General features: G+C 38.3%; 3 protein-coding genes and 1 long non-coding RNA gene across 7 annotated transcripts in view; 2 read left to right on the forward strand and 2 right to left on the reverse strand.

Moving 5' to 3' along the window:
• Window positions 1-6913, forward strand: part of cpne5a (copine Va) — a 158893-nt gene extending 151980 nt beyond the window's left edge. For all 3 annotated transcript variants that reach the window (XM_066644150.1, XM_066644151.1, XM_066644152.1), the window contains one exon: window positions 1263-6913. In XM_066644150.1, the coding sequence (XP_066500247.1) occupies window positions 1263-1454 (192 nt within the window). In that variant the 3' untranslated portion in view covers window positions 1455-6913. The remainder of the gene's footprint in view (window positions 1-1262) is intronic.
• Window positions 6914-29784: 22871 nt separating this feature from the next.
• On the reverse strand, window positions 29785-41090 carry dclre1b (DNA cross-link repair 1B). 2 transcript variants are annotated; one of them, XR_010795346.1, is made up of 7 exons: window positions 40133-41090; window positions 39512-39677; window positions 38622-38804; window positions 37793-38348; window positions 35863-36350; window positions 33074-33138; window positions 29785-29890 (listed from the first exon to the last, which is right to left on the reverse strand). XR_010795346.1 is itself a non-coding variant. In XM_066644300.1 (5 exons), the coding sequence occupies exons 1-5, from the start codon at window positions 40322-40324 to the stop codon at window positions 35675-35677; spliced, it is 1773 nt and encodes a 590-aa protein (XP_066500397.1). In that variant the 5' UTR covers window positions 40325-41085; the 3' UTR covers window positions 34770-35674. The 2 variants fall into 2 exon arrangements, 1 of the variants encoding a protein (XP_066500397.1); XM_066644300.1 differs by lacking the exons at window positions 29785-29890; window positions 33074-33138 and having other exon boundaries at window positions 34770-36350; window positions 40133-41085.
• A 4655-nt stretch (window positions 41091-45745) lies between these two features.
• On the reverse strand, window positions 45746-58204 carry adora1b (adenosine A1 receptor b). Its single transcript, XM_066644301.1, has 2 exons — window positions 57522-58204; window positions 45746-47223 (listed from the first exon to the last, which is right to left on the reverse strand). Exons 1-2 carry the CDS (start codon window positions 57860-57862, stop codon window positions 46545-46547), a joined length of 1020 nt encoding a protein of 339 aa, XP_066500398.1. The 5' UTR covers window positions 57863-58204; the 3' UTR covers window positions 45746-46544.
• On the forward strand, window positions 53187-60342 carry LOC136666221 (uncharacterized). The gene is made up of 4 exons (XR_010795347.1): window positions 53187-53312; window positions 53431-53535; window positions 57545-57898; window positions 59850-60342. It is a non-coding gene; the product is annotated as an uncharacterized lncRNA (long non-coding RNA).
• The last annotated feature ends 606 nt before the right edge of the window (window positions 60343-60948 follow it).

Genomic DNA, 60948 nt, shown 5'->3' on the forward strand with positions numbered 1-60948 from the left:
GGCTTTTGTGGCAAAGTAGGCTAATTAGGCTAACTGCTCTAGCTGATGTTAGCTATCTCCAGAGACAATTAAAAGTTACTTCTCTAGTGAATTAATACATGAACTAGCACATTGTAGCACATAATGAAGCTGTCTATCTTATTAACACAGCTGTTAGTTGCCCATGATTTCCCTGGAATTGTATATTAACTATGACATTAGCGCTGCTTTTAACTGCTCTTTTTTCCCTGGAATTGTCTATTAAATACAACATTAACACTGCTTATAACTGCTCATGTTTTCCCTGGACTTGCCCATATACTTAAACATTAGCACTGTTTTTAGCTGCTGCGATTTTCCCTTGAATTGTCTATTAATTACAACATTAGAACAGCTGTTAGCTGTTAGCTAACAATTCCTCTGTTCCCTGGAATTGTTAATTAAATATGAGGTTAGCTCTGCTGTTAGCTGCTCTTGTTTTCCTTGGAACTGTCTATAAACTAAGACAATAGCAAGGCTGTTATCTACCAATGTTTTCCCTGGAATTGTCTATAAACCTAAACATAAGCAATGCTGTTAGCTGCTCCTGTTTTCCCACTTGTTTATTCCATGTCTTGTCCCACACCCCCTTGCTGTGCATTTTTGTCTGTATTCTGGTGTTCTGTTTTCTGTAATATAGATTATAAGCATATTTAATTCATTGAAATTTGTTATCAATAATAATAATAATAATCATAATATTAGGTATTATTATTATTATTATTATTGTACTCTGTCCATGGAGTTCTTTCTTTTGCCTCATAATAATATAATAATAATGCAAAAACACACCCTGGACAGAACACATTATTATTATTATTATTATTATTATTATTAGTAGTAGTAGTAGTAGTAATAGTAGTAGTAGTAGTAGTAGTATTAATATTGTTGCTGTTGTGCATTATGGATAAAATATTTATTGTAAAATAATTAATCAAAACCCAGCACCTTATCAGTTATCTGTAATGTAATTTCTTAGCTCATCTGTTATCCATCTGACAGAGCCATTCTTATATCCTCTGCTCTTTTAAAATATGTATTTTCAAATCTACTCATCTATGGATGTGTAGTTAATTATTATTTTAGAATCCTAATTCCAGCATTATCACCTAAAGTAAACAGGCCTACAATCCTATGCAATATATATGTATATATATATTCCCTATTTTAATCTTTGTCATGTAGTCCACATACTAATTAACCACAATGCTAATTATTTGTTTTTTGTTTTTTGTTTTGGATAGTTTGTTCCATTCCGAGACTACATGGACCGGACAGGGAACCACGTTCTCAGCATGGCCCGACTGGCCAAGGATGTCCTGGCTGAGATCCCTGACCAGTTAATCTCTTACATGAAGTCCCGAGGCATCAAACCCAACCAGACGCCGCAAGACTGCAGTCCAGAGGCTGGCCTTAGCCCAACCTCTACCATATGAGTTTACACAGGCCCAGTCCAGAGTGGACAGCATAGGCCATGAATACAGTGCTTTCTCTCCATGTCTGGATCTCCTTTAGAATCAAATCTTCAGACTCTGTATGAGTTTACTGGCTCTAGAGCCCAGGAGACAGGCAGTCGCGCTAGTTCACTCTTTGGGGCGACTTTAAAAACCAGTACCCCAGAGTCCAGTTTTGTTTACCAGGTCTGACCCACTGGAGTGGACATGGACAATGAATTCAGGCACCGTTCTGGACCTCATACACGATCAGTGTATTATGTCAGTCTGTCCGCTGGATAAGACATGGCTGTTCTAATGGGCATGGTTCTAATTCTCACTTCTGTTCCTCTATGTGTCGCAGACGTTAAGGCTTATTAGGGGAGTATTTGTATAAGTCAGTGTGCCCTGAATAGGAGAAGCTCTCCAGAGGCAACAGTATCTTTCCTACTTTTTTTTTCTTTCTTTTTTGGGGGTTTTTTGATCTTACATTTCAGTAGCATCCAGGGTGAGTTTGAAAGTAGTAATAATCTAGCAAGTCTCAGGCAGATTCATCCCTATATAACATATTCTGAAGAGATAATATGGAAAATTGCTACTTACCACAGTATGATGTCACATTATTATTTCTGTTATGGTAATCTCTCAAAACTACAGGTGCCAAAAAGTGGTTTGTAGATTTATACCACAAAAGAACCACATTTGCTTCCCTAAAGAATCCTTCAAGAGAAGGTAATTTAAAGAACAATTGTTGTAAATCAAATATGCAAACATGAAATATATTTTCAAAGCTTTTAAAAGCTTAACACTGGCTTGTTACCTCAGCAGAGGTCTTTAAACCCAGATTTTGCATTCAGTTTCCAGTACTGGATTTCCTCTTCACTCAGTTTACAGACCTGCTAATGTAAAATTTGGCCACAAGTCATATCTACAAGTGACTCCAAAATCCTCAAATACATAGTGTAAGATCTGGATTAAGGATTAAACCCACTGTCCTAAAGCACCCTAAGGATCAATGAGCAATGCCATTGAAGACCTACATATTTGGTTCTTTAAAGAACTATGCTTGACACATTTTTTGACTGTGAAGATCTTTTAAAACAGCTTTTTTGTTCATTTAAAACATGTATTCTATAGTTTTAAATCATGCCAATTTTGCTCATAAGCCAGGACACCCCTGATCACATTAAGTTACCAAGCCCGGAGAGTGAAGGCTAATGTTGTGTTCCATCAATCTCATAAGTCAGATACTTAATAAAAGTATTTATAATTATATACTTAAAAGTGCTAATAAACCGTATGATACTACAGCTTTACACACTGTTGATGTGTGGGCGGCCATCTTGGATTCTGAACTTTGGGGGTTGTTGAAACTCCTCTTATTTTTCAAATAAGAAATCCAACCTGTGGGAGACATTCCAGTTTTCAGCTTGGAATTTCCAACATCTGAGTTTAAATGGAATGCAGCATAACACATGCTTCCTTCAAGACATGTGAAGCAAACCACCAATTCTTTTCAAACTGCATCATCCATTTAAAGGTTCTTTAGGGAACCAAAGCACTTCTTCTATGGCATAGCCACAGAAAACCCTTTGTGGCAACTTTATTTTGAGGAGTGAACTCTGCTTTGAATCATCATTACAGTAGAATGTTGAGTTTGTGTTAAATGTAGATATATTTTGAGAACTTTTTTTTATTTATTGCAGGGCCTTTGGGGAATGTGAAGGGACTTTATGGTGAATTACAAGTCATATTTTCCTTGGTGGTATTCCATATTTAGTTTTTTAGCTTTGTGACATGATGAGCTTTTCTATTTTAAAGCATGACAGATTATCCAGTTGTACAGTGTATCTACTGTATTGTATATGCAGAGTGTAGACATTTGGTTAAGTTATATGGAGAAAAAAAAAGATGTTGATACAAATGCTGATTCCCACATGAAACAATGATGTCTTTAGTCATATAATGATCACTTTGGAACACATGGACCCAAGAACGAGATAAGCACAAGTATTTTCTAAATGCTTGAAAATTCTTAAACCAGCACAAAACCAAGAAACCAGTCATAGATATCATTAAATAGCGTAGTGACGGATTAGCATTGAATGTACTTGATTTAAATGTGTACATCACAGCAATTCATTTGAAAGCAATAACTGCTTTCACTGGTTCAGTCATAAATGAACAATCCTAATATCTAAAACACAAACTGAAAATTTACAGACAGCTAAAACAGATCGGAAAGGTACACTTCTGAATCATGTCAATTCAAAGTTCTCATTTTCAGTGTGCAGCACAAACTGAGAAAGTGCTTCAGCAAACTGTTCTTACAGAAGTTTTAGAATCTTTGCTCTTTTTCTTTTAATGAATTTTAGAGCAGGTGTAATTTGAAACTATGCGAGCGGAAGAGTGGGATTCACTGCTATTGAACATCAGCATATTTCACACTTAGTGACAGATCAAAGTCGGAAGGAGAATGTGTGGTGTTTAAGCAGTGGGCTCATAGTCAGAGAGTCAGAGTTCAGTTCAGCACAAGTCTGCTGCTGTCATTTTGGCTCCATTTCTCAGAGTTTGAAAGTTTGAGTGCCTGCTTTTCTATTATTTAAGAGCCTTTTACATTTATAGCGTTTGACAGATGCTCGTTTGCAGAGTGAATTTCAACTCTAATCTTGTTACAGTATTAGAGGTCTTAAGCAAGAACTCTACTGACAGCGCATGGTGAGATTACCTGGGCTAGGAACTGAATCCGTCTTCTGCATGGAAGTCATTGCTGTTATCATAGGATTAGCAGTGATTATAAGAAGCTGATAGAGAGAAAAACTGGACTGGGACTTGCCTGGAACTGGAAGATTTCTTTCTGATTTGGATACCCAACCCAATATTTCTATAGGACATGTGAATATTAATTACTGAATTATTATCATTTTATTACCTGCATTGAATTTTTCAATTCTATAGTATAGTGGTTGCATAGCTGAATAAAACCTTTGACTCGATAAGTTGTTATTAATCAATTAGTTCAGTGAAAGGTCTGGTTGGTGGACCTGTGGATTATATAAAATGGTCTTAAATGGCTGAATTATAATCCTTTATGAAGATTTTTATGAATGATATCTGATATATATATATTGGCTGGCAATAACTGATGTCATGAATGTTGAAAAAGGATATGCATGTTATAAATGACCTCAGCAAGTGTATTTGCCCAAAGTAGTAGATTTAATAAGTAGGCTAGTTTTTCCAGCATTAGTTTTGAAAGCACAATTAAGGGTTTAGTTACAATGACTTTGTATGTTTTTGACTCACTTTGCCATTTGTTTTAGAAATCTTTCATTCCAATCCTGACACTGCATTTATTAGGTTCTGTTTTGATTGCTTTGGCACACCTTCATTTCAAGTCAGTCATCTTGTTATCATTTTTCAGGTAGTCTTCTGATGTATAAACTGTATGGTATTAGACTTAGTGGGGGATTGGAGCTTTTACAGATTTTCAGTGGATGTACTGTATAATTTGACATGCTGAACTGGACTGCTTCAGATGGTTCATAAGTGTATCAACAAATATAAGTGCTATAAGAACACTTTCAAATTGATGTTTTGACATTTATTTCAGTGGAAAGAAGACATATCTTCAGTAAACCACACCCATTTGTCGTAACTGGCACTATGGTGGATTTTTACACTGGGTGATGCAGCAAGTGTATTATGCATTACATTGCGCAAGTAGCCAGGTTTTCCACCAGCTGTCAAATTCAGTTCAAGCTGGTAATGTCACCAAAAACATGCAAATTAGACAGAGTCCCCATCCACTCTGTGCAAGGTAAAAACAACCCTATAGACCTTTTTTTTTCTCCACCGGCATGGTGCTGGTGCCAGAATTCAAGATTTTTGGCCAGCAAATGTGGGGCCATTCTGACGCTACACCTCTTGGTCTTGAAACACTGAATGGGTGAAAAAAGCAGCAGAAGGGCAGGGCCTTTACTTTGTGTTTTTGTTCTTAAAAGAAGGAGAACCACAGCAAGGAAACACCAGTGTTCCAAGGAGGAACAGTTCAAGGGTTTTGTTTCCAGATTAGGATTCACTCATATCTAAATAACTCATTGGTCTCTTAAACCAGTGGAAATGCAAGTCTTTTCTTAAAAGGTTCACTAGTTCACTATTTCCGGAAGGAGCAGTGGGACTTAGGGGGTGGGGTGGTGAAAGGAGTGGTTATATGTGATGTTTCCTTATGCAATTCTCAGTATAATTATGAGGTAAAACTTATATTGTCGCTGTCCAATTTAAAACGTATATCCATTTTTGTGGATTTTAAGTTTACTACAACGTTTGAACACAGCAGTCCTTCACATTGTGTGAAAATTGTGTGAATGGACTAATGCGTCAAAATAACTTGAAATCAAATCTTTTTTACACTGACTTCCATTGAAAGTTAAGGTTTTTTCCTTCTCCTGTAAAGATACTATTATGGGAGATACATGTATTTCAGTGGACAGCGATGATGGACTCACCCTTAACTTCTATCCATCGGTTAGATCTAGCGATTATCTTTTCAGTTCTCTGAAATAATACAAACAGCCTTTACTCATTGATCGTTATCATCAGAAAAATGCTTTCCGCTGAGATATTTCTTCGGATTCTAGAGCAGGTAAATCAATAGGGGCTAAGTCTGGGCTGTAGGGTGGAGGACTCCATAAGACACCATTTGTCTTAGAGTACACAGTTATGCATAATGTGATACTAAAGTTTGCCAACATACTCATGTTACTCAGAATGTATTAGTTTGCATAGGGACTGTAACAGAACAAATGCTCAAAATGTGGATAGAAGGCAAGCTCATGTCTATTATACATCAACACATTCTCACCGAAATCAATGGCAAAACATACATTTTGTACAAATACCACATTTCACATGTTCTTGTGGAAGTGGCCTAACTCCCAGCCAAGGAATCATTGCAAGGTTGAATTCATGACAGAAAGTGGCAAGGAACCATCTGGCAAGCATCTTTTCATCATGAGGAAACACTTTAGTTACAGCTACACAGCACAAGCAGCACAACTTCAACCAGTGACAGGAAAAGAATCTAAAACCTAAACCCACTCACAGAAGCATGTAGTGACTGATTTCTACCTGGACCTTTTCTCTCCTGCGATGAGGTGCCACCCCTAAAGTGCCCGTGCTTGCTCTGTGAGAAGTGCATGTTGGTGCCAAAGTGTGTGGTGGGTGATTTTTTTGGATTCTGCTGCTCAAGCTCAGCGAGCCACCACCGGACATCTTCAGCATGACAATGCAACTCCTGTTCTCGCCTCTCGTCTCCTTTATTTCTGTGCTTCTTTCTCGACTTCATCTCTCTAGATTCTTTCTGTCGTTTTGCATGGTGAGCAGTTCTCCAGAACCAAATGTCAAGCATCGCTGTTGTCATTCCAGTGGTTTTTGTGAACTTTGTAATGGATTGCCTTAAAATGAAAACGAATAAAAAAAAAACAATGAATACTTTTACAGAAATGCCCAAGTCGTTTTTTTGTATGTTAATGAATAAAATGTCACCCTCAGACCTACACCCTTCAGTTCTTTTTTAACACAGTTAAAAAATGACTGTTTAATCATGTTTTAGAAAAGAATGAACAAATCTGGAGTTAAAACGCAGAAAAACAAAATTATATAGAATATGAAAAGACATCAAGAAAGTAGTTAAAAAATGGCTTTCTCTGGCATTCATGCTACACTATACTGCTACAAACGTTTAGAAAATTAGTTGTACTCATTAGTATCACCTGAGTTCATTAACATTTATAAACATATTAAACATAATAATACTAATTAGCTAGCTATACAGTTATGCATGTATAACTGTCATGGTTGGGGTGCAAGGTCAGAAGGACAAGGTACAAGGAGTGGGGATTGCAGTGGGGTAAGTGCAGGAGATTTTAATAAAAGACAGAACTAAAGACAAAGGCTGGGGTAAATGCTAAACAAAGACTATACAGTACAAGGGGGCTAAACACAGAGCAAGGCTAAACAAGAGGCTTCAAACATAGAACAAGATACAACACAGCAAGAATATGAAACAGAAGCATGAAGCACAGACTGCAAACATACAATGACCCATAACCAGGAAACACTGACAAGGACTATATCAAGACAACATAAACAAGAAACACCTGGGAACTGATTAAGACGTGACACTAGAAACATAAAGGAAGTGTATCACATGACAAGGGGAGAACAAACAAGAAACAATACAAATCAGAACACAAAACTAGGCACATTACAATAATGTAGTCATTGTTTTAATCTAGCCTCTACATTTACAGTGATTTACATGTTTAAAAAGGTACCTATTTGTTTGAAAATGAGCCATGTGTTCTTATTACTACTGTTATTGAACACTATGTAGGAATAATGTCTCCAAAATGTATGAGGCTAAATCATCCTCCCCTGCTGAAGCCTGAGGATGGAGTAAAGTGAGAGTGGTGAGCTTCCTCGTTATGGTGTGAAGTCTCACTGGAGGCAGGTGTGCATTTACATATTTCTATTTACTCAATCTCCTTTGCAAAGGAGCAATCAAGTAGTGGCTTACGACGCTCAGATGAAGGTGTCACATGCAGTCAGAGTGAAAAATTATTACGGCCCTCTTTCCTATTTAGTCACTAGCTTGGCAGTGAAGCTGACATTGTCTTGAGGACAAAGCCTTTGCGGAGTGTAATTTGGATCTTGGTTAATAATGTTGCACTCACGACAACTGGGAACTCTGAATTCCCAAAACACTCTCATACTTCCCACAGAAATGAGATGCAACCCTCAGTTCATTAGCATAGCACAAAAATGGACACTTGTTTTTTTGGTATGACAAGCTAGCTTTAAAACTATATAAACAAAGACACACAAACACACAAAATATTGTATCTGTGAATTGTGGGGACATTACATAGAAACCCATTCATTTTGTGGAGACTTACCATTCACATTTCCTTAAGTATTACTAGTTTAACCCTAACACTAACCCCAACCTTAAAACATGTCTTCACCTTACAAAGTGAATGAGACTTAATGAAGGCAAGTCCCCACGATGTGGGTGTGTGAAATCCCCATGATGTGATATATTCCTGGAACACACATACACACACAAACAATACTAAAGCACACCATGAATAATTCTTGAAACATTGAAAATTGAAAAATATTTGTATTGTAAAATTAAAGGATCTGTATTTTCCTACTTTTACTGAGTGCTAGAGTGTGCTCTAGAACAGTGGCACTCATGGCGCTTTTCCACTGCATGGAACCTACACGACTCTGCGTGGCTCTTTTGCTATTCCACTGGCCTAATCTGGTACCTGCTACCAACTTTCACATTTATTTTTATCTGACTCACCACGGCAGCCTGTAACATTACCTTGAGGTGTTTTGAAGTGGTTTATATGCTCCTTGGGCCGATAGCAGATGAAACATTCCAGTGAAAGCCGAACATGCAACAAGTAAAACTGATCTGTGAGCATGGGGGGTACAGCCTTGTTCAGTCCAAAAAACAACATGCCAATACACGATGAGTAAACAGCACCTAATTATACTGCTGCCACTGTTGTGGTTTTCAAAGACAGCGATTCCTGTAAGAGACTGGGGTTTTTGCAGGAGAGCCCTGCCATTGAAAAAATGACAAGCTTTAAGCGTGCAGAGCCGAGCCGTTTCGAGTTGAGTCGTGTAGACCCAGACCCATGCTGTGGAAAGCACCATACGGTTCTATTGGTGTTCAGGTGTTAGGTCATTGTTATTTTCTTTAATCTTGTTCCATTGTTAAATTGTGGCTGGAAATAAAGGGGTGAAGTAGTCAATACAAAACTTCCCAATCAGGATCGCTTTTTCTCATGTGGTTTCAATGTAGCAGCCAAGCTCTCCTGTTGTTTAGAACTGAAGTAAATTCTTGCTATCATAGACGAACTTAGACCATTCTGGGGAACTGCATTTCTCACATCAAAACAAGCTACCCCCACCATTTTTTTTTAAATTCAGAAGGTCTGCTTTTTTAGAAACAGTATATTTGAGTATGAAACCAGACTGTAGCATGAATGTGGCTGAAGTTTAACTGATCTGTGTGTTTTTATTTACTGTTCAAATTACCACCGAAACTCATTTTTAACTTGAGTGATTTAGTTTTGTAGCATTTTCTGTCTTTGTTTACTTTCATGCACTGAGCAGTTTCCTGAATATGGAGTTAATTCCACCTTAAATAATCTGTAACAGCAAAATTAAGTCAATGTTTCCCACATATGGAAACATATGGAGCAGAAATAGAGCAACATCCTCATCTCTTTTCATGCTTTTGAGTGTTCTGAGGTCTTTCAACCGTCCAAATGCCTACAGATGCATTTTCCCGACTGTGGCTAAGCCAGTTACGCACAGAGAGAAAGTCTGAGCCAGTTTGAGTTTTTTCCTCAATTACTGGATTCTAGAAAAAGTGTTTTTTTTTTAACTAAAATCATGAACACTGCCCATTGGTATAACTTGCTCGTACCCAGCAGGGCCCACATGGCTGTTAGCTGTGTAGATCCACAGAAAGGTTTTCTTTTCGCAAATCCAACTGAGCTACCACATTGGAATCCCATGACTTATTAGATGTAAATACAGCTGTTTTATGACAACTACAGCTGAGAGTAACTATCACAGTACTATCCTCTCATGTTCAGTGTGCAAAATCTCAACTGTGTTCCTTAAAGCTGGAAGAAAAATGACAAATCCAAGCTAGTGAAAGAAGAGACAACCCACAGGCGGATTATGAAGTCTGTGTGAGTGTGAAAACTCAATTGAGAATGTCAGTAATACTACAAAAGTGTCTGTTTAAGGAGAAGGACCCACCCCACATTTAATGAAAAATGTCACAAGCAAAGCCCACTCTTGCTCTGGAGATATGTGCAGTACAAGTGCAAACAACCTGAAAAAAGCCAAACACTGCAAAATATATTCACACATTTTACTAGTAATTTTAAATGTGCCTTTGAAATAGTACCGCAGCTGTTATGTTTGGGTTTGTGGGACTTGCCTCATTCAGGGAGATAGGAGCCTGGTCTGGAGTGAAAATAATGGATCCTGATTGAGCAGCATCCATTTGTTTTTTAAATTTTGAAACTACGAAGAATTACAGCTACCAATTACAATGGACATTCAGAACATTGATTATTTTTTATCTCAAAACTCAGTTTCCACAAGGAAATAAACTAATTTTCTCCTTAACAAATATTTAAATATCAAACACCATGATAAAGGGTTATGTAATTATAGTGTTAGTAAAATTTCATATGGGCTCATATGATTGCCACCAGGTGAAGATGGTGCTCTTGAGAAGCTGAGATTTTCTGAGTGGATATCCCAAGTTCAAGGGCTGTTTAAGTGGATATTTCCCACTTGGAATATGAAACTCCCCACAGTCTGAATTAATCATGAACACAGCGAGGTTACCCTACACTGCATTTCCTCCCAAACTAGGAACAGAGGAACAGTAGAGGATTTATAGCCTGCTGGATTTTATCTGCAGACATATGGTGGGTAAAGTCTGCTTGTCTCAGGTCTGGCATCAGCACAAAGACAGATGCGTTTGATAAGTCATTCCTGGGGAAAGAAAAGGCCTGTGGAAATCCAAGACAGAAATAGGACATATTTTATATATATATGTCCTGACTCCATATTGGTCTGTGGTTTCTTGGTTTCTGATGCAACAAAGCAATGGTCTGAAGTTTCAAAGTGCACCACTGTGAGGGACTTGAGAGTGGTGCAGTGGTCTAAGCTTGGCCCTATTTGAGGAGACTGTGAGCTTGATTCTTAGTGATTCTTCAGGCATCGGAGGCCAAAAAATCAAGAAAGCACTATTGTTAGTGTGGTTGGGTAAGGTGGCCACTCCTGTCTCCCATCTCTGTGCTCGTGGAGCTAGCCCAGAGACAAAACACAACACTGTGAGGGGCTTCCAAATGGCACAGCGGTCTAAGCATTGCCCTTATAATGACAAGATTACCGGTTTGATCCCGGTGATTTCTTAGCCATGTGAGGCCAGAAGTCCTAGAGAGCACAATTATGATGCTTTTCCACTACATGGTACAGACTCTACTTGATTCTACTTGCTTTTTGGACCCCAGTACCAGGGGACTGCTCCACACAGGGGTTCACACAGATCAGTGCAGGGATTTTTTTTGTTTCTTGTTGCACCATCCAACATCTCACTGGACTATTTCATCAGCCATCAGTCCAAGGAATGTTTGTACATCTTCAAAAGACCATGGTGTAATTTTACGAGCTGTTGTTGTTAGTCGGATAAGAATAAATGTGATGGCAACTGTCGCTTGGATATTTTACAAACACCTAGTTTGTGCTGGAGGTCTGCATTTCATCATGATTGACAAGTCTCAAAATTAGCCAATCAGTGATCTGCAAGGCTCACACGTCCACATTTTCCTCCCTCTCTGCCTCTCTCACACACATACAAACTCTCTTTTCCTCCACTCTCTCTCTCTTTGGTGTATATAATGGTCAGGCAGTGAGAGAATGAGCTCAGTTTTGACGATGGCGGTCTGGGAATGGAGAATGGCTGAATGAATGGAAAGCAGTGGTTAACTGTGGTCCAGTTACATGAAGCTGTCTCCAGATGTTCTCTAATGAGGAGCTTCTCTCAAATCACAGACAATTGTTCACAGTAAGAGGGACGTGGAGAGGTACAAAGCTCCTACACTTTTGATTGGCAGTCCTTTTGGTATTCAGCCATAATTACCTGCACTGTGTACTGAGGCTGTGTGTGTGGGGGGAGACCCAAACCAAAACATCTCCATTGATCAGTAGCAGCTCAACACAACAATGAATCTGAAATCAGTCTGACCATAGAGACAAACAACAGGTTTTTAAAACTTCTGGATGCTTTGAAACATTAATGAAGATCAGTTTTATTTCACAATACACTCTATATCCAACGGCTGATGCATCTAGATAATGATGCTCACAGCCATGTGTTGGCCAGAGGAGCATAAATTCTAGTGAGACATTGGGAGGACTAAGGTGTCCTTCGAGGATAGAATGTTTTTGTTGTTGTTTTTTTAAATAAATGAATGCCAAAAACAAATTATATATATATATTTTATATTTTGAGTTAGAATCACTTAATTTGCTGGGTAAAAGTTTCAGGGAGAGCTTTAGCATCAGACACAGAAGCTTTAGAAAAGAATGATACGGAGCAGCTCAGGCTCAAAAAGGGAGACAAAACAGGAGTGACGCTGTACTTACATCATAAGATAAAACCGCAAATACATCACTAGATTCTGTAAAAAGAGTGAATTATGGGTGAGAATTGTGGCTAAATTGAGAAAATGTTTACTTAGTAATTAATGTGTAATTAATAATTAATGTGTTAAATTCCCACATGGTAAAATGCATTACCATATCAATTTTGACCACACGATTTTTACTGTGAATGTCTGTGAAGAGTTTGGTGTGTTCTCCTAATGTACTCACTGTCCGAAAACACACGTTGGTAGCAGGATTGACTACTCAAAAGTGTCCCTGGGCGTGAATGTGTGAATGCTTGTCTCCCTGTGAAGGACGGGTGCCCGCTCCAGGGTGTGTTCACACCTTGAGCACTGTGATTCCAGGTAGGTTCCCGACCCACCGAGACCTTGAACTGGAAAGCGGTTACAGACAATGAATGTACTTGATCGGCTGTGGTGGGAAGCATTTTGACCAATGGCTGATGTAGGTGAAGGTACATGTGAAGCAATCTGCTTGTTTGTATTTGTATGACATTGTGATACATCACATTCAGGTCTAAAGCATTAGTGTGGCCCATTTAGCGATTTTGCCACTATATATAGAGACAAAGCATTCCTCTAGCAAGTTATTTAAAAAAAATTGACTAGCGACAAATCTACTGACTTTCTGTACAAACCTTCAACACATAGAAGAGAACTGCCTCTGTCTGTGTGCGAGAGACACCTCTCTCTCCTCAGTCTGCATGACAGCTCATGCAGATCAGAATGGTCTGTGAATGTTCAAAGACACACGTTTGCTTCTTTTTATGTTTAATGTATTTATTTTTTCTGAGATCACATAATTGATTGGAAAAAAACTGTTTATTCAAAAAAGTAAACACACGTCTTAGAAAGTATGACATGGGACCTAAAGGTGCAAGTCGACCTGGAAATGGTGAAACATCACATGTGGCGTCACACTTAACAAGCGGATAGCAGCGGGGAGTATGCGGGACTTACAAAGATGTGTTTAACTCTGTAGACATCTGCATCCAGAATGTGTGTCGACTGTTGAGGCAAACCCTGATGTGAAAACAATGCAAAATCCCTGACATTTTACACAATTTAGAAATCCCCCACCAAAAAAACGTCTGGGAAAACAAGCATGTACGGTCACCAGCATTTGGCTGTGGAACATCGCAACTGCAGCACCATCTAGATTTTGGGATGAGTTGGAGTGGGGTTTGTGACCCAGAACTAGCCTACCAACCTCAGTAAATCTCTGAGGTGGTTGAGGGGGTGCAAAAACCTTTTTATCAATGTAGTGTTCTAAGTGTTCAGATGAAGCCTCACTCCACCTTTGTCTCTCTCCCCAGAATTAGGTCTGACGTTTGCCCCTTTAGGTTTGCACTGGAACTAAAAGACTAATGTAAGTAGAAACTCATATATCCTGGTAATTAGCGTAATGCAAGCTGCATACCTAACTAACATGGTTTGAGGCAACTGTGTGATGATTTATGCATGTGGTTTATGCCATGCTAATTAGCAGGATGTAAGCTTCCATTACTCGTTAGTGACATTAGCCTCACAGCTCCAGTGCAAAACTAAAAAAGCAAAGTTTGGAAACTAAACACCTCTCATTGGATTGAATACATGACTTCCCTAAAACATGTCCAAATATCTTTCTCTCTCTCTTTATCTATCTGTCTTCAATATGCACACTTTTGATAATAAGACTTTAAATGACTACATACAGAAAGGCATAAGCCTTTTTGATGTCCAGTGCAAGTTCATGTAAAGGACTATTGTGACATGTGTAGAGGTTTTCCTTGCGATTGTACAATATGATTTAAGAATCATTGTGGAATTATGAGACAAATAGATATTAAAGAAATCATTTTATTTAATATTTCTTTTTTGAAATGAAGCACCACCCCCCCCCCTTCCTCAATTGTCATTAATTTATGATTAATTTGATATTGAGTAAAAACTGAAATGAACTTCTGTTTCTCAGTGTCAAGCGAAAATTCACAGAAGCTTTAAAACCTTAAAAGAACTGAACTCTTTACAGTAGCCACATTTGCCTTTAGAAAAGATTTGACTGTTTTCAGTAGTTTTCCACACCTGCACCGCTTTATTTTCTGCTTCTCATGATCCAGGTAACCCCAAACCAGAAAGAGGACATCAATAACTGTTCTCGCTAATGTCATCATGAGAGCTGCACATCCTTGTTTATTGTCTGACGATGGACAGATGGATGGGGAAAAATGTCATTGTATTTCATCATTTAAACGAGAACAGAAGTCTTGTTTATACCGGGATGAAACATGACATCACTTTGTTGTTTGTGATTGAATGTGCCCGTTGTGATCAACTGACATTTTTTACTGATGTTTAGTTCAATCCAGAGCTATAAAACAGTAATGCTTCTTTTTGTAATTAATATGAGCCAACTGTGCTTTTAAAACTACTGTCCACTCATACTTTTCCTCTAACCATTTATGATTATGTTTAGAGATGAATGTGCTCTGAAGTGGCACAGAGAGAATTATCTTTTAGGATTTATCTTTTAGAGAGTTTTTCAAATTATTTTCCTGTAGTTTCTACTGATTTGATCAGTAAATGAAGACGTTAGGGTTAGCAATACAATTACATTTAGTGTCTGAGGCCCTGCTGCTTTACTCTAGAAAAATATATGGGTAAATATATATATATGTAATATGGGTAAATGTGTATTCTGTGGAATATCTTTAAGTTGATCATACAGTTTTTTAAACATATTTAAAAACCAGACATTTGCTTTAAACCACATTCTTTTTTGCATCCATGTCATGAATATTCCCAAGTTTAACCCATTGTTTTGGTAAAGTCTAAACTAATAAACTAATGTACCAGTCTAGCTCATTAGAAAAGTTATATATATATAGATTCGTTCAGCTTAGACAGATATCAGCGTTATTAATGATATGAACAGTACAGAAATACAAAGATTGTGTGCATTAGTCATAATCAGCTATCAGCTTCCGAACCATTCAGCTCTAAATATCTGACGGCAGATGTGCAACACTCTGAGAATGGAACCTGCAGTATTTATTGTAATGGAAATTAATTAATTGGTATCACATAGTTGCCTTGCATCTTTGATGTCCATATTTACACATAGAAAGAGTTGCAAAAGAGGGATTTCATCCTCCTAATAATCACCTAAAGGCAAATTATGGCTAACATCTTCTTTGGTTATGAGCATTCACAGTAAAATATAGCAAGAATGTGAGTAAGAGTAAGAGTAAGAGTGTTAAAGGTAAAAATATGTATACTTTGAGAACTTTATCATAGTTAGTAACAGGAATAATTTTATCATATTATGTTATAGTGTATGTTAATGCGTGTATATACTGTACTTCTTACTACTGAGGGACAAGTTTTTCACTCACTTTTACACCTGTTTTAATGTGACGTGACAACAAGGCTGCCCTTATCTGATTCATATTTAGATTGATATCTCCTCTTTTACTGACCTGTAACCTTATCAGTGGGAAGCCTACTGATAACCAACGGAGCACACACTTGTAGCTAATAGCTATTAGTATCTCACATTTACACACAACTTGAAGAAGCAGAATAAACAATACACAGGTGTTTACATAGCTAGCTACAGGTTGAATGTGCAGTTATACTCCTGCAGCTTTGGTAACTATTTTATGGCTCCTTCATTACCTCATTAACCCATGGCTTCACTCTAACTATAATGAAATAAACATATTTTTAATATGGGTTACATAACTTAAAGACAGAAAATTACAAGGACAGTTTTTTCTTGAATTACATGGTTTTTCCGCTTGTCTGAACAAATCCCCTCTAAATTGTTTAGGTTTTTCAGGTAAGAGTTTTTTTCCTCTTGTGACATTACACAGTTTGCTTAAAGAGAGAATTTGACAGACATATGAAATAGTCCAGGTAATAAACATTTAGGCTGAGCGAATAACAGAGCAGCGATAGAAACAAGTAAATGGTGGAACTTTCAAACCTAACGGCTGAGAGGCGGCCTCAATTCCCATTGGCCAGTTTCCTGAATGACAGCCATATTAACCAATTAAACTAAAAGCAGCACAGTGAGTGAGCCAATAGCAATTACTTCAGCTTGGTAACGTAGCAACAACAGATTTATTTCTTTATTCAGTTTAAATAAAAAAATATGTATTTTTGCAAAATGTTATATTTCATGGATTTATCAAATGATGCTTCTTAAAAGCTAGCAGTGAGGTTTCAATTTCATACATCAATGAGGGTTCAGATGGTATTAGGGTATTTGGTGTCACATATTATATTTAACATATAGCTAATTAGATAATAATATCATAATATGTACACTACTGTGGAAAAAGTCTCAGGCATCTAAGAAAATGTTATGCAAAGCTATTTATCGGGCAATCTTTTTATTAATTAAAAGTAACTGATGATTCCAATGTAGATTAAAATAATAAAGACTGTGAATGCTAAGATATCATTCAGTGTCAGCTAATAGTCTCTGATGTCCCAAATCTGGTTTAAATACACCCTAATATTAATTTATACATTACCATTTTGATGTTCACTTCTACAGGGGTTAGACAATGAAATTGAAACACCTGTTATTTTAGTGTGGGAGGTTTTATGGCTAAATTGGAGCAGCCTGGTGGCCAATCTTCATTAATTGCACATTGCACCAGTAAGACCATGTGCATCCAATGGTTCAAACATTGTATCCTGAAGGCGGTGCTGTGTATCATTATGACAATGCACCAATACACACTGCAAGACTGGTGAAAGATTGGTTTGATGAACATGAAAGTGGAGTTGAACATCTCCCATGGCCTGCAAAATCACCAGATCTAAATATTATTGAGCCACTTTGGGGTGTTTTGGAGGAGCGAGTCAGGAAACGTTTTCCTCCACCAGCATCACGTAGTGACCTGGCCACTATCCTGCAAGAAGAATGGCTTCAAATCCCTCTGACCACTGTGCAGGACTTGTATATGTCATTCCCAAGATGAATTGACGCTGTATTGGCCGCAAAAGGCCCTACACCATATTAACAATTTATTGTGGTCTAAAACCAGGTGTTTCAGTTTCATTGTCCAACCCCTGTATATTACATAGTATAAAATGAAAATCTTAAAGGTTGTGTAATTGGGGTATTTTGAGAGTACTCCTCATTTACAGTGTAGCAAGGAAGACATGCTACAACCACACTAGTTTTCTTATGTTCACCTTTATGAAACTTTATAAAATCTCACGTTGTTTAGGACATATGTTGGACAATACATGAATTTATTATAGATTGTTCATGTACATATGAACAATCTATATTAAATTCATATAGATTTTTCATGTATGTTGTTTATGTATGTATGACATATGTCTGATAATACCTTAATTTAATATGGATTGTATAGGTATTTTAGTGTCATATATTAAACGTATATGAATGAGGTAAACACACAAAAGAATCATATCTGTTTTTTTATAAAACTTTTCTATATGGGTTCTATATGGGTTCTCTATTTTATCAAGCAGAATTCCCATCTGGAAAACAGCACAAGTAACTCCATTCCACAAAGGAGGTGACATTTTAGAGCTTAATAATTTTAGACTAATATCTAAACTGTCTAAACTAGTCAAAATTTTAAAATCATTAGTGAATGATCAACTGAAAACATTTCTTTGTGTAAACTCACTTCTGTCCGAATATCAGTCAAGATTTAGATAGAAGCACAGCACAATCTCGGCTACCACACTCATTCTAGACAATCTTCTAACTGCCATTGATAGAAAGAAACTCTGTGCAGCCATTTTTATTGATCTTTCTAAAGCTTTTGATACAGTTCTCTACTTTAGATATCATTCTCTACATTAAAAAAACAATGTAAAAAACATTGGTTTCTAAACATAGTACTATTGACTGGTTTAGAAATTACTTATTCAGTAGACAGCAACATGTGGTTCTGGGACAAAGACAATCAGAACTGCTACAAATCACCAAGGGTGTCCCTCAAGGATCAGTTCTTGGACCACCACTTAAATATTTATATAAATGAAATTGGCACCTCCATTGTTGATTGCAAAATACATCTATTTGCTGATGACACCTTTTTATATTGCTCAGCTGTTTGCCTTGCAGTCTGCCTTTTTAAACACAAACTGTTTTTAAATGCTGAGAAATCTAAATTTATGTTATTTTCCAGATCACCTATCAATGATTTGAATACTTTTAAAATCACAACCCTGAATGGATCTGATGTGGCAAGAGTGAGTGAATATCAGTAACTTGGCCTATGGCTATGATAAATGTACTTTTAAACAGCATGTAAAATAGCTTACATGTAAGCTGAGGCAAATCCTTGGCTTCCTGTTTCGAAACAAATCATGTTTTTTTTCAGTTCTTTTGTTGTAAGATTGTAATGCTCAGCTAGATTGGAAATGAGGGTTTCCCACAATGTAATAACGAATGGGGAAAAAAGGTTGATTTATTGACTGATTGAATTAAAATGCAATAAAAAAGAGAGAAATACAAATTATGGTTCAATTATATCCATAACTAAAGAAACTGGAGAGGAATGTTTTAAAGTACTGTACCATCCTTGTAATGTGAGGGGACCATATTATTATTTGGTAGTGTTTTGTTTTTTTTCCCCCTAAATGTATCACTATCTGTAACCCAGATGACTTCCAGGCGTAATGAAGATAAACCACTGAGTCAAACCTCTATGAGTTTCTAATTGTAAAATTAATTTCAGAGGCATTTGTCCCAAACAGCAGAACTGCTTTGTGAGTGCAATGAGCAGTTAAATGAATTCTTTGCCTAACCTCCAGAAACGTGAGGAGCCTGTCTGCACAGCTCAGTAGCTTCTCAAATGTAAGTGAAATAAATTACAGCAGGAGTTTATTCCGATTCAGACTCCAGTTTCACTGTGTATCAGGGTATGAAATGACGGATTGAAAAGACAAACAGAATAACAATGATGTTTGTGTAATTAGATTCGTTCAGCTTAGACAGATATCAGCGTTATTAATGATATCAACAGTGTGAGATACTGGGCTCCTGCGGAATAAACAAATACAAAGATTGTGTGCATTAGTCATAATCAGCCATCAGCTTCTGAACCATTCCGCTCTAAATATCTGACGGCAGATGTGCAACACCCTGAGAATGGAACCTGTGGTTTTTATTGTAATGGAAATTAATTAATTGGTATCACATAGTTGCCTTGCATCTTTGATGTCCATATTTACACATAGAAAGAGTTGCAAAAGAGGGATTTCATCCTCCTAATAATCACCTAAAGGCAAATTATGGCTAACATCTTCTTTGGTTATGAGCATTCACAGTAAAATATAGCAAGAATGTGAGTAAGAGTAAGAGTAAGAGTGTTAAATATAAAAATATGTTTAAGCTCTATGTTGGTTGCTTGGGCTACGAGGCATAGTATTGTACTGACAGTACAAGAGTAGCCAATCACAATCAGAATGTGAAATACAGTAAAGCGAGATCAAGTCTCATGGGACGTTCTTCTTTTTTACTCCAGAAGTGATGTGACATGCAAGCCTAGTCATGTGCGCAACATCACTTCGGATGTGAAACCGGTTTAAGTAAGTGATAGTCCATTGATGTATCCAATTAATGGGCAGTTCATTTAGTAATAAAGTTATTTTTGATATAAATTAACATGTAATGCCATTTTTATTGGCTGTAGTCTATTTATGCCTTCTCAAAAATGGGATGCCGGAAGTATTGTTGTTGTTATTGTTATTTTTTTTTTAAGTCACTGGGTATATACACCCCACATAGTGCAGAAAGTAACAATGATCATGTCCATATGGGAGACTGGGGTTCAATTCCCTGCTCAGGTAGCCCTCTATATTACTAAATATGTCCTAGGTAACTCCTAACTCCAAACTCCTAATGCCACATTTGCCCATATGTATATATATATATATATATATATTGGATCTCTGTAAAATGTCATAAATTTAAATACAAAAACATGTACTGCGGCCCATTACATGTAAATGAGAAGGTGAGCAGGTTATCTAAATGCAGAAATTACCTTGGGGAGAAAGAAGGATAAATAATAGGCACAAACATGGCTGCCAACTGATGGTGGATTGCACAGAAAAACACAATATAAACAAAGTGAAACAAAGCAATCTAACCTCAGTCAAGTCTTTCCCAGCTGAGCACCATCAAATTCTCACTGAAATGCTCCAACAGCTTGTGCAAAACCTTCTCATAAGAGTAGAAACTTACTGCATCAACACCTTTGATTTCAGAAGAAAAGTTAGGAGCAGGTGTTCACAAACTTTAGGTCATCTAGTCTATCTCCCTCAGTGAAAGAGTTCTCAAATCATTTGTGGTGTTTGATCATTAATAAGGACAGCACGGTGGTGCAGCAGGTAGGTGTCGCAGTCACACAGCTCCAGGGACATGGAGGTTGTGGGTTCAAGTCCTTCTCTAGGTGACTGTCTCTGAGGAGTTTGGTGTGTTCTCTCCATGTCTGTGTGGGTTTCCTCTGGGTGCTCCGGTTTCCTCTCACGGTCCACAAACACACGTTGGTGGGTGACTCAAAAATGCCCATAGGTGTGAGTGAACATGCAAGTGTGTCGCTCTGTGAAGGACTGGCGCCCCCTTTAGGGTGTTTTCCTGACTTGCACCCAATGATTCCAGGTAGGCTCTGGACACACCGCGACCATGAACTGGATAAGCAATAAAAGACAATGAATGAATGATTATCTTTTAAATGCTATCTGCTTATGTGTGTACAAAAAGTAGACAATAGGGATCAAGGCAGCTCATTAGTTATTGGGACACACCCTTTGGCTGTATTAATCTGAACTTATTGAAGTGTAACTGATTAAACACAGAGCACAGACATATGACCATTATCAGAGCCTGCAGACTAACACTGACCTCTCACTAACGACTGCTCATTCCTCTCTTACTCTTATTTAAAGGTTACAGGGTTGTTTCTTGTACATTGTGGGCACCTCAAATTAAGTCTGAGTCTCTCTCTTTCTTACTCTCTCTCTTTGTCTCTCTCTTTGTCTCCTCTCTCTCTCTCTCTCTCTCTCTCTCTCTATTCTACACAACTCATTAAGTATAATATCTCGGGTGAGAATATGTACATGTCCCCTGTCCACAGTCACATCAAAGACTTTGTGAGGGGAAAGGGACTCCTCCGTGTCCAATGTATCCCCCCAGCCCAGCAGCGGAACATTACCATGGTGACTTGTCGAAAAGCTCCCGTTTCATAAAGATGTCCTGTTCGGAGAATGAGGCTGGAGTTGCATATATCCTCTGGTGACAATGCTGCCTCAGAGCGAAGAGGAGGAGGAGGAGGAGGAAGATGATATCAGGCTTGAGCACTGCAGATGTGCTATTCTGAGGCTGGAAATGCTTTCTGTGATTAGAGATCAAAGGAAGGTCTCTGAAGGGATCGAGGCCGTCAACGCTGCGGTGTCAGCCGCAGTCACTCTCTGTATCTCACCATCATCTGTGCTGTGTCACTCTCAGATCTTCTGCACACCCTTTATGTTCTATATAAGGATTCAAAAGGTTTTACAATATTCACATTCCCACAGAAGACACTTGAGCAGGCCTGGAAGGTTTTCACCATACTGGCTCTTTAATTGGATGCTTACAGCATTAACACTACAGTTACAATCAAAATGTACAAACTTTCAGCTTTCTGTAATAAACCAATTAAACAAGAACAGCCAAAATAGTTCAACACAACACAACAAGTGGCTTCTCCAAAATCAATACAAAATGACACTTTTGATGACTACTGCAGTCTCAGAATGAATTATCCAACCCACTGAAAAGAATCTCTCACACATTTGCATATCAAGTGTGCCTGAGACAAAGCAAATCAAATACCTGGACCGGCTAGGGGTTTGTTGACTGTGACATTTGATAACACGTCAAAATAATGGCATAGTCTAGAGAGTTAATAAAGTTGATAGATCATTGATTTGCAGAAAAAAGGAAAGGATACAAAAAGACAGGCAAGGCTTGACCTTGAAAATAAAATATAAAAAAAAAGACAGGCAAGGCAGAGAATGTTCCTAGGGATAGACGCTGGCAGAAGGTTCTAATATTGTTAAGAAGTCAAGCCTGTTAATAGAAGAACTGTTTTTGGTGCCATATAGAACACCCTTCTAAAAGGTGCTATATAGAATCATTCTCCATCATCTGAAGAACTCTTCATGATGCAAAGAACCCTTTAATCATGCACAAATTCTTTAAATGTTTAGGGTTCTATAGAACCATTTTTATAATTTGTTACTAAAGAGACTTGTAGAGTCATCATTTTAAAACGTGTACATTTACAGTGTGTATTTTAGTGACCAATGATATACCTGTACCATACATTTATTTTTTAAGAGTGTAGTCAGCGGTGTGTGTTTGTTGTTGTTGTTGTTGCTATTGGTGTTCTGTTCTGTGTTGTTTCATGTCGTTTGATTCTTGTTGGTTGTTTTGCTCCACTGCATCTTTCTTCCAGTTTTTGTTTTCTCTGTGTGCTTCTGGTCTCTCTCTGTTTTCCTCAGTTTTCTGGTTTGTTTGTTCAGAGATACATCAGCCCATTATGTCTATGCCTGCTATTCCTCCATAGCTGTTAACTCAAACCGCAGTAGAAACAACTCAAAACATACCTTGCCTGTCTCCTGCCATCAATAACGACTGCAGATGCTTTCAAAGAGCTGAAGTGCGGTGTACATTTCTGCCTTGTACCGTATTCTTTGGTGTGTTTGAAAATACAGGCTTGATTTTGGATCTAGATTTCAGGAGGGACAAAGTGACTTTGAAAGAGGATTCATTATTGGGACACAACCGGCAGCAGCATCAATCAAAAACTCGGCTCAGGAGGCTAGTGTTTCAGTGTAAACTGTGATTAACTGACATCTGTTTTTCTATCTAGAGAGAAGACAATTGTAAGAAATGTGATGCTTTTGCATTAATTTCCTCTCTCAGAAAAACAACAGTTCTCCCTCAAATGACAGTGCTGGACATGAGCAGATGTCAGCATTAAAAGTCCACCCACAACTGCGTTTTGTTTCCTGGTACTGGGCAAAGAAATTAAAGTTGTATCTATCTATAGGAGGGATATATGAGTGTAGGACAGCAGTAAGTAAACCTGTTGTTACAAAGTCCAATGCATATTTGAGAGTTTGGTGAGAAATCTTAGGTCTACAGAGATGATTGAACAAAAGCAATGTGGTCAGACAACTCTCCATAACTGGCCAATACATATGTGCGATACACCATACAAATATACAGGCCTCAGGTTTGACCTCAGTGGGTGAACCAGTGTCTCTTTACTATAACAGTTTGAGTTCTTTTGTCCTCTTAGTGAGAATGGTCACTGCAAATCTATACTCTGATTAATCCAATTGTTATTTTTTGTATCATGGTGAAACAATTGTATCTAAATCCTAGATCCACGAGCCACCAGGGTTCAGTGAAGCATTTGAATGTTGGTTTTCCATTTCCCTGTGTTTGCAGTGCTGTGCATCTTAGGTCAGCTGTGTAAATATGCAAAGCTATTTATTTGGGCAGTATTTATTCGCTCGGATTTATACAAATAAACAATATTTAATCTGAATCAAAGGAATATTTAGAGGCTTTGCCTTTAATCTGATTCATGTTCTGCATTCATTGAGGTCATTATGAGGTCAGACACTGGTGTTGGGTGATAAGTTCTGGATCACAGACCCTACAATACACAAAAGTATTAGATGGTACTGTACTCAGTGAGTCCCTAATTGGTTAAGCATTGTTTACTTTATGTGAATTTGCATGGGTTTTTTTTGGGACTGTACTCCTAGAAATGTCCAGACAGATCAGTGTACTTTTCATTCCTGTTGCACCTCACTCGATTCTTTTGTCTGCCACCAATCCAAGGAGCATTTGAACCTTTTTTGAAAGATATAGCATAATTTTAGGAGCTGCTGTAGGAAGCTGGATAAAAACAAATGTGATCTCTAGGGTGGAGTCTTTACAAACGCTTAACGCTGCATTTTGTTGTGACTGACACATCCCCCTGGCCAATCAGGGCTCTGAAAGGTTTACACATAATGTTTAGAGCCTACTGGGCTCATCTGGAACCACGAGAGAGCAGGTACCAAAAAAGTATCTGGTACCAGATTTGCTCAATAGTTGAGTAGAGCCGAGTTGAGTCGAGTAGGTGACATGCAGTGGGAAAGTGCCATTTCCATTGAGCTTGGTGAGGCTCATATCATTAACACGTTCCCTGTTGTCCAATTACATATTACCCCAAGTCCACAAAAACAGATTCCCAGCCAAAGATTAACATATGTTAATCTTTGTAATTAACACACTACAAGGAATATGCAAAAGTAAATCAACATTTGCATCTGAGTGTAGTCCAAGCCTAGGCTTAATCTACTTGTGGAAATCCAGCCCTAAATATCTGAGCAGGTTCTGGCTTCCATTTACCAGCTTTGGAAATATGTAGCATACCTATTCTTTCCCATTAATAAAACATCTAATACCCCACTAACATTCCAAGGCATCCATAGCCTGAGGCATATTACACAGTAACTACAATAAAGAAAAAGTACAATATGATTTATTACGGTGTTATAAATGTGCATAATAAAAGTCCTTGCCTGTGGTTAATAACTGTATGAAAGTTTAAAGTTTGGGGTTCCAGGGGTTAATGGTGAAGGCTGCAGATCAGCTGGTTCAAGGCTTCAGATGGAAAATAGCTTTGAGGACGAGGGGAGATCATTCAAATGCAGCGTATTCATCGGATATCAGATTTTCCTGGTGGGCAGGTTTCAGGTGAATATCAATGAGGGTGGGTCTCTCTCTCTCTCTCTCTCTCTTTCTTTCGCTCTCTCTCTCTTCCTCCCAGGTTCCAGCTACTGAATCCCCACTGGGCTCTGACCGGGCTACAGTAATAGGGTTTGTGCAGAGGCCGTTAGGTTTGGCCCTGCTGTGGATAAAAGCCATACCTGCACTCAGCCTCCATTTATCTTCCGCTTTTCCGATACACCTCTAAAAGTCCAGCTCTGAGAGGAGAGTGGGCAGCCTGGCAGTAAGTTGCACGCTGAGTGAAAGCCCTGCTGTAGGCAAGCAAACAGAACATCTATCAGAAGCTGAATAGAGAAGCTATAAACCCTTAGCTGTTTACAGCCCTTTTTGTTCATTTGGTGGAATTTTAATTTTCCTAAAAAAAAACAAAAAAAAAAAAACAAGCCTGACAGAAGTATAATGGGTGGATATTTTGGTGCCATTTTATCATACACTCTCATTCTCATTCATATTCTCATTCTGATTATCAGCTGGTGGCTAATGGTGTGGTGTGTGGTGCAATGGTCTTTGATTTTTCCTGCACGTGATGGATTTGCATATAACAATGGCTCACAAATCCACTACATCTAAATGTTTATGGAAAATTAGTAAATCTGCGCCCCCATTGTGGACACGGAAGTTCAGTTGTTTGAATAATATCTGTAGAAAATCATGGCCAATAGGATGTGGTGGCTAGAGTAGTGTATAGCCATCAGGCGTTGGACTGTTGAGCAGTGGAATTGTGTTCAGTTTGCTCTAGGATGAGTTGGAGTGATGTTTGTCCAGTAATAAGACATCGGAAATAAGTCCCTGACCTCAATAATGTTATTGTGGCTGAATGTGGAACATATTTGTAAGGATTTTATTTCAATCAATGTAAAGCATTTACAGAAGACTACTGTCAAAAATGGGAAGGAGGAAGCCAGGGATGGGAGAGGCAGAAGTATGTGCCGAGATGCACTTTATTATGAAAACAAACCAGCAAAGATAAGAAAAAAAGTATAAAGCAAAACACTTTTTAAAGCAGAGACAATCCAGACAATACTAGAGAATAAACAAAGAAAGGCCAAAGACTATAACTATAGAGATAGAGAACCGGTTAAAAACAGAACTAAAAAGCGAAAGGCAAAAGAGGCTAGACTAGCGAAGACTAAGACAACAGCAACAGAAAAACAAAGGGAGCTCCCAGCATGCCTTGCTGCTCCATATTTTCTATGATTTTCAGAGTTTCTTTATTTTTTTATTTTATTTTTGAGACTTTTTGATTTTGGGTTGCATTGGGCCGATTATTTTGTGTATTTGTGTTTTTGTGCATGTTGTGATGAGATGTGTGTTGGTCAGAAAGTTCCCCATCAGCCTGTGTTCTGAGTGCTGGAGTGTGGCACCCAGATGCTGCACATTTCTTTGTTTATTTCGGCAAAACCTCCTTTTAAGGGCTGACTATAGGCCGCAGTATGGTTATATCTAAGTATGGCGATATGCAGTATGTTTATATCTCAATCTCCATTCTCTCATTTGTCACACTATTTACATGTACATTTTATGGCAAAGCAATGTTTCTTTGTTTTTTTATGCAAATACTATGTTTTTATTTACAGTGTATATCTGTTTTTTAAAACAGAAAAGTACTGTAAACAAAACCAAAATAATACTCTGTCATATACATTTTGACTGTATAATTTACAGTGAAATTTGGCAACCACCACTGCCATTTTTACCATAAATTTTACAGATATTTTTTACACTGTTGTCAATGCGTTAATTGTCAATGTTTTATTTAGAACCATGTGTTCTATATAGGCGGCACGGTGGCGCAGCAGGTAGTGTTGCAGTCACACTGCTCCAGGGACCTGGAGGTTGTGGGTTTGATTCCCGCTCCGGGTGACTGTCTGTGAGGAGTCGGTGTTCTCCCTGTGTCTGCGGGGGTTTCCTCCGGGTGCTCCAGTTTCCTCCCACAGTCCAAAAACACACATTGGTAGGTGGATTGGAGACTCAAAAGTGACCGTAGGTGTGAGTGAATGTGAGTGTGTGCTTTGCCCTGTGAAAGACTGGCGTCCCCTCCAGGGTGTTTTCCCGCCTTGCGCCTAATGATTCCAGGTAGGCTCTGGACCCACCGTGACCCTGAATTGGATAAGCGGTTACAGATAATGGATGGATGGATGGATGTTCTATATAAAACTACTTCAATTCTGACATGCTTCTTCCCCTGAGGAAATGGTTTTTCAGATTGATTAAAAACAACTATGAATATGGTTCTATGTAGCGCCTTTTTGAAAATGTTTCTGTATAGCACTAAAAAGGGTTCTACTATTGTTATGAAGTCTGGCTTTTAACCCTGTTTAGTGCTACATAGAACTATATACATGACTTTCTCCATTAATCTGAAGAAACATTTCACCATGCAGTTGGTTCTATACATATTTGTCTAGTTGAGTTTTAGTTCTTTCTCTTCAGTGTCTTATGTATTTCTTTGTCTGTGGTTTCTTTGGAGTTTACTTTAATTTGTTATTCTTAGTTCTCAGTCTCGCCTATTCTGTCATGGTCTCAGTATGTCTCTTTAGTATACACTCTTTAAAACATGGTCTTTTCTTTAAAAATGTCTTTTTTACGAGTGTATGCTAAGGAAGGCGAGATTGAGGACTAAGAGTAACAGACTAAAGTAAACTCCAAAGAGACTAAAGACAAAGAACTACACAAGACAATGAGGACAAAGACAAAAGGAAAACAGGACAGAAATGGACACACTATTACTTTAGTGTATATACTATGTGTCAACCTTAAAAGTGTAGGTTTGGCATTCAAATACACAAAATATTATCATACTACAGTTTCCTAATAACAGGACATGATTAACTGTTGCTATGACAACACACTTCTTATCAAGTTTGTCAAAGCCTGAAACTCAAATATCTCCCTCCACACTGTGTACGGATATGAAGGTAATTAAAAAACAAACAATACAACAAAAACGGTGTCTTGCATTAAAATAGTGCTTTGTATATCAGTAAAACCATTTATATTCAATATAAGCTTGTCCACCGCGACCCTGAACTGAATAAGTGGTTACAGATAATGAATGGTGGCATGGTGGTTTAGCACGTTCACCTCTCATCTTGGGTTCAAGTCCCATCTGGGTGGAGTTTCCATGTTCTCCCTGTGTCTGCATGGGTTTCCTCCCACAGTCCAAAAACATGGAGGGTAGGTGAATTGGCTTCTCTAATGGTGTGTGAATGAATGAGTGTGTGCCCAGATATGGATTGGCACTCTATCCTAGTGCCCGATGCAGTCCTCCAGGTGGATGGCCATTCCTTGTCGAGAGTACGCTGTGCACGTTTGGCTGCCGCTTCTCGCCAGTGGGTGTGTGGATTGAGTGTTCTGAGCGTTCTGAGCAGTGTGGATTTTAAGGCGTCTTTGGGTATCTAGAAAGGCGCTATATAAGTGTAACGATAGATAGAGAGATAGAATGAACTTTTACACTTAACTACATACTATATTTTCAAACACTAGCTGTAATTATGAGCTACATTTTTATGTTTAATATTTACATGTTTAGCCATCTCTATGTTCTCAGAACTCTCTGGGCGTGCACTCAGTGATGTCACTCCAGAATCTTTAAAAGACTTCCTGGGCAGCGTACTCTCATGTATCCTCTGCTGGAAGCCTCTGCGGAGGGGATTTTAACCAGCTTCATTCATCTATGTGCTTTTTAACTTTTTGGTTAATGCTTAGCATTGAGTGTGTAGCAGGGTGTGATGATGCTAGCGGGTCTAGCACATCACCAGCCCTTATCAAGATAAGAGGGAGAGACAAAATCCCATTACGTTTCATGTTTTTCTATGGAGATATTTACAAACCAAAATGTCTATATACACACAGTACATCATCTCATTACTGCCCTAGGGAATCTCCCATGCTTACTGTTTTATAAGCATCAGTTCATCTTACATTTTCTACAGCAGTGTGAAACATGTGAATGGAAGCATATTTTAGTAGCATTTATAGCGCTTTGTGTCGTATGCAGCTTTACCTTTGATGGACGCTTTTGTCCCCGTGCTCCTGCCCTGAGGGAGAATTAGCAGCTGGCCATCATTCAGCAGCACATTAGCTGTGTCCCAGTGTTCTGAGTGCTGTCCCAGCATGCATGAGCTGTGCATTAATGTGTGGAACTGACCCGCTCCAGAACTCACTGAATCCTCATGAAAGCAGCAGCCTTCCATTCTTTTTGAGAGCAGAAGGACTGTGCAGAGGGAGCCTCATGTGAATTTAACTCTGTCTGATCTGCACACACACACAGCCTTCAGTACTGCATACAGCACATGGCAATAAAACACAAGCTGCTCCACCATGGCCGAGAGTCCTTCTGCCTTTGGAGACAAGAGAAGCTATAATGAGTCATAGTTGCCTCTGTACACTGTTATTAATAAAGCTGCTTTGTTGTGAAGACGGTAGCCCATCACTGTGCAGCGATTAGGTTAGAGCGATTTAATCAACGTCTTGCTACGACACAAGGGAACAAGTCTGACGTCGCAGTTTTTGAATGCAAAGCACCTAATGGAACTCATTCCTTCATTTACCTACTCACTCACTGACAGAGTAATTCAACCACTCACATGTGTGAGCTGCATTCGTGGATAATATTAAACTTATCACATTTCATAAAATAGGTATTTGGATTAATACTGATTGCCATTATACATTCTAAAAAAATAAACAGGTTTTTAATTCAGTTCACTGCATCATTTATACTTTCCTGTTCTTAATAAAGTCAGTGTATACACACACACTGAACATTCACTGGATTAGGAACACCTACATTGTATGTACGTCCATTGTCCGCTTTATCCGCTCCATTGACCATACAGGGGCTCTTTGTAGTTCTATGATTACAGACTGTAGTTTCTCTGCATACTTTCTTATCTCCATGTTTCCCTGTTCTTCAGTTGTCAGGACTGCCACAGTGCAGGCAAGATTTGGGTGATGCGCTGCAGTGACGTTAACATGGTGATGGTGGTGTTAGTGTGTGTTGTGCTGTTGTGAGTGGATCAGACACAGCAGCGCTGCTCGAGTTTACACATCCTCAGACCCAAATTAGTTAAACATGCATGAAACATTTTGGAAAAAAATTTGTAGTGCATTAATATGATTCTCAAATATTAAGTACAATTGTTACACAAATCATATTGTGTCCTGTGCGTTCACAACTTTGTAATCGTGTTTTAAATGCATAGAAATGCTTGCTTGCACTTCACTCATGGTCTACTACAGGGACCCTGGACACTTGACCCAAGGGATGTATATATATGATTCATGGAGAATATTTTTGTTGGAAATCCCCTCCTAGTCTCAAAAACTGCCATCATAGACTAATAATAAAGCTTCTTTGAACTACCAACGAGGCTTTAATTTGGTTCTGTTTCTATGTAGCAATTTAAAGAACCTAAATAACATTATCTTTGCCTTGATGATCATCATCAAAGCCTTCAAACTTTTTCTATTCACATTTTAAACCATTTAATATTACTTAGAAAATTCCTTTTACAATAGTCCACCGTTTCAGCTCCCGAGGTTTTATCACAGCCACACACACCATATTTTAGTGTGACTTTTTTCCTGCTGACTCAGTAATCCCACTTTAACTTTCAATGAAGACATCTCACAGACCTTAGCCTAAGTGAAATTAATGACAAACTTGCAGGGCTCAAGGTGAAGGGAGTGTGGTGGGGCATTGCCACTTACTTACCACAAAGGGGGATCTTAAAAAAAGTTTTAGACCTGCAGTTTTTGTGGGAATCACATGTACAGGGGTTGGACAATGAAAATGAAACACCTGGTTTTAGACCACAATAATTTATTAGTATGGTGTAGGGCCTCCTTTTGCAGCCAATACAGCGTCAGTTCGTCTTGGGAATGACATATACAAGTCCTGCACAGTGGTCAGAGGGATTTTAAGCCATTCTTCTTGCAGGATAGTGGCCAGATCTCTACATGATGCTGGTGGAGGAAAACGTTTCCTGACTCGCTCCTCCAAAACACCCCAAAGTGGCTCAATAATATTTAGATCTGGTGACTGTGCAGGCCATGGGAGATGTTCAACTTCACTTTCATGTTCATCAAACCAATCTTTCACCAGTCTTGCTGTGTGTATTGGTGTATTGTCGTCCTGATACACGGCCCCGCCTTCAGGACACAATGTTTGAACCATTGGATGCACATGGTCTTACTGGTGTAATGTGCAATTAATGAAGATTGGCCACCAGGCTGCTCCAATTTAGCCATGAAACCTCCCACACCTATATGACAGGTGTTTCAGTTTCATTGTCCAACCCCTGTATCTCTTTTATGGCACTGCTTCTAAACTTCCATTAATTTTTGAGAATGACTTATACACATTTTCATACATTCTCATAGTCACAAGGAAGTGGTCCTCTGTCTGTATTTCCCCTGTATCAGTGCAGGACTCATACACCACACTGAATAAGAGGTGGTTCTGACTGGTCACTGTGGCATCTGGAAACACTTTGAATGTTTTGAAAGTAGCTTTTACAGTGAGATGTGATGATATAGCGGGCTATTACCGCACAGCCTCTCTCTCTATAGTGTTAAAGAGCTCTCAGTGTCAGACATGTTTGGAGGCCGATAGTTTTGCTTGGCTGTAAAAGGATCCTGAGGCAACTGATAGCATTTTGTACATTGTGTGTAACAGAAGAAAGAAAATGTAGGCCAGTGTAATCAGTTCTCACCAGTCCTGAGGAGGGGAAATAAATCTATCCACTGAACACATCAACACATTCTTACAGCTTCTCGTATATTGCCATTTGGATTCCATCGTATTTTTGGGAGGGTTCAGAATGTCATTTTGAAAACAGAGATCGACACATGACTAGTTCACTGCACATAATCAGCAGCTTGGTAGAATAAGAAATCAATAATCCTTGTTAGAAAATGTTGTGGATAAATGGATATTGATTTGACTTATTAGACTGAAAAGATTAAATTGTCTCATTGCTGTGGAAACAACAGCAAATCTGTTGGGTGCTAATCTACTGCCATCTATTGTCAAACCTTCAAAACTACACACCATGCAGATGGAACATTTATTTCCCTGGCCTTCCTGCCATCTTAAGAGGTTTTCATTTTAATGAGTTGATTTAAAACATTTTAGACTTATTCAGTGTCTACAGGAACATAAATTAAATTTCAGTATTGCTTTAAAAAAAAAAAAAAAAAAAAAAAAAGACTGCATTGCAGCCTCCTGTCCTGTATTATTGTCTGATTTATTATATAGTATATATTTATATCTACTTTAATTTTTCATACAAAAAGCATTTTGATATTTCTATAAATATGAACAAAAAATGTGCATATGTCCAAGTCCCTGGAGCTGTGTGTGTGAGACACTACCTGCTGCACCACTGTGCCTCCCTAGACAGAACCTCTTAGTTATATTCATATTTATGATCGAGTCAAGACCCTGCCTCATCAACAAGACTGTTGTGTAATGTACCCAAGAAACATTTATTAATTTTGTATTAACAGAGTGTTCTTACCTGCGTTCATAGAGCAGGAGAGGGCAGGAGGGACACCTGTGGTACTGGAAGGATCCACAATCAGCCTGGGGGCATATGAATCAATATAACTATAGAATATGTTCCAATTTCATTCCCTAAGTAAAAGCAATGAACGTGTGCCTTGAGGGTACCACCACAGTCAGTTTTTCTGAAAGTGTAGTTTAGTTGAAGTGTTTATGATGTGGATGTAAGACATACAAGATTTATGTGCTCAATGCTACTGAATTAATAGTTCTCTGTTGGTTCTGAACTAGAGATTTGGAGAGCCAAGTGTTTTAAAAGACAGCTCAGCCTCAGATGATGCTGTTAAAGGAGGAGAGTTGGTCTGTCTCTTGCTCAGGTCCAGACTGTTATGTTTCGTAGAACCAGACTGTTAGTGCTTATCCAACTGGGCAAATCTGGTGAGGAACGGTTGCAAGATGTTAGCATTGGGGCTAGGCTTTTTGCTATTTTAAAGTTTAATCTGGATTTGAAAATGCTTTGCTCCATTGCACTTGTGTTTGCCCATGTGATCAATAAACAAATTGCACTGGGGACTTGCCTTGTGAGTGCTTTGTCCTCTCTCATACGTACCCAGTTTTCAACGGCCACTAGGTCACTAGTGGAAACTTAAGCACGGGTAAAGTTCATCAACACAATGATTCGTTACATGTCATACTTAGCCTCCTGACCTGAATTCCTTTGCTTTGTTGTTGTTTCTATTCTTGATACAAAAAGTCATGACATGACATGCTGTTAAATGAAACAGAGATTGGCTCTGTTTAGCAAAGAACTAAATACAATAACATATAACATTCATTCATTCATTATCTGTAACCGCTTATCCAGTTCAGGGTCGCGGTGGGTCCAGAGCCTACCTGGAATCATTGGGCACGAGGTGGGAATACACCCTGGAGGGGGCGCCAGTCCTTCAAAGGGCAACATATAACATTTCACTACAATATCAAGAACACATTCTCGCAAATTAAACTTCTATTACATTACTACTTCTTTAGTATCCCACCATCTTCCACCCCTGAACCCTAGTAACTGGCCTTGATCCCTAGGATCGAGGATTTTGGACAATTTCATGCTCCCAACTTTGTGGGAAAGAATTGGGGATGGGCCCTTTCTGTTCCAGCATGACTGGGCACCAGTGCACAAAGCAAGGTCCTGACCTCAAGCACATAGAAAACCTTATGGATGAATTAGAGCGGGGACTGCAAGCCAGGCCTTCTTGTTTGAAATCAGTGTCTGACTTCACAAATGTGCGTCTGCAAGAATGGTCAAGAATTCTGATTAACACACTCCTAAACCTTGCAGAAAGTCTTTCCTGAAGAGTTAAAGCTGTTATAGCTGCAGTGGTTGGCCCACATCATATTAAACCCTATGGATTAAGAATGACAGACTACTAAACTTCATAACCATGTGAATGCAGATGAGCAAATACTTTTGGTAATTAGTGAACATTATGCAAATCGCTGAAAATTACATTGTAAACGTGATTCGTAACGTTCTGTTTTGTTAAATTAGGAGTTGCAGTTTTGAATTAATTACAATATTTTTTAAAAATCTGTGAAGATTGGAAGCAAAAACATGTACGTATGTGTATGTTTGAGTTGAGGGGGGACTGCAGCAGTAGTTTGAAAAAGAAATGCAAATTACAGTGTTATAGAGAACATACTTTATTCTTGTCATTGTTAATACCACAGTGGTGTCTAACTTTCCAACTGCAAAGTCATCATTAAAGCCTACACTGACACTTGAGTACAAAAAATAAGTGAACATGCACGAACCTCTGCCACTAAAGTGCTACATGATGCTATATCTCAGTACTTGTGACCGTAACCAGACAACACTTAACACTTCAGGCACTTAACATTCGTATTGTTAAACACTTCACTCTGTAGAGATTATATGATAAAGCCAGCATTATATCTGATAACATTTCTAAAGAGCACAAAGGAAATGTGAACATGAATAGATGATAATACTCGACAGGTTTTTCTCAGTGTTGACACTGCCTTAAAAACATAAGACATAATACCTTGGGCATCATATTTAATTAAGAAATAGCTCCCTCCAAATCTGTTGCTGTCAACTGAAATTCATCACTGTCAGAATCAAATCTGAAAACACAACTTGGTAGTAGAGATTATTCATGCATTTAAATGTAGTTTAGTGGTCTGTTGACATAGTTTAAGAAAAAGCCAGTGTTTACAAATTGTAAAATGAGAAAAAGGAAACAGGAAATTAAATGACAAAATGAAAGCAATGTCTAATGATCACATGGTCACATATTTAATTAATTCTGTAACTGGTACACCCCTGTTCAGGGTTGTGGTTAGTCTGAAGCCTACTCAGAATCACTGGGCGCAAGGCAAGAACACACCCTGGGCAAGGTAAGGGTCCATCACAGAGCATCACCCACACACACATTCACACCTGTGGGTTATTTTGAACAGCCAATTTGCCTACCAACATGTGTTTTTGGATTGTGGGAGGAAACCCATGCAGACACAGGGAGAACACACCATGCTGGAGCTGAGTGACAGCAACACCTATGTGCAGTGCCACAGTGCTACCCTTTACATATTCACATTAGTGGAATTTTGCTTTCAATCTCTGTATGGCAGCTTCCAAAGGATCCTCTTCTGGTTTTGGCACATTGACTGGAGTGAGGGGAAACAGCTTATGCAGCCCGTGAATTACCCTATACCGACCTGAGAATTCTTCCTCTGGAATAATGAAGTTGTTAAGTAGCCACTGCTCAATCTGCTCCCTCTCACCTTTATGAGATGGATCGGTTGACTCCGGCTGCCTTTCAGATGGTGTTACAGCTGTTAAAGTTGTCATACAGGTGCTGTCATGTAGACTGATGCTGTCCATTGAAGAGCATATCACTGTGGGGTTAGCGTTTCCCGTCTGAGGGCTTCTCTTCTTGGGCGTGTGAAGGTTAGGGCTCAGAGCAGTGACACAGTCACAGTTTGAACTCTCAGTGTCGCAGGTGCTTCTAGTACTGGGGGACTTTATGTTTTGAACAACGAGGAGAGACTCGTTCACGTCAAGCGGGAGACTGTCAATGGTGATGGCGTCTTCAGAAGCAGCTCGAACCAGCTCTAGACCTCTGTGGCGGGGTGTGGTCATATCATGGGAGAGGTCAGTGCTCATGTCCAACAGGACGCAATCTGAGCTTGTGTCTCCTACGGAATCTATATCCAGAGGTTCGTCAGCCAACTCCATGGCATTTGAGTCCACATCTTTGAGTCTGGGACACCTGGTGGTGATTTGGTAAAGATATCATTTAAAAAAAATATATATATATATATATATATATATATATATTTTTTTTTTTTTATTATTATTATTTTTCCCACAAAAGACAAAAATGTGATACTACAAAATATATATTCTTTTATTTTTCTGTGGTTTGTAAAATTAGAGCAAACTAAATGCATCTACAAAATTAAGTAGAAAATTTAAATGTCTTCTTTTAAATATTCATAGGTTTCAACTACATATTCTACTCATAATTCATTTTATTATTACCATATTCTAGCATGCTTTTTTCTCCTTTGAATTAAAAAGGCTGTTTTATTACCATGGCTTTAATGCTGATATATGTAAATGACCACTGTTCTGAGTAGATGCACATTAGTAAAGAGCTGAGAGAAAGAGCAGGCTGCATTTAAAAGTAAATCAGTCCCTTTTAATTATATTATCTACTACATAAGAGGGCAGTTCAGCTGCTGGTTAATATTTTCTAGCAAAAAGACTGGTAGGTTTTTTACATATAGGAAGTGAAGGCAAAATTCTACTGTGATGATGCCATTCAGGCTAATGGCACTCAGCAGTGCACAGAGTTAATCTCAGATATCAATGCAATGAGAAATGTTTTATAGTAGTTTTATATTCAGATATTTCGCAAAGTCAAACACACATACATCTCTTAGCAGCAGTTCTTCACTAAACTGTGAGATGAAAAGGATGTGAATTTTCTTAATTTAATATGTTTGCTTTGGAAGGTGCGGTCTGGTTCAAGAAATAAAAAATTCCAGTGTCTGACTTTTGTTTTGTTATTTTGTTTTTTAAGTGCAAGAGGATGCAAATGCTTACAGAGTCTTCATGCTTATCTCACTCGTCCTATGTGCCCACACTGGATAAGTGAGATTAGCATAAGGCAATGGATATTAAGCTAAAAGGTTGAAAGATGGCATTTGGATGAACTGATGAAACGGTGTGTTCAAAATGACTCCCTATTCACTATTCTCTACATTACTCATGACATAGTGCACTATGGTAGGGACCTGGAATTGTTCACTGCGTACAATAGTACAATAGTGCACTATATAGTGCATAAGGCACAATTTTAGACACAGCACAAGTCTCCACCTAGATCCTATCACAAAGGACTCAGGTAATTGTGTTGGCAATACCTTGACCTAGGGCTTTTTAACAATATTAAAGAAGGCTTCTTATAAAATTCATGATGATCCCATGGCCTCCTTTTTTCAACATGCTCTGTTTTTTGTGTGACATCTCTGAAACATTTTGTTTCATTTGGCCAATGGTACGTATTCAGTGACGTAATTAGTGAAGTAATTGGCAACAAAGGTCGAAATCTGCTCCAGCAATACCCTCAGCATACAGAGAAATGTATACTGTAGCCTAATTTACCATAATAATAAAATAAAACATCATCATATTACCCATTCTTACCTGGATCTAGGTGACTCGAACACAACTCCTCGAGGCACAGGATGCAGGGGACGATGGTGCACATTATTCATAGTGAAAATGAAAGGCTGAACAATGTTAGACTTGGTCATCATGTAGTGCTGGACTGACTCAGGTATCACAACTTCTCTGCGCTTTTTCCGGGGGCTCAGCAAGGAGGAGAAGTAAGGCATACAGCTACCCACAATGGGCACCAGTGAAACTGGACGCAGAGCTGAGACAAAGTCCTCCAGTTCCTGGTAGGAGGAGTGGTCAGAGTATGGCACAACATAGACATTTTGGTGGCAGGACACCATGGGGCGGCTGGTTGGGATTATAGCGATCGTGGGCTGCTTCTTATTCCAGGCAAGCAGGCTGGAAGCAGTAATCTCGGACTGAGCGACTGCTCGGATACGCCCTGCACCAGGTTCTGTAGTGAACACGTCAGGAAACTCCAGCTCGCGGAGAATCTCCATTCGCTCCACATCCACCTCTACCCATGTCTTAAACTCCATGGCCAACTGCACAAGCAGATTCTCCTTACCTAGGGCATATATACCTGGGGAAAGGCATGGGCATTACTTGATTAGATGTGTGAATAAGTTCTAAAGCATTTTTTAATTTAAACTAGTCATTTTTCTCTAAAAGCGTTTGAGCAAGTTCCTATACAAACCACATAGAATGTAATTAATACTGTATAGAACATTAAATCACCACTATAACACTCCATTTTCTAAAAATTAGACGTGCTTCAGAACTCTTAAACAGCATGTGTTGCATTGGAAATTGGAAATACGGGTGGACTGTAATCCAGTTCATCTTTAAATCTTACCAATGACCACAGTGTAGTTTGGATGGCTTCTTATGATCTCTTTAATCTGCTGAGAAGCTCGCTCGCGAGAGGGAAGAGAACGAGTGGGGTCACAGTTTGTGTTATCCAGATACAGCACATCAATGGTCGTGTTGTTTCTAAGACACGGCTCACGCAACATTGATGGAATGTAGCGAAAATCCCCTGTTGAAAAAACAGTTAAAAGATAGTTCTTTATTTCACCATTTCCATTATTTTACCACGGGGTAGTTCAAACGAAGTCATGCCTACAGACTACACTAGCCATTATACAGTTGTCAAATATTCCCAAAAAGTTATTTCATACACCTGACCCAGTACAAGTGCTGTCATGACAAGGGTATAAAATTCACATTGTATTTCATATATTTTTTTAGTAATAAATACAGTTCCAATATTGTAACTATATAAATACAACTCATTATTATTTATTTCATTCACTTGTATTCAGAACACACACTTGTGCCATCTCGCTCATCCCATAATGAGTGGGTGTCTAAAAACAATGCTGTCACATGGTAGATTTTCACTTGTGATGTTATTTTGCTCAAAATAAAACAAACTTGATATTCAACTTTTGTTGATTTTTAGTTACTACTTCATTCAAACACAGCAGCTTTGTGTGGAAATTTAATAAACAACTGGCCAATAGCAATACACCAAAATTACTTTAGGAAAAAACTGCTTAATATAGACTGTTTAACATTTAAAGATGAGAAGGTTTTTTCCTTCTCCTATGAAGTCACTATTTTGGAGAAACATGTTTTAATTTGGACATTGGCGATAAACAGTTTCACACAGTAATGAAGACACATTCATTTGAATTAAAATAAGTTTAAAGTTTCAGAAAATGAAATTAAACAAAAGCTTACCCGTGTAAAGAATGGTACCAAAGTACCCCTCGAAGAAAAACATAACTGACCCTGGACAATGGTTAGCGTCTATAAGAGTAACAGTCAGTTTCTCTTTCCCAATGTCATCCAGTGGCAACAAGTGGGGCTCCCCAAGATCCAGAGCATGGATCCATTTCTCCTTTACCTGTTTAAGAAAGTCAGATCTGATTAAAACAAAAGCTGAGATTCACTCAGATATCAGAACAAGGAATTTTCAACGTCCATTTCTAGATTCACAGCAAATCTTTGAAGAAAGTAACTGTCTACACTCGTCTGAAAAGGCTTTACACAAGATGCTGGAACATTTCAGGGAAGGTCTGATTTGTACTCAGCCACAAACATTAGTAAAGAAAGGTAGTGATGTTGGAGGTTTAGTTTTGGATCAAAAATGCTACTCCAACTCATTCTAAAAGTAATGGAGGATGCTACGTCACTGCACAGAGCACAGTTCCACTGCTTCACAGCCCAGAGTTAGAAGAGGCTTACGTTATTAGCGAACACTTGGCACTTATTTGGTGACGTCAGCCTGATGATCTTGGTTAGCAATGGGATAGAATTAGTAGTACAGATAGAAGTAATGGATATAGTAATGTCCTTTACCTGCAGTTTGAGTTTGAGGAGTCTGGCTGAAACATGAGAGCAGTAGATGGGCCGGTTGCTCCAGGTGGAGGTGAGACCAGATGTGTGGTCAGTGTGCATGTGCGAGAGGAAGAAAAGCCGACTGTGCTGGCACTTTCTCAGCTGCCAAAAGTCCACCGCAATGGGCGTGTAAGGTATGACTTTCCCATTCATTTTTACTGTTCTAACGCCTTTGCAGGCAGTGGAGTGACATTTAATGTTATCCAAGTGTTAACAACAGCCATTTAGCAAACTACATTCTTAGCAAGTTCGTTAGTAGTGTCTATAAAATAACCTAAGGTGTTTTAACATGATGGAAATTAGTAGAACAGGCTGGAGACGCCGTTTTTATGACGCTGCACTCATATCACATTATTCTTGCTGTTTGACGAGGAATGGCGCTCTTACTTTTGTTGCTGGCGTTAGCTTGAATAAAGCCAGTCTAGCGGCCTCGTTCTATATTTTCAGCGCATTATCTTATTAATTGTGAATAATATGAACATATATGAAGTCTAAAAATGAAATGCTAAAACAACAAACGCGTTAAAACAGGCAAACCCAGCCAGGTCTCTAATACAGTACTCTGCTATGTTATGCTAGCGACATATAGCATGTCTTCTGCAGGAGAACTGAGTCCTAACCAGCGACAATTTTCGGCTTCTTTTTGTCTATAAATATCTGGAAATATAGCAGTTACATTTTCGTCACGTCGACTCTTCGGGACACAGAAAGACGTGTAGAGCTTGACTTTTTTCATCCGAGCCGCCAAAACAAAGCCCTTTTCCATTCAGTGACGTTCCTTAAAGAGACAGTACACCAAACACTACAGCAGACTAGCTGGTGTGTTTGTGTGTCATACAGTTTCCATGAAACTGGGTTAGACACAGCAGTGCTGCTGGACTTTATAGTAAAACATGGTGTTTCACTTACACTCTCACACCTTTGGACGCTTTTGAGTTGACAATCCACCTACCAACGTGTTTTTGGACTGTCGGTGGAGCACCCGGAGGAAACCCACGCGGACACGGGGAGAACACACCAAACTCCTCACAGACAGTCACCCGGAGCAGGACTCGAACCCACAACCTCCAGGTCCCTGGAGCTGTGTGACTGTGATTTTTTTCAATGAGATCTTCAGAGGAACACTTCAGAGTTTACTCTCAGAGGCTGCAGATGTGGTTGAATCTTCTACATTTCACAATCAGAAAAGTAATAACAAATTAATTTAGGGATTTTGATGTCTGGGCTCTGGGGTTGCCGTCTCACTTGTTCTGAGACCCTCGGCAGATTTCGTTTATTCAGTGTCCTTTTCTCAGATACAGCTGTTTGAGAGCTACACATCTTTCAGACACGTGAGTATATGATGCTATATAGTGCTGCCTCCTCACTGAAGAATGATGCCAGAAACAACTGTGGATTTTTTATTTATTCATTCATTGTCTGTAACCGCTTATCCAGTTCAGGGTCGCGGTGGGTCCAGAGCCTACCTGGAATCACTGGGCACAAGGCAGTAATACACCCTGTAGGGGGCGCCAGTCTTTCACAAGGCTACACGCACACTCACTTTTTTAAAGTCGCCAATCCACTTACCAATGTGTGTTTTTGGACCGTGGGAGGAGCACCCGGAGGAAACCCACGTGGACACGAGGAGAACACACCAACTCCTCACACAGTCACCTGGAGCGGGAATCGAACCCACAACCTCCAGGTCCCTGGAGCTGTGTGATTGCGACACTACCTGCTGCGCCGTGCTGCCCATTTTTTTTTATTTTGTTATTATTATTTTTTGGCAAATCAGTGCTGTGTATGATTCAGTAGAAATATCTTGGTGTCAACAGGGAAAGTGTGCTCTCTTTGCTTCAGTATTAGTATTATCTACTCTTCTGGGACGGTTGTGCTCTTGATCTTGGAATGTCTTTGTGACGATCTGATTGCATGCAGACACTTAAATATTCGTGAGGACTAGTTCTCCCACTCATCCCAAGTGTATTGGACAGTGCACCTTCACTAGAGCCAATGCTTGCTATTGGGCATGGTGACTGTAGGCTCATATGCAACTGCTCCAGAGGGTCCCATTTTATACAAGCTGTGTGTGTAAGTAATATGGGCAATAAAGACATATATTATACATGCAAAATGCTCAAGGTACCTCAGAATAACATCTTTAACCATTTTATCTTGCAGAGTACAGTATTAGTCTTTGCTAATCCACTAGGTGGTGACAAAACATAATTTTAATCTTCCGTATAATCTCCAGACAGAAAACCAAACAAAACAACTTAAGAAAACAATGAAACACATACATGCAATTGTTGTGTTTAAATTTGTTCCAGAGCTTTCTGTGAGGTAATTGACAGCTGGTGGAGGGTCAAACAGAGTTCACACTCCTAAGACCCGCCTTGACTTTGCTCTGGGCGTTTCTGAAATGGCTGGAATACACAATAGACTTCCTCAATGACTGCAATAAATAATGTGTAATTAATTAAGAGCATGTAGTGAAAGTCAGAGGATATGAGCACCTCTCAGCCAATGATCTAATGTAAGCAGGATTGCCCTACCAGGGAAGAACAGGTGTTAAAAGTCTTCTGTTTTTATATTTGAAGAGACCTCAGCAAAAAATGTCAGTGTATAGAAGCTCACAATTTGGGGGGGAAAGTCCTTTAGAAAAATGATTTACAATCTCATAAGAATGACAAAACATATCATAATTAAAGCAAAACCTACTCAGACTGAGCATCTCATAATAATGACCTAGTATCTCATAAAGACTTCATAATAATGAGAATGCTTCTTATAACTTATGGCCTCATTATAACGAGCTGTTCCATAATAATGAGAAAAATGATTTATTATACTTATCAATAAATTTGCAAATGATGAGATAGGATCATTTTGAAATCATGGGAAACATCTTATCATAGCAAAGAGAGGGAGCTCAAGAGAATATAAGCTTAAAACAAAGCGAACACCACACGCAACATTGATTAGCCCATTATTCCCATTTACTCAGAAATAGAGATCATGTACAAATGATTGTAACTCCACAACTGCTTTCAAGCAATTATGGACATACCATACTTACATCATACCAGTTCATATTACAGAATTATGTACAGGAGTGACTCCTTCATTCTTACTGTAATTTGGCAGAGATCTAATGGCACATGGAGTAATTTGAAGAACATGAGCATCCATTCATGTGATTCATGGGGGAAAAAATTAACAAACAAATAAAACCTATGTACAGAATGACAGTTTTTGTATGGGCCAAGAATCTGTAGACAAGTGCAAAATTTTGTTTTTGTTTTGTTTTTTCAAACATAATGCTTCGATTTAGGGCTCGTGGCACAATATCATTATCTTGACATCTTAAATCCCAGTATGTTACATTATGACTTTCTATACATAAAGTGGATATTGTCAGTACTAAAAGAAGCAGTGCAGTAAATCTTCAACATACCAACTTTCAACTTTCAACCTTTGAAAGATGTGAATGTTTAATATTTCAATAAGAGTAATTCATGATGCAATGCATTGTTATCTACCTAGAAATGTAACATTTATTTGTTGTCCACCCAAACATGACATCCTAGTAAGGCCTGTGCTGTAGATTAACTACAATCCTGGAGGCCTAGGCCAACTTTGTAGGACTTCTGAACAAACAGCACTTACGAACCAGCTCTGGGAAGTGCCTTCATATGTAGAGAACTAACTGATATTCCCCACTGATTCTTCTTCATGTTATAAAACAATCATAATACTGGCACCTATTGGCCTGGTTATATCAGAGATTCTGTACTTAACCCAATGTAGGTTAAACCTGGTTCATTCAGGGACTACAAAGCAGTGTGATACTTCATCTCACGTTAGTTGAGCTTTATAGCAAAACTTGTGTAATAATAAATGTATAATAATTAATACATTATCACTGTTATAAATATTGTTTGAAATGTTTTTTTGTGGAAAACTGAGGTATTGCTCCTTGAAAGAGCACTTTTATGTGAAAGCTCCACTTTATTAGTGTCACTGACTTATTATGTTCAACAGAAAGGGCTTTGTTTTCAACAGGGCACATCGTGTAAGCTACTGTACAAACCAAAATGCGTAAATCTCAAAGCAAGTCTCTGATGTTTCCTTCAAAGTCATGGGGCTCTTGCAGTAGAGACCATGTAGAAATTGTGTAATACTGCTCAGGGTATAATAATTAACTATGGTTTAAACTCTGCACACACCATCATTTGTGCTGGTTTGATAACATTTGTCAAAAAAAAAAAAAATAACCAAGTGCTATTCTCTGGACACAAAGGCTGAATAAATATTAAGTGACTCTTCGGTCTAATTTCCTGCACTCAGCCAACACTAACACACACACACACACACACACACACACACACACAAAGACACATACAGACACACATATACTATCTGTCCCTTGTGTGTACACATATACACACACATGCACTCAGAGCTGAAAGGCAAGAGAATTTTCACCAGCCACAAAAACCAGCGGCCTGTATATTTTTCTCTCCTCCATTATCTCTTCAGGACATATGTATATATTTTTTTTCTTTCTGAATATTATTACTGCAGAATTCTGAGAAGAAGGACACGGCATCTTTTAGCAACATTGTGATGGTGATATAAATAAAGATTAAATACAATACCGCTAGTCAGAACCTACCAATTTTAATATATTAAACCCCAAAGTTAATACCTGTTTTTCATTACAGCACTCAAGGATTAATGATGTTTAGAAATGCTTCATAAAGCAGTGAGTATTTGGGGCACAACTATATACTGGTTTTCAGGTACAATGCTATGTTTCAGTTGTTTTAATGTTTGATTGAAGTAAGTATGTTAACAGAATAACACTTCATCCCTTTTATTTTAATAGGACACACCCATTTCCCTATTTCAATTCCATATATAGTCGCTGTCCAATTAAAAACATGTAAGTCCCAAAATAGTAACTTTACAGAAAAAAAGAAAAACTAAACTTTCAATGGAAGTGAATGTAAAATGATTCTATTTCTGCTCATTTTGCAGCATTTCTATTGGTTCATTCATCATTAAATTGTCACACAATATAAAAGACAGTGGCTGTGTTCAAATGATGTTGTAAATGTAAAAAAAAAAGAGAGATACATGTTTGTAAATGGACAACGACGATATGTTTATTGTACCGTTTATTCTATACTGAACCGACACTTTCAGTGGTTAATTGGGCTGAGCAATATGATATATTTTTACTACAATACATCATATTACAATATATATTTAATAGCCTCTTGAAGATATAATCCATATTTAAAGAACGCTGCATGTGAACCAAGTGTAAGTTTCAATATATAATATTGAAATGTTTTGTCATTTTATAATTGGATTCACTTAATGTATTGTAGAACAAATGTAACTATAGCTGTAATTGTTGATATTATTTTAAAACTTGCCACTGCTGTGATATTTATATCATTATACATTTTTATAACATCAGAAAAATGAATTTATAGATCTGACATGAGCTGTGTTGCAAAGATTCTTCACATACTGTGATATAACATTTTTGCCACGTCTACCACAAGTGGTTGTGTTCTAAATTGAATGCATCAATGGTGGCCTTATCAGTTTGAATTATTTTGAATGCATGGTTTGAGTTAGTACATGATTAATTGTGCAGCCCTTACACATATATATATAATTACTCTATGTACGTTGCTCAATTAAATATGCTGAGCAACAAAGGAAGAGAACACTCTATAGAGACTTTCTTGTCCTCACAACTCTTAATATAGTCTAGTGTCAAATCGTCTGGTCCAGTGCAATAAATATTATATAGGTTATAATATTAAATATTAAAACCTAGCTACTTTTTCTTTTCATTAGTTTATTCTGCAAGTTCACATGTAATCGCTGAGCTGTTCTGACCAATTAAAATCCACAGTGACTATGACATTTCGTAATGGGGTGTGACCGTGTTACACATTTTGGATGGGAAAATGATGCAAAGATTCCAGTGGTATTTATTATTATTTTTTCTATTTGTAGGCTATAGTAGATTAGTTTAGTTTCCCTGCGGTTTTATTGTGTATGTCTTTGTTCTAGTAAACATTTTCACAAGTATTAATATAAAACGACTCATTTCCAGTATCACTGTAATTCATCTTCCCTCAAAGTTTGATTTAATTCCACTCTCTCTCTCTCTCTCGCTCGCTCACTCTCTCTCGTCTCCTAGTGGAGCGATAATATTTCATAATAAGCCCGTAACCGGGGCACGCTCTGACGACAGCAGTCAGAAACATGTGCAGACGATGTGCTGATTTACATTCAAAAGAGAAGTCATTAAGAGTAGCCAATGTATTCAGCCTGCTCCACGAGTGTCCCCTGGGGCTTGCAGTCAAATGTTATTGTGATCCATTTCAAGTACAGGCTGAGGACTGTAGTGATCTTTGTCCAGTCTTTCGCTCAGTTGGGTGTCAATTGGGGGGGCCTCCTTACAGCAGAAGTACTGCTTCCAGATTCTCTGGAAAGCCATGCGGAATTTCTTGATACGGAAGGCGTACACTATGGGGTTGACTGCCGAGTTGCCGTGAGTGAGCAAGATGGCGATATATATGAGGAACATTGGTTTCTCACAATCAGGACAAAAGAGGGTGATGCAGTTCAAGATATGCAGTGGGAGCCAACTGACCGCAAACAGGAAAAGGACCAGAGCTAGAGACTTGGCCAGTTTCAGTTCCTTGTCGTAGTATTTGTTAGGGTCACTATGGCTGGTGGTCACCTTCTTATTTAGCTGCTTGTGGATCATGTAGAAGATTTCCGTGTAGATGGCCAGCATAAGCAGCAGTGGTGGAAGCACCCAGCCAAAGAAGTTGAAGTAGACCATGTACTCCATGCTGATGACATTCTCAAACTGGCAGGTGATGACCAGGTCCGGGCTCATTGAGCCATTCCTGAGCTGCAGATTGTGTAAATTGTTCCAGCCCAGCATAGGGGTCAGGCCCACAATGAAGGCAACAGTCCAACATGCGACCACAGCTAATCCAGCTCGTCTTGGAGTAACCACTCGCTTGTAGCTGCAAGAATAAAGAAATATGATGTTATTTAGCTATTTTGTTCTGAATTGGATATGAGACATTGCTTTAGGGCTGATATAGTGTATAACAGCACTGGCACAAGGACTGGATTGCAGGTGGGGGGTTAAATTGTTATACAGATAAATGTGCATCATGGCCTGCAGCAATGTAGAGCTACACAATGCAGCAGGCTAGTGTGCAGGAATATGTTTATGTGTTGCTTGGCAATGGTCCAGTCACAGTCCAGATGCAGAACTATTTGTAATTAACTGGGATATTCTGCCTGGGGCCTCGTGCTTAAAAATGAATCACTGCTGTGCAGATATTTAGTTTAACAGCACGCCCGCTCGTGATATTGTTTATTTATCAGATGCTAAGGCCAAATGACATGGTAAAATATTCATGTCACATTTAGCACTATTTAAATCAAAGACATAATAAATTTAACATTTAATAATGCAAAATTATAATCCAAGGCAAAAATAGATAGAAATAATTGCAATAAACAATATTATTGTCATTTTAAGACCATTGCCACTAATATAAACACAATATAACAGCATTTTATTGTAGTAAACCCCTTTACAGAGCAATAAACTTTGGCAAAAATAATTTATTAAGTATATCCAGACATTAAAATTAGAATTTTATAAAATGTGTAAAAAATCTAAATAAATAAAACATAAATATAATAAAGAAGTATATAACAAAAGTATATAATAGAGAAAACTATAGAACAGAACACAGCGAGTGGCTAAAATAATGGTGATCTTCATTCCTATAAAAAAAAAAAAAAACACACACACACACTTAAATCAATGAGCAAAACAGATATCAGCAAAAATGATATGAATATATGAATGATATGAATATATTGGTACAAGAAGTTGATGCTGTAATTACTGTGACAGGCCTTGCACCTTCTAATTTAAATTTCCTATTCCACCTTAAAAATGGTTCAATTTTTACATTCTGATGCCAAACAAAAAAGCAGAGGTAACAGAGTTTTTGTAGTTATTATTTATAATTTTATTTTATTTTTTTTTCACTTTTTTTTACTGGCATTTTTCTTCTCTTGGCCCGACACCATTACTGTATTTTCTGGCTTTTTGGACAAAAAATTTCAGTGCCCAGGCAATGTATCTGTAATCATAATCCTCTATAATTCACATAATTTGAATTTTTATGTAACATTTCAAACACTGCACTGCACTACATCCAGTGAAGCAGGACAAACGTTGCTATTTTTGTAACGAAACATGCGCTCAGTTAGTTCTTTCAGTAACTGACAAAATCAATGATGTGCTTGAAGAAGAATACGCTTTATCATAATTTAACAAAACTAACACATATATAACATTAAAGTTAAAGCACTGTCATATTAGCTGCCTCTATTGATTCACATACAATAATCCTCCAGCCTGTGTTTCTGCACTGACTGTCCTTTAAGGAGGATCATTTGTTTCCTTACTAAAGTATTGACATTTAGATTTATCATGTTTTTGAATGCGTGATATACACAAGGTCTCTTGGCCACATTATAAAGATGGATAGAAAAACCCAGTTCAAGGCAAATGTCTCAATGCATTTAACGCCTGGTAAACAAGTGAGACATGTTGGTATTTTCCAAAAATATCTATGTTGTCCTTTAAGGATCTGCTACAACCGTTGCTGACAGAACCACTAATAGCTTTCCGTGGGCTAATGTAACATGATACCGTAGAAAAGGGTCCTGCCCCAAAGCAAAGCAGCTCTTTTCTCAGATGCTGTCTTACTGGAAGCATTCGCCTGAACAAGACAAGGGTTCCATCACCCAGAAGATTGCTTTAGTTACACATACACTTCACCAAATGGATCTGTATCTCCAGGGTAAGATATACCCTCCGATCTGCAAGTTATTTGTAGGCTATTTCTTTTTCCATTCCCTGTGAATTTTATGTAATTGGATCTATGTTAAAAGGTACCTGGCCTCTATTGACCCCCTTAACTGTTCTGCATGAGCTGGGAGCCTCATTTGATTTGTAGATAAATGGCTTTGCTAAAAAGGAAGAGGCTACTCTACGCTGAATGGAAACTGAATACTCCATGAACGATTCCTTTTAAAAAGTAGGACAGAAAATGCTTGTGTACATGGTGATATTATTTCAAATAAAAAAATATGTAAAAGAGCCAGATGTACACCAGAGCATCAGCGGCAGTGGTAAAATAAAGCTTGTTTAACTCATTGTGCATTCACGTGTTTTTTGTTTGGGGGTTTGTTTTGGGACAGAACACGGCTCCGTAAATCAATACAGACAGATCAGCTGTACCTTTCAACACTTGCTGGATTCTTTCAACTGCCCCCAATCCAAGGAACATTTGAAACTCTTCAAATAACCACAATGTAATATACGAGCTTCCATTGTGAGCTGGTCAAAATCAATATGATCTCTACTGTAGCTTGGAGATTTTACAAATGCCTGGTTTTTGTGATTGACACATTTCCCTGGCCAATCAAAGCTCTGCAAAATGTACACATAACATTTCCAAGTTTGATTAATGGAAAAGCATAAATACATGAATACAAATCCATACAATTAAATAATAAAAAAAAACATTCAGGTGTGAGACTACATTCAAAGTTGGGTCTCAGATTGCTAGCTTAAAGGACTATAAAATATGAAACTTAACTTTTCAATCTCTAACTGGCAGCTTGTGGCAGCCAACAGCTACAATTGTAATTACTAGCCACCAACTGGCAGTTTCCAGTTATTGGCAGAGGTAGCAGTTACTCGTGGTTAGTGGCATCTGCCAAAGCTGATTACTATCTGCCACTATCTCTAACTGGCAGCAGAACAGAGTAGCCAGTTGCAGCCGTAACCACCACTAACCAACGTGTGGCAGCTGCCATTCAGCCACTTATTAGCCAGTGCCAGCTACAACTAGCTGACAAGTACCTGCTGTTAACTGGTCGCTGACAGCTGCCACACATAGCTAATTGGCAGTTAACAAACATTGGTCAATGTTGGTTAGCACTGGCTGACAGGCAGTTTTCACTGGGTGTTCTGTTTAGTTGCCAGCTGCCAATTAGATACAGAACCGTCTCTCTTTTTATTCGATTAAATGAGCCTGACCTTTGGTCTAAGTGATTTAGTTAACCACTGAATCATTTGAAATGCTTTCACATTTAAAATGAGTCAGATATCACTGGTTTTCCTCACACAGATGGCCTGCCATGATAACTGAACAGAATGGGCTGTGTGTGGTCTTGTCCATTGGGGAAAAATAATATCCTTTTTCTGTTTAGCGATAGCTCTGGGTCTTTAGGTCTTATTAATTTTCTGAGAATGGCTATGTCTCCATGATTGGCATACTAATCAGTTGCTCAGAAATATACAGAACACATCTTTACTGATTCATATATAAACAAGAAGTGGAAAAAGTAGCTTTTGTAACAGAATAAATTTAAAAAAAAAAAAAAAAAAACACCTTTTCTGAATTCTATTCCTTTCGGTATCCTGGGCTCTAGAGTCCTACCTCCTCTAATGAGTACCACCTGCCTCTCCTAATCACAAGGAGAGCACTTATTCATGGCAGCCTGATGGCACTTCCCCCTCAGCAGCCAGTGCACTATATAATATTAGACACACAGACATCCGCTTAGAACGTGCCATCTTTAACAATGTCACTGTCTATTTAAGAACAGGAGAGTGATGTTCTATTCTCAAAAGTACCTTTCTTCTGAAGAGTGAACATGTGGGATACAGATCATCTTATCACTCTCAGTAGAAAACCTTGTATGTCTGAAATGGCAACTTTAAAGTATAAGGTATAGAAGATAATTTGACTAAACTCGCATACTGTTGCTGTCAGAACATAACATCAGTGTCCTGCATTTATACAACACTTCTATTGGTTTTGTTTGTCATGATTGTATATTATGTAAATGCTTAGCTGGCAAAATGTTTTAATCCTGACTCTGGTAATATTTTATATCATTTTTAAAGATTATACTGTTCTTGGATGTTTCTTGATGTATTTTTATTTTAATATTACATTATTAAATTATATTTGAGTTAATTATATTCAACTTAAATTAACTTAAATAACATTTGCATTTGTTTAAAAAAATGAAAACCAGATCTATGTTATAACCGCTGCATTGTTTTCATGTAAATTGCACAAAACAAATAAGTACAATAATTCCCAATTTGGCTTAAATACAGCAAAGTGACATATTTAAATTGTAGGATCCAAAAATGTGATTCTGCTTGTTCAAATTGCTATGAGTAAAAAAAAAGGGATTTCAGAGGCCCTTTAAGGGTTCAAACGTACTGACGTAAATTTCCAGCTGACATCTCATCATTAAATGTTTAATGCATGGCTTTCTATTTGCTGATTGTTGTTTATTCTGCTTGTTGGTGCATTAAGCCAAAGTGACTAAAGATGCTCTTTGTGGAAAAAGCAGGAAAACTGCAGATGTGGCCAATCAGGCTTTTACAAGTATGTGCCTGGTTGAGTAGAAAACTAAAGATTTTCAATTCTACATTACCTTGAACTGAAATAAAAATTCACTCATCCCATCAATCTCAGCTTTTCTAAGTGCTAGCCTTCGATTTAACTTCCTCTTGAACCTTGACAGGGCAGGGTTGACTGTCATAAACTAAAACAGTAAATTTATTCTGATGAACTGCAGAAAAAAAACGGCCAGCTTTAATGAAGAACAATAAATAAGTGTAAATTTTATTCATAGTCAATACATCATGAATTAATGATTAATCACTACTTCGTGAATTACTCATTTGGTCTCAGCAGTGCTGACTGCGTTAGCCCAATTTATCTGCCCTTAATGTTATTTATGACTTGTTACTTATTATACTTTATTCTCAGTTTAAAAGCTGTTTCATGCTAATGCATTCTATGCAGCACTAGATAAGATTGTTCACCCACAGACACATCAAAGAAGAGTGTATTTGGAGCACAATAGTTCTCTGAAATGGAAGGCTATTGGAGTGCAGAGCACGTAGCACACAGTGTATTTTGGATCAAAAGGTTACATCTATAGTCATTGCAGTAATGACAAGACAGTGGCATGTTGGTGGAGGTGAGTTTAATGGGAAGGTTAGGGATGAAATTGGCAAATTTGTGTTTGTTTACATTTTTATCTTAAATTTGACTTTTAAAATTACAGTTGCAGCCAAATTTGAATATTGCAGAACTTGATAACAATAAATTGTTAACAAACAGGTGAGCATAATTCAAAGATAATTAAATACTCACAAGTGTTGTGCACACTGATAGCAAAAGTTAGTGGTGTGCAGCTGTGGTAAGCCAAGAAGCTAACATTTAAGAAGCTGAATAAATCACCTACCCTCAGTTGTAAAAAAAATTACAAGAGTGAACATGGTGATATTAGATAACAAAAGGCTGGCCACAGAATTGTGCTACATGGTTCATGGCAGTGGCTTGATTTCTATGCAAATGCAGTTAGCCACAGCGCTAATGTAGTCACCTATGCAAAACAGTAAAATACTAAGTATAATAATAGTTATTATGAATAATTATTAAGATAATAATACTACTTATCTAGTGATCTTTCATTCATGGGTTTGTTTATCTGTAGTAGGGAAGAAATGTTAAAAGATTTAGCCTAGACACTTACATTTGTGAATTAGCATGTAGTCTTTTTATTTCCTTGATTTTAAAATGAAGGATTAGGAAATAGAAACTTTAATTCATTCATTCATTATCTGTAACTGCTTATCCAGTTCAGGGTCGCGGTGGGTCCAGAGCCTACCTGGAATCATTGGGAACAAGGCGATATAGAAACTTGACTGGTATTTTATTGTTTGATATACTTTCCAGTGATACACTGAAAAAAATGAATATGACATAATCAAATGTTAAAATATACTATTTATATATGAAAGCATATATTAACATATTGGGCAGGTAGGTGTCGCAGTCACACAGCTCCAGGGACCTTGAGGTTGTGGGTTCGAGTCCCGTTCCAGGTGACTGTCTATGAGGACTTGGTGTGTTCTCCCTGTGTCTGCGTGGGTTTCCTCCGGGTGCTCCGGTTTCCTCCCACAGTCCAAATGCACACGCTGGTAGGTGGATTGGCGACTCAAATGTGTCTGAACTGGATAAGCAGTTTCAGATAATGAATATATAAACATATCTGTATGTTTGAATATCTGAAAGTTTGTTCTTTGTGTAAACTTGCAGGGTTTTATGAAAACAATGGCTCCCCAAGGCTGTTTCAGTGTAGAGTATCATCCACATCTTCTGCAGTATTGTTTGTTGAGGAAGCCAGTAAGAGGTGAACATAAGGTAACACAAATATTTACAAAACTATTAACATAATTATTCATGTCAGATGAAACAGCAGTTGATGAAGTGTATTACTAATGAAAACATGTAAACATTCGCTCTCTTGTCTTCTTTCTTGAGGTTAAAAAGAAAATATGAAACATGCTTTAATTGTCATTGCATATCTGTGCAAGTGAAAACACACAAACACACACACACTAATGATTAATGGCAGTAAAAACACACACAGCACACACACCCGGAAGTGTAGACAGCCCCCTCAGCATCTAGGGAGCAGTCAGGTGTTAGGTGCCTTGCTCAAAGGCATTTCAGCCCTGGGTGCTGAAGAAGAATAAAGCTGTTCTGAATAAGCACTCCCTCCACCCCCAATTTTCCTGCTGGCCCAGTGAATCAAACCTTTAGGCTTATCACAGCTGCACCAACAACTGAATTAAAAGCTGGTCTGTACACACTGCTCCATCAGACTTCCTGCAAAGGCTGTAGATGGCGATCCACTTTAAAGCAGCCTTCATATTTTGTCGCTATCCAAAGAAAAACATGTACAGTACTGTGCAAATGTTTTAGGCACCAGAGATTATGAGATTTAAAAGGCTATTTATCTCAGCAGTAAGTGTTTATTTGTTTAAAAAGCAAACAAACTACAAATAACGCCCAACATTAGAATAAAACCAAATAACAATATTCCAGTGAGTGTGATATTCTGTGTGTGAATGTGTTGGTTTAACATTTTTCAAATCTCTCCTCGTGGCCGTCCATATTATTATTTGAGGTTATCATCCGATACCTAGTATTTATTATTTAATAAACAATAATTTTAAATAATGTGTGCTGTTGATTTAACAAATTCATGCAAATCAAGGAGAATCTGAACAAAACATTGTTCTTCAAACTCACTCTCACCTACTACTTTATAGAAAAAAATCATCTTATATTTCTTATTTGTTTTACATTATTATTTTTTTATATTTACTGTGATTATAAATAACTAACTTTATACAAGCATCACTCTTGGGAAGGCATTAGTTTAAATATATATAATTATCTTAGGTTCCTAAGACTTCTGCACAGTACTGTATCTCCAAAATCGTAACTTCACAGGAGAGGGGGAAAACCTCTTAATTTTAAGTGGAAGTCCAAGAAAAAGATTTTGGAGCTATTACTATTGGTCAACTCATGATGAAATTTTCACAAAATGTGAAGGACAACAGCTGCATTCAAATGATGTGATGTCATGATGTAGTGAACTAAGAATCCACAAAAAGTGAGATACATGTTCATCTTGGGACAGCAACAATATTTGATAATGTTGTTCTGAGGTGTGAGATTTATTCCTTTTTTTAATCAATTTTCACAGTATTTTTATATCATAGGTGAGTGAAATTGCTCTGGATTAAGAAACTGGACTTGTTTTCGTTTAATCCCATATTTCTTTAGAAAATCATAATGCTTTGAATGAAACAGACAGGGTTCAAAGTAAAGCTAGTGAAGCTAAGCCTTAATGCAGGATATAAATGGTCAGAAAGGGACCAGAAGGAGTAGGATTGTGGATCAGCAGGGGAAAATGTAACTAATTAATTCAATCAGATGACAGTTCTTTGCTTTTTTCTGTCCTGATGTGACATCCTAATGGGTGAAGGTTAGAGGGCAGTGGGGTTAAGTACACTACTCGAGAAAGAAGCAGCGGTCAGTGGAAAGCTCCCTACCACAGGGATTAAAACTAATAACCCTCCAGTTCTCCAGGTAAAGCACTCAATATGTTGTGGTTTTTCAATTTATTGTGCTTGTCCTTTTCTTAATCTCTTCCTACTCTAATAAATCCACAACAAAGGGCACCTAAAGGTGCAGCTGCTAACACTCTTGCTGCACTGTTTCGTCATTTCAGGTGTAATACCTTTGTTAAATAATTGCACCAGTGTAGGTCATTTATTTTACACTTTGCTTATTAGTCTACAGATGAACATGTCAGATAAGAATGCAATGAGTAAGTACTCAAATTAGTTGTTGGGTTAGAATTCAGTTTTTTCAGAGTTTAGAATTCAGAGATTAAAACTAGACTTGAACGAATTGCAGTGCCAACAATAATTCACTACAAAAAATCCTTCTAAATCCAAGCTTAATCTTGATCTGGAAAGCTGGCCCTTTGAAATTCTCAAGATGGAGTAGACTACATCCATAGGCCAGCCCTCAACCTGCAACACTCATTCCTGCATGACCCGTGCACACTACATCAGCAGAGTCAGGGTCACTCAGAGTGGTCTGATTGTACATACATTTACCAAGACGCTGATAAGAAGCAGATGTCTAAATCATTTAGGCCAATACCTCTACAGCGTTTACGACCTTACAGAAATGTATTACACAAAATAGTTCCAAATATGTTTCCAGACGCCTGAGAAAATGTTCTGAGATCTGGTTTTGACCTAGTTTTTAATTCATGCAGAGCACTGTAAAGCAAAATTTCACTGGTCATGTATAAAGCCCCAAGGGATTGGGCTGTGAAAAGTGGAAGTGCATACTGTGGAGAGATGAAGCTTTAGGCAATAATATGAATATGAGTAAGACTGGCATTTGTGGCCCAGAACTACTCTTTCATCAGTACCTGTCTGCACTAGTGCTGTTGTGACTGAATGCAAGTTTTGCACAGCAATGTTTCAAAATCTAGTCTAAAGCCTTCCCAGAAGACAAGCGGGTGTTACTGAAGGACAGCTATTAATTCCCTGGATTTTAGGAGAAACATTGGATTAGGAGTGGACAATAATTCTATATTAATATATATTGCAATATAAAATGTTTCAATAACAATGATATGATTTATACACATTTTCAATATTTAAATTTTTATTTTCAATGTGCTGCCATCAGTTCACTGCACTCAATTTTAAAGTTAGTTTAAAGTGTTAATATTGACAAAGCCAAGGGGTTGTTGTTTGATGGTGATGTCATGTTGCTTTCAGGTCTTGACAGATTTTCTGTGGCTTTTTTTAAATTATTGTTCATATTGATATCGTATTGACTGAAATATTAAGTAACATATCGTGATATATATTTTGGCCATATTGTCCAGCTGTTTGAGCAGATGTTCTAGATTAAGCCTAACTCTAAAGTAAACTCTAGCCATGACACACCACTGACATTTCAGTTAGGTCCATGAAGAAGTTTATGTCCATGTCCAACCAAATAATAGTGTCCACTGCACACCATTAAAATTGGGTTCCTTCAAGGGTTTATAGTAAAGGTATAGTTCTTTATAGAAATTGCTGCATGGTGAAATGGTTCTTCGGATTCATGAAGACTGTGCTGTGTATGGTTCTATACAACACTAGGTCTACAAAAATAGGATCTTCTGTTAACAAGCCAGACTTCCTGACAGTAGTAGAACCCTTTTTGGTGTTATACAGAACCGCTTTCAAAAAGGTGATACATAGAACCATACTAACATTTTTTCATCCATTTAAAGAACAGAAATAGTTCTACGTTTCAAACATGGTTTTAACTAGAGCTATTGACTTAACTTTTTCAAAAGTGTACCATGTTTAAAAGTTTACCCGTACACTGTAAGAAAAATGGTGCCCTACAGCAACAGTGTTGGTTCCTCAATGTACACAACAAAACCTTAAATATTCAACTATGGTCAAATTTCCCAAGGAGAAAGTTTCTTACAACTAAAAATATATTAAAAAACCTGGAGTTAGAACATGACAGTTATGTTCCCTAATTAGATTTCCTGAAGACATAATCTTGTGGGTTCCACCCCAGTGACGAAGACACCATTCTAGTGACAGCTCAGTACCTTTATTTCCTTAGAGTGCAGGAAACACAATAAGGTGTCCAGGATCAGCGCCCACGTTTATCAAGCATCTCAAAGACAGTTAGCTGACCTGAGATCTCTTTGCATCAGAATGCAAAAGTCCCAGGCACTTATACACTGGTGAATATGACACTACCCAGGAAGCACAGGCTAACACAGCATGAATTCATATTCTTACCTGGTTGGGATCTTGACCCTTAGGTATCGGTCAATGGCGATGGCCAGTAGGGCCAGGATGGAGCTTTGGGTGAGCACCAGCACTGTGCAGGCCACCAGCAGGCAGCTGTAGAAGTGCGTCTGGAGCCCGATGCTGATGGTGATGGCCAGCGGAATAACCAGAGCGCCCACTGCAATGTCGGCCACAGCCAGAGACACAATGAAGCAGAAGGTGGTGTCCCTCAGAGACCTACTGATTTTCACTGCCCACACCACCATCACGTTGCCCAAGACGGAGGACACTGCGATGACCACTTCCATGCCCATGTACAGGGCTTGGGCAGGGGACAGCGCTTCAGGCATCCTAGTGGTCCTTCACTCCAGTTAAAAAGCTCAAAGGTGAGATGAAAAAAATATTGGTTCCCATTAGATTAGATGTCCATCACAAGTGTGGTCCCATGCTGGTGTATAGCCTATTGGTCACCACCCTTAAAAGAAGGCAGTGGCTCTTTATAGAACCATGAGAACTCAAAGAATCAGGGTCTTTTTGCCTGTTATTTTTTCCCCCTTTAAAATGGTTTTATAGAATGACCATAAAGGTCCCACTGTAGTTACGAGTTAAAGAACCCCCCTTTTAAGACTATATGAAACCCTTTTAGCTTGGAGAGACTTAAAAATGTAACAAAGGAAAATAGAAACACACCATAACGTCTAAATCGTTACGAAAATATTTGTAAAGCTTCTACCCCACATCCACCTGCGCTCCGGCGGATCCCACTGTTCTCCTTCCTCCAAACAAAGGAGCTGCGCTTCGCCTTCATTTTTTTGTCACCTCCGCTCCTCGGGCACTCGCTCGCGCATCCAAAACCGCGGGAAACCAGTGAAAGGGAGCTTCATGTTTGCTGTGGTCGCCAGATGTGTCCAGTATACAGTCGCCCGCTGTAGTTCCTGTCCCGAGCGTCCTCCTGCTGCTGTTCTGTTCGCAGTGTCCCAAAATAGCGCTCTCGTCTGTGCTCATCCACTCTCACCGCAACAACCACAGCACAGCCACTTTCTTTTGTTGTTGTTTAGCAGTAAAATCCCGCCACAGACTCGGGAGAGTGGCGCGCGAAGTGAGAGGTAGTCCCCTTTTTTCTTTTGTGAAGGGTTGAATTGCGAAGACAAAAACGTCCCAACCGAGCTGTCTTCCCTACTTTCACTATGGAGCCTTTACCTCTCCCCTCAGTACACCTCCCTGCCTTTACTAGGCGAACAGAGTGCTTGGTAGATAAGGTGTTAGCTGGCCATGCCCCCTGTTTGCTGTAATATTAGTGCACTGCACTGCATAGCTAATAAGTGTGTGCTTAATGACCCCAGCTACTTGTAGTAGAAGAAAGAGCAAGGCTTGCGGTGGCTTTTATTGTGCTAATAATATATTCCTGCTGGTACATTACTGTAATGGGACACGTAAGAATGCTCCATTAACATGATATTTACACACAAGTGTTGCTGACAGTTAATTTACATCAACATGGCTTGTAGTGGCTTATTATATGATAATAATATATTCAAGTCCTCCTCCGGTCAACGAATAACCACCTACACCCTAATCCCTGTTCATCAAAATGGCATATTTGCATATTTAGAAACATATTCCCTAATGCCTTCAAGTGGTTTAGCTGTAAATATCCACCTTCATTCAGTATGTGCGGATATATGAATATGCAATTACTCTCAGCCTCTGTCTCATGTTCCCCTCCACCACTGGCCTGCAGCTCAAAACGCCCACCCAGGAAGTCGTTGTGATTGGATCCTTAGTTTAATGATTTAAAAAACACTGGGATTCTGAATCTGCACCTTTGAGATTGTCTTTGGAAAACAGTAGAGTCAGGGTAATCAGACCTTAAATCACCAGCATCTTAACTGAATGATTTGCAAATTGCATATTGGAAAATAAATGTTTTGTGCAATGTTTAAATATTCCTAAACAATATTCATCCCCATATCTTGCTAGTATATACAGTACTTCTACTTGACAGGAAGAATTTGAAATATTAATTTAAATGCTACATTCTGACTGGGAAAAAACTAGTGAATGTCAAATTATTTTTACATTTAAATTGGCCAAATGTGCTATAAACGATGCAATTGTTGGAACATTTGGAACAGTAAACATAAACATTTATTAGCATTTTAATCTGAAGCAGACAGTGGGAAATGAACATGTACAGCATACAACCATTTGAATTTGAATATATGAATGCCAATCTCATGTATGAGGTATTAATCTTTAGATTTCAGAAGCATAAAATGTATCTGGAATCCAGCACTATTTGTAATTAATAGCCTCCTGGTGGTTTCTGATTCTCAGAACAGATTGCAGCTGTCACTGTTGCTGTCACACTCCCAGCAGATGAGGGAAAATCTCCACACAGGAGACAGATAGCATCAGGACTGTGGTCATAGCAAACAGATGTGAGAAGACATTTTGTGGTCCACAATAATCAGCAAGAAGGCAAGTCCTGTATTGGGCTGATAATTGGCCTGTAAGGCTGATTGCTGCTAGGCTGTGTCTATGACCTGGATCAGCTTCTGCAGATGCCTCAGGGAAGGCTGCAGAGAAGAAGCAGGTCAAAAGGAACAGTAGTGTGCCAGAGATAAGAATGTTTGTAAGCTTTTGCAGTGGATGCCTCTCAAGTCACAGGGAAAAAATAGACAAGAGCCATGTTCCACTCTGCCCTTGGGGCAGTGCAGCAGCCTTTTGCGTCACTTGGTTGAGTGCTTAGTTATGATGGGGTGCACTGTGGTATATGGACTGTAGGTGGGCCAATATTCTCACTCAGACTCAGAACTAGATGTGAGAGCAGGGCTGGCTCTAGCCTTTCACTTTTTTTTTCTGCCCAGGTACTCATACTGTTCTTCATATGTGAGCTAATAAAAGCAGGAAAAATTCTCTTTTGATATCAACTGTATAACAAAAATTTGACTAGCAAATAAAAAATATATATATCTCTAAGAAAAACTAGCAGCTTTCTAATTCATTTAATTGTAAAATCAGAGGTTAATTCAAAACGCTACCACCAAAAATAATATAAAGATTTCTAGAATGGCACTATAAACAGTATTTTACAAGTTTGACATTGATGTCTCAGCCATTCGAGGGCAGGAGGACACCATCATGGTGCAAGCCAACAGGGGCATCTGTTGGTTGATGTAATAGATCTGGGGTGGGGGTTTCTGTTGAATGTTAATCTGTTCGAAAAGTAGTTTGAAAAGAAGCATTGGTTTGGCCTTATACATCTTGGAGAAAAAAAAACTGGCCCCACCCTCATGTGACTGGAGGCACTGTGTGTGAAAATGAAAATAATCACTGATGAGTGGAGTTAGGGATGACTAATTATTATGTAGAAAATTTGCCATTCCCATAAATTTCCATATTTGGTTCTAATAATTTACCATTTAAATAATAG

This window comes from Hoplias malabaricus, chromosome 14, assembly GCF_029633855.1.
Source record: "Hoplias malabaricus isolate fHopMal1 chromosome 14, fHopMal1.hap1, whole genome shotgun sequence".
Classification (NCBI taxonomy): domain Eukaryota; kingdom Metazoa; phylum Chordata; class Actinopteri; order Characiformes; family Erythrinidae; genus Hoplias; species Hoplias malabaricus.

What these genes read in the sequence shown, in the direction of transcription:
- dclre1b (XM_066644300.1), bottom strand. Translation starts at nt 40,324, where the DNA reads ATGAATGGGAAAGTCATACCTTACACGCCCATTGCGGTGGACTTTTGG. An exon ending in TCCTCAAACTCAAACTGCAG is followed by an intron (nt 39,678 to 40,132) that starts GTAAAGGACATT and finishes TTTCTTAAACAG; the next exon opens with GTAAAGGAGAAATGGATCCA. An exon ending in TTCGAGTCACCTAGATCCAG is followed by an intron (nt 36,351 to 37,792) that starts GTAAGAATGGGT and finishes AATCACCACCAG; the next exon opens with GTGTCCCAGACTCAAAGATG.
- adora1b (XM_066644301.1), bottom strand. Translation starts at nt 57,862, where the DNA reads ATGCCTGAAGCGCTGTCCCCTGCCCAAGCCCTGTACATGGGCATGGAA. An exon ending in AGGGTCAAGATCCCAACCAG is followed by an intron (nt 47,224 to 57,521) that starts GTAAGAATATGA and finishes TTATTCTTGCAG; the next exon opens with CTACAAGCGAGTGGTTACTC.